This window comes from Hibiscus syriacus, unplaced genomic scaffold, assembly GCF_006381635.1.
Source record: "Hibiscus syriacus cultivar Baekdansim isolate YM2019G1 unplaced genomic scaffold, ASM638163v2 tig00000724_pilon, whole genome shotgun sequence".
In the NCBI taxonomy this organism is placed as follows: domain Eukaryota; kingdom Viridiplantae; phylum Streptophyta; class Magnoliopsida; order Malvales; family Malvaceae; genus Hibiscus; species Hibiscus syriacus.
The window spans coordinates 66729-138817 of record NW_024061812.1 but is presented as its reverse complement, the minus strand read 5'-3'; the positions used below and the strand labels follow the sequence as shown (position 1 = coordinate 138817).

The window sequence follows — 72089 nt, the reverse complement described above, 5'->3', positions numbered from 1 at the left end:
AATTTTGGGTTAGCCACTTCGGTGGTCCCGTGTAATACTAGGCCTGGATAACGTTCGGGTTGGATTGGATTATGGTGTTATATGTTTGTTGATTTATTTTCTTTCAACCAGAGGATGACATGTGTTACCCTCTTATAGATAAATCTATTATTTTAAAAAAAATTATTCCTCTAATATAATGTTGACAAGTGTTATGAAACGTGTCCCCAATAACATATGACACCATCTGATTTGAGGGTTAAATTTACTTTAATTTATTAAAAATTAGGACCAAATTAAAAGAATATATAAGTAATATGGACCAATTGTATAATTATACCTAAATATTTTAACTGCCACGTTAACTACCCATTAAATATTAACGATAAGTGACTTAATTGAAACATTTAAATAGTTGACTGGTCTGATTGATCAAAACATCGTTGTTGCAAAACGTAAGTGGTCACCAGTGTGATTTACCTTTAATTCTTTGGCAGTTTTGCGAATCATTTCAATTAAATTGTTTGTTCCATTTGATATTAAATTAAACAAATATAATACCAAGGGGTTGGTTCAAGTGATAAGCAGCTTGATATCGTTTATGCAAGATCTTGGGTTTGAATCTTTGTGTACATAGAAAATATCTGTTGAGAGACTCACCTACCAAAACCAAGTGTGTGACCCGAGTCAATCCGGATAAATTAGGGTGAAGCCTTGGAATCAGGAGAGAAACTAAAAAATAAACAAATATAACAATTACATATCAATTACTCTAATCAACTTTACGTCACTCCAAATATCAAATATACTTGAATTGAAAGTGAACGAGTATACAACGAATGTCACACACCAATATGTACCACTATAAATTTATAAATAGTCATTAAACTATGGTACAATGATTTGTTTAGTCATTAAATTTTTAAAAATTATGAAATAATCATTAAACTTTAGATTTTGTTAAAAGAAAAGGCACTCACATTTAACCATTGTTAAAGCGTTAATGTTAGGGGTGTTCAAAATCGGGTAACCGCATTTTTAGATACCTGAAATACTAGGTACCCAAAATTTTCAGGTTCCAAAATGTCAGCTTGTGTGCCTGTTACATCCGAATGCCCGTATTTTTGTTTCATAGGTACCCGATTCATAAAGTTTTTTACTTTTTTTCTTTAAATTATATTATTATATATATATATATATATAGAAAAAAATTCTAAAATTCTAAAATTTAAATGTCTATAATATATAATCTATGAGTAAAGTTTAAAAATTCAAATTTCATTGAATGATAAAATTTATTAAAAATTAAAATAAAGAAATATAGTTAAATTTTAAATATTTTAAAGTTAAAATAAATATTTTAAAAATAACTTAGAATGTTAATATTTAAGAATTTAGAATGTTATAGTGACAAAATTTAAGAAATCGAGAATTTAAAATGTTAAAGTGAAATAATTTAAGAATTATTAATAAAAATAAAAGATAAAAAATGTGTATGAGAAATTGGGTAAGCAACATTTTGTTACCTGAGCCTGACCCGAAAACCTGATAAAAATAATGGACTGGATACCCGACCCGGATAATCGGGTATTTCATTATAAATACTTGGTATTGTTTAATCGGGTTGGCGGATCGGGTCAACGAGATCGGATATTTTTGGATAGGGATGATCGAAAAGATGATTGAAAGTACTGTAGTAGGTATGCTATACCAAACAGGTCTCTTCCAACGGCCAAAGGGGCACTGCCTATTAGCTACAGTAACCAACGATAATCATTTTCAAGACTGTCTTCGTACTTAGTCTCTCGGTCTAAGCTTTCATGGTTTTTTTATGCAAACAATATCCATTTAAAATGGCAAGTTGTAGAATATACACCAGGAAAACTCACTAGAGATCTATCCATTCATCTCTAAAGACTTAGAAAGAAGAAGGAAGGAAATTTATAAGGCCATAGTTTTAAAAACACACTCGATTTTATTGAAGGCTAAACTCTGCCCCTTTACAAATCATAACTTCTCCTTATATAAGCTGGAGGAGAAGAACACGACATACATACAAACTTTCCATATTTACATATAATACATAGGATTCCATACAAAGTCTGGTGCTATTAAAATAAAAACGAAAGCATTAAAGTAGCTACAGTCATATTCACTGTAGTTAGTGGATTCATCAGAAGTGATATTCAGCTCAATTATTCGGTCCATCTTTTCTTGCTTTTCTTGTAGCATGCTACCTGATTAAGCTTCATACCAATCTTCTGGGTCCATATCCATCTTTTGACTTGCTAGAACTGTTGATGAGTTTGTTTCTTTTTCCGTCCTTGATGACTCACCTTCTTTGTTAGCAGTACTAATGACCCAAGGATAATCTTGGGACCACTCTGACTGGTTAGGTAGATTTTCCCAATATTCACGTGTTGTATTCATTATTGCTTTTTAGTAAGGTGTTAAGAGCGTCGGATCTGAGGGCCATGAGTCCCATGGTGCATTAACATCTGGTGGTGGTCATATCTCTAATGGAATCTTCCTATTTAGTTGGCATAAATATTTCTGCAGCTCCATGTATTGAACATCCAGTTTTTTAACTTTGTTATGGTAGATACGATGAATCCATGCCGTAGGAAATGATTCTAATTGTTTTGATTCTCCATGTTGTAGTAAACAATGTGACTTGTAGAAAATAATTACTACGCACCATCCACGAGTTCTCTGAGTTTCTTTGTTAATCATATCCAACCATTGATGTTGAGGATAAAACTATTGAAAGATGGTGAAAAGGTTCTTTAATTCTGGTTGGATTAATCCTCTTATGGCCTTGTCAAGGAAATAGTGAAGGTCTTGTAATACGAACTGAATGGATACATGGTGTATATGGATAAAATACCATAATAACCATTTTAGCTCACCTGGTACTTTAGTAAATTCAAAATAAAGAGGATGGATAAAAGGAAATTCAAGATGTAACCCATGAGATTTCAGGATTAATCTTCCATAATTTCTAAAAACATCTAACTGGTATTCAAAAATCATGACTTTGGCTTTTGAATGAAACTTGTTTTCTATTACCAGACTATATACTTCAGAAGGAAATTCTGGGTTAAAGTTTGGAGGTACAGAAAAGGATGATTCATAAGGGTAAGATTTGGTCATTTTTTTGGATTTGAGGATGTCGAGGATAAAGCTCTAAACATCATTATCTTGTGGATCTAGTTTTTAGAAGGTCTGGATAATAAATCTGCAAGAACATTAGTTTTACCTTTGATGTGTGATAACTCCACGAAAAGGCTATATTTAGGGTATTTTCACTTAAGTTATTGATTTCTAAGAGCTCATATGGGATCATATAGATGCATTTAGGAGTATATAGTTGCATGTGGTGGAAATATACTTTATCGTGACATTTTATTTTATAAATGGTGTTGCATTATGGGGAAGGTGTTTTTTCTGATGATGTGCAGGATTTGGGAGCAAGGATATGCAAAAGGGAATTGTCGTGACATGATGAGACTGTTGAGCAGAATACAAATGCCAAATTAGATGACATTTTGGAAGCGAAAAAGATGAAAGATGATATTTTTAAGGACTAGTTGTCCTTGTCTTTATGTGCCCTCAACCGCTAGTCACCTAGGAGAGGACATCTGCCACCTAGGTCGGTTGATCCTGTCAGCATGTACACCTAGATGCAAGCTACCTTGGAGGGGACCATACCCAACTGTAAATTGCCCATAAGGGGATCACGCCCAACTTCCCTAGAGGGGAGCACTACACAGCTGCTTACCCCCTCATGTGAAAGGAACCTAATATCGGTATCCTAGGAATTTTAACATAAATTCCTAGGTTTATTCTCCCATATCAATAGGAGATGAAGCCACCAAAAGAAAAAGACTTTACACACGCCGACTTGAGCTTAATTTCAGAGACAAAAAAGGTCTCTCTTTTTTCTGTCAATCGTTTTTGTCATGGCATTCCTTCATTAACAATCTAGAGGGAGTGGCGAGCTAGGCGTCCGAGAGGAGATAGCGAGCTGGGGCAGTTTGTGGTGACCGATGAGAGCTCCGGCAGTGCACGTCAAAGGCTTTTCCTCCATCCCTTTATTATTTGCTCTCTTTTATCTTATTTTGGTTGTATGGAACACATTATTTTCATGCCTTGTTGCTATGAATATTCGAACCCCACCATGAACTAATCTTATTTGGTGGGAGTTCCTTATGGATATTTAAGTTTTATTTTAATGGATAGTTGTTTTTGTATGTTGTTATTTGTTTTGCTTATGATGTTTAATACCTTAAGATTGTAGGAGCTATGAGAGTAGCTATTCCTTAGGAGATTGCTTAGTGTTCTAGAGAATGACTAAGTAACATATCCTTAGTGTTCGAGAGAAACTATGGAGGATCCACATGAGCAAGGGGTTCTAGATAGTAACTAGGCCTAATCCAACCTCAGACATAAGGCTATGATTTCAATCGACTAAAAGGAGTAGTTCTCGGTCGAGAGGTTAGATGCTAGTGTTGCTGCTAAGTGGTATTGCTGTGACATATTCTGTTATCTGAACCAATAGGATCCCTGCACTTGCTAACGCTAATAGGTTTTGCCATGACATCATGAACCTGTCGAGTCCCTTGACTAGAGATAGCGTAGGGTACCCTTAGTAAACTCTGTGGGGTGAGTAAGGCATAGAAGTAAGACCATCCTGAGAAGTAGACTTAAGTTTCCTAAGTGACTCCTATCATTCATTCTCGTTGTAGCTTGTTGTGTGAGGATTATAAAGTCAATTTATTTAAATCCAGTGTTTATATTTTGCCTTTACATTTTCAATTTATTTCACTACACTCAATTTACTTTTGCCAAGACATTTTTATCCATTTTGCCACAACATCTCCATTTGTTACCACATTACATTGCACCATCATTCCATTCCCACTAATATCTATCCACAATATTCTCATTTATAAATACCATTAGTTATACTTAGTTACTTTATAATAGTGCATAAACTTTACTCAAGATCACTTCAATCCCTGTGGATACGATACTCACTCATCACTGTATTACTTGTGCGATTATGTGTACTTGCATATATTTCGCGTCCATATTTATTACTCACAAAACGTAGACAACGTTTTGGCATCGTTGTCGAGGATTGGAAATTGATGATGTTGAGTTTAGTTGTTGCACCATTTTATTTCTTCTCTTTGTACATATTTACTTGTTTTTGTGATTAACTTTTTCAGGTGTTACGTTGTCGCATGACCCGTAATAGACCAAAGAACCATCATTTCATATTGAACCTGAGGTTCATGTTGTTCAAAATCAGGTGAATGATCATGCAGTTCTAAATATCACGACATTTCCAAATGCTGAGAATGCTACTTGACCACAAACTATTAGATATCACTTAGGTCCGACCTTGGACGACCTAAAACCTATTATTGTAGCTCCCAAGATTCAGGCATCCCACTTCGAGCTCAAACTAGTTATGTTCGAAATGTTAGACTTGATTAGACAGTTTGGTGGTGCTCCTCATGAGGATGCAAGGCAATATGTTCGAGGATTTTTTGAGGTTTGTGACTCCTTTCGAAAATAAGGTGTGCATGAAGATGTGTTGAAATTGAAGTTATTTCCATATTCTTTGAAAGATCACACCAAGGCATTACTTAATGGATTACCTTCTAGCTCGATAAGGTCTTGGGTTGACTTGTGTAAAAAAAATTTGCTATGGCATAATCCACCCAATATGAACAACCATCTTAGGAATGACATAGCATCTTTTCATTAAGCTGATAACAAGTCAATGTATGAGTGTTGGAACCATGACAAAGACTTGCATCGTAAATGTACCAACCATGGATTCCTCGACTGGACTCAAGTCGTGATGTTTTGCTATGGAGCCAATGAACTCACGAGGATGATGTTAGATGCCTTGAAAAATGGCACTTTGCTTGACAATCACCTGAAGAGGCTTTTGATATTCTTGATCGAATTGCTAACTATGATTACCAATTTCCCTCTTCAAGGTTTGGAACTAGAATGAAGACTTCTGGGACATTCAAGTTAGAAGCTGAATATTCCGTGTCCGCCCAACTTTCTGCCATCACCAATATGTTGAAAAATTTGCAACGATCAAGTGAGGTGAAAGAAGTGAAGACAGCCAACTCAACATGTCTATTATGCCATAGAAATCACCATGAAAGCAAGTGTCTGACCAATTAGGAGTCCATCAACTATATAGGGAACTACAGTCGAGATAATAACAACCCCTATTCTAACACATATAATCTTGGATGGTGTCAGCATCCAAACTTCTATTAGGGGGAATCAAGAAACCAACAACGCTAGTCAGCTCTCTAGGCAGCAGAATTTCAATGACTCCCAAGATTTTCAAACGGATATGCCAAGGCATAATTCTAACAAGGGAGTGTCATCTTCATCTAACATAAGTTCTTTGGAGGCCACAATACAAGATTTTATAGCAACCACCAAGGCCATGTTGCATAACTATGCGACCTCTATAAAAAAAACCAAGAAGCTTTGCTTCAAAGCCTTAGCTCATCTGTGAGGGCCTTGGAGGGTATGGTTGGCCAAATTGCCACGACATTACATTCTCGCCCACATGACAATCTACCTAGTGATACTGAAGTCACTAAGTCTCAAGACATGGAACATTGTGGTACAATCACCTTAAGGAGTAACACCAAAATCTACAAAGATGTTAAGTTTGGAGGGAGATACTCGGAGAGCCCGAGCATGAGATTGTGCATGAATATTCGGATATACAAGAATATTCACATTCGATGGAAAATAAGGATGAGGGTTTAAATATTGAAACCAATGACGATAAGAAAAATTTTACCATGGCAAAAAAAAACCCCATCAACAGGAGTTGATGACCAAAGGAAAGCTGTAGAATTTTACCACAACAAATTTGTATGCACTGATAATTACTTGAAGCTTGATGAAGAAGACAAAGAGGAGCTCAAGGATACTCCAAAAGAGATGAGTCAGTCTAGCTTACCCATAGCTAGACCAGGTACAAAATTTGAAACTTTGGATTCTATTAAATTTACTCATCTTAAACCTCAAGTAACTGCCCATTTGTCTAGGCTAGAAATTCTAAAAGAATTAAGGAATGAAATGGAGATTAAGGAAAAATTCCCTAACGAGAAATTGTTATTTGCCACGTTAATTTTGTGGTATGCTGACATTGTTAATTTTCTTTTTAGTGTTGTTTTGCTTCCTTATTTGAATAGTCTAGGAAAGAACAAGGTCATACATGATGGTGGCTACTATTATAGGATGACCCCGACCTCTTCAAAGTATTTGCTTCCCAAATGATTACAAGTTGCCACAGTAAAAAGAAACAAAAAGAGATCTCATTCCACTGCCGTTCAGCTTCATGCAGAGAACACTTTGATGGATAGATGACTACTGCAAAGGTCCTACAATTCAGATGTAAAAGACACGAAATGCTAGGGCAAAATATTTTGAAGGTGGAACTGTTATATGTGTGGGTCATTTTAGTCTATATTGGTGCTCTGATTGAGCGCGACAAAACTTCCATAACAATTTAAGATGTTTTAGAAAAAAATACATACTCACAAACATAAGAACAATGGTAAAGTCCCTACGGTAGCTATACCCACTTAGAAAGAAGAATCAATTAGTGTTGGCACAAATGATGACATTGCTGATGATGTCCACCCATCTGCACAAATGCCACAATAAATTGCAACACTTCTGGCCAAGCAGACCCAGGGCCAAGTGGTAAATCTAACCAGCAATCTGATGACCTTCTTTACCTATATCAAGCGACAGGATGAGAATGTGGAAATAGCCAGTCTTCCCGGATGTACTTTTATGAACATCTGCTAATGCCATGACAACCTCAACAGGAAGATAATAAGGATGAGCAGAAGATGTTAACCCAATCCATATAGTGCCTGCAACTAAGCGACAAGAGATTGATCCCCAACTACTAGCCCTGACAACACCACCGCAGCCCACGAAGCCACATGATGCAGCCCAATCAAAAATGTCGCAGTAATTCCCTTTGCGTAGGAGTCGATGTCATTTAAAGAGGGTGTCAGAATATGAGAAACCTTAATTCACCTCATCTTTAAAGGCCTTAGGACCCCCTACTACACCACCAATAGATTTTGAACACTACAACCCCACACCATTATGCAAGGCCCGCGTCGCACAGCCGCACGATAGCCATAACACCACTACCATAAATAGTCAATGTACCTTTGCATTGCATTGCATAGCACGTAGTCTAGTTTTACCTTAGTTTTTATTTAGCATTGAGGACAATGCTTCTCTCAAGTTTTAGGGAGGTAAGGTTCCCACGTATTGAGTGATAGTATTAGTAAAATGAATATGCCATGACATTAGTGAGTGTTCAAGTTAGTTTTTTTAATAAATTAATGATGCCCAATGATGATGAACTCTTTATGGCTAGAATTGAATGTACATGACTGTTAAGGATGATAAAACCAACTCTAGGACTTGCTTCTTTGAATCATTTGGATATACGATTATATGTTTTCCATGCTTAAGGAACTTAGAAATTTTTTATAAGAGAACTCTTGCATGTCTTGGCATAAAATTTTGATAATTTCCTTGAATGATGAAAACCCCACATATTAAAAAAATGAATGAAAAAAATTGAAAATGATAAAAAAACAATTACGAATAAATGCTTCGACATAACTGTAGATGGATACTCCACTATGCCATGGCATTGCCTAGAAATTGCATTCAAATAAATGGAAGCCACAAAATATGAGTGAATGAAAGTAGTCACGGGATGACTCTACCTGACTAGCTCGGGGGTGGAAGGTATGCTCCCTTTCACCTTGAGTGTGGGATGGTTGGAGTGATGGGCTGACTCCCCTCGTAGGAGTTTAAAAAAAAGAAAACAATGTGGGAGTAAACTTGTAAATGTCGTGGAAAAACAAGAGAGCTTGCTTAGAAATTTTCTAGGTTTGTTAAGCATGGACTTGATACAAACACACACACACACAAAGGATCTTTCTCTAGGAGACAATACTTGATTTCTCAAACTAGTCTAGCGTGTTGAAGCCAACTATTCTAAGGGCTGAAATTATATCCCTTATGACTAGCTTGAACCTGAACTTGCCATGGTATTTGTATTTTGCTTAATACTATCCATTGCTTGAGGATAAGAAATAGCTTAAGTTTAGGGGTGTGATAACTCCACAAAAAGGACATATTTAAGGCCTTTTCACTTAAGTTATTGTATGTCTAAGAGCTCATATAGGATCATATAGATGCATTTAGGAGCATATAGTTGCATGTGGTGGAAATATACTTTGTCGCGGTATTTTATTTTGTAAACGGTATTGCGTTATGTGGAATGTGTTTTTTTTAATGATGTGTAGGATTTGAGAGCAAGGATAGGCAAACGAGAATTGTCGTGACATGATGAGACTATTGAGCATAATACAAATGCCAAATTGGACGACATTTTAGAAGTAGAAATTATGAAAGATGATATTTTTAAGGACTAGCTCTCCTTGTCTTTACTTGCCCTCAACCGCTAGTCACCTAGGATGGGATATCTGCCACCTGGGTCGGTTGATCCTATCGATACGTACGCCCAACTGTAAGCTGCCCAGGAGGGGACCACTACATAGCTACTCATCCCCTTACGTGAAAGGAACCTGATCGAGGTATCCTAGGAATTTTAACATAAATTCATAGGTTTATTCTCCCTTATAAATAGGAGATTAACCCACCAAAAGAAAAAGACTTTACACATACTGACTTGAGCTTAATTTCATAGAGAAAAATGTATCTCCTTTTTTCGTCAATTGTTTCTACCATGGAATTCCTCTATTAACAAGCTAGAGGGAGAGGCGAGCTAGGCATCCAAGAGGAGCTAGTGAGCTGGGGCAGTTCGTGGCGGCTGAGGGGAGCTCCAGTAGTGCACGTTGAAGGCTTTTCCTCCATCCCTTTGCTGTTTGCTCTCTTTTATCTTATTTGGGTTGTATGGAGCAGATTAATTTCATGCCTTGTTGCTTGGAATATTCAAACCCCACCATGAACTAGTCTTCTTTGATGGGAGTTCCTTATGGATATTTAAGTTTCATTTTAATGGATGGTTGTTTTTCTATGCTATTATTTGTTTTGCTTATGATGTTTAATGCCTTAAGGTTGTAGGAGCTATGAGAGTAGTCATTCCTTAGGAGATTGCTTAGTGTTCGAGAGAATGACTAAGAAACATATCCTTAGTGTTCGAGAGAAACTCGAGATGATCCACATGAGCAAGGGGTTTTATATAGTAACTAGGCTTAATCCAACCTTAGACATAAGGCTAGGATTTCAATCGACTAAAAGAAGTAGTGCTCGATCGAGAGGTTAGATGCTAGTGCTTCCACTAAGTGGTATTGCCTTGACATATTCTGTTATCAGAACCAATAGGATCCATGCACTTACTAACGCCAATAGGTTTTACCATGGCATCCTGAAACTGTCAAGTCCCTTGACTAGAGATAGCATAGGGCACCCTTAGTAAACTCTATCGGGAAAGTAAGGCATAGAAGTAAGACCATCCTGAGAAGTAGACTTAAGTTTCCTAAGTGACTCCCATCATTCATTCCCGTAGTAGCTTGTTGTGTGAGGATTCTAAAGTCAGTTTATTTAAATCAAGTGTTTATATTTTTCCTTTACATTTTCAATTGATTTCACTACACTCAATTTACTTTTTCCAAGACATTTCTATCCATTTTGCCACAACATCTCCATTTGCTACCATGTTACATTACACCATCATTCTATTCCCACCAACTTTCATTTCATTTTGCAACAACACTCTCATTTATGAATACCATTAGCTATACTTAGTTACTTTAGAATAGTGCATAAACTTTACTTAAGATCCCTTCAATCCCTGTGGATATGATACTCACTCAATTCTGTATTACTTATTCGATTGTGTATACTTGCACATATTTCGCGTCCATATTTAGGACTAACAAAATGCAGACAATGTGCTTGCAATCAAATGAGTATTTTTTAGAACCATTCTGCCTATCTGAGTAGTTGTGGATTTGGAATAACCTTCTGTTTGAACTTCAACATTTAAGGAAAGGAAGACATATCCATTTCAGCCAAAAAGTGATGACCAATTGGATGAAACTCAAATTTGGATATTTTTTCTTCACCGCTAAGATCTCCTTGAAGGTTGAATAGTAGTGGATTTCTGCATCATAGAATTTTCCACTTTTATATCGCCACATATATCTCTTTCCATTTTTTCCTCAAAAAGAATTGCTCCCTAATACTTTTCACTTGCATCTGTCTGAAGAATTCTTTTTCCATCTAAAGGGATGCACAATGGTGGTAATTGTTGCAAATTTTCTTTCAACACTTTGACAGCTTTAGCCTGAACCTCCTTCCATGGAAGAGTATCTTTTTTAGCATCTTTCTTAAATGATTAGTATACTTAGAGATTTTTTGAATAAAATTTCTTAAGTGACTTACTATCCCTAAGAACTGAAGAACTTGCTTCTTTGTGAGATTTTCTTCTAAATATTTTAATAATTCTTGGGTAATATGTGGTCATGGATGATATCTCCCATCTTTAAGATGTATTCCCATAAATTCTATCTCCTGTTGGCAAATCTTCATCTTTCTTTCAGATAACATAATCCCATACTGTAGAACCAAATGTTTAAACTGGTCTAGTAATTTAGAATGAGATTCTTCATCTGCAATGTAAAGGAGAATATCATGAATGTAAACAAGAGCGCTCTTCATGATTGGCTAAAAAATATTGATCATTGTATTCTAGAATAAGGATGGTACTGTCTTGAGCCCAAAAGGTATAACCTTCCACTCATAATGATGATTTGGAATACATAATCCTGTTTTCGGCCAGTTTACAGGATTTATACCCAATTGCCAAAATTTCGCATTAAGATCAAACTTTGAAAAAATATAGGCTTTGGGTAGGCTAAAGAATAATGCATTTCTGTTGGGTAGAGGAAATTTATCATCTTGGAGGAAATGATTGAGAGGCTGATAATTAATTACAAGCCTGAGTTTTCCTCTTACTTGTTCTGATCTTTTATTGATATAGAAGGCTTCACAAGCCCATTGAGAGCTGAAGGCTCAATCAAATCTTGTTGCAGAAGTTCTTTGCATTATGTTTCTGTAAGTTTTTTGTGATCAGGATTCATTCCTGAGTGACTGGACTTTGTTGGATTGATGTATTCACTTTTCTTGAATGGCAACTAAGTGAAAAACTCTGAATTCTTCCATAATGAATGATCACATTTAGACTAAAAGTCATCATGTGATTCTGTACAAGCTTTCTTCTTGTGTTCTTCAATAACATATGAGATCGCCTATTTGGTCTCCATTAAGTACAATATGGAGATTTCCACGAATGGATTAAACAACTGTTTATATTTAAGACCATTAGGTAGAATTTTCATATGTTTAGCTTTTTTGTAAAGATCAAAGCCTACAACCAAATCTTTCACTGGGAGTTGTGATCCTAATACTGTAGTTGTAATAACACATCCTAGGAAAAATTAATAGTAATTGGCTTGCTGAAGAGATGAGTTGCAAACGTCTGATCTGTTGTTGAATTAAAGTATTTGGTATAAAGTCTCCACTAATCTGGGGGAAGTATTTATGGATTCATAATTGTTTCTACAGCTCCAGTATCAATGAAAGTGATTACTGGAATTGGTTTCTCATACTTTCCCAGATAAATAGATGTTGGAATATGTGGAACGAGAATAATAGATTCCATTGTTGTACTAGTCTTGCTTTGAAGTATGTAGACTCCTTCATCTTTAGAGGACCAATCTGTTTCTAATTTAGAGTTATCAGAGTCTATGCTTTGGATAACAAATAAGGGATGATTAGTAAGCTCATTTTCAATAGAAAAGAGGGATTCCACATCATCATCTTTCTTAATCTTGATCCATGTCTTCTCTTGGATTTGTTGGATCATTTTTAAACTTTTCTTATTACTAGGATAATTTTTTATGAAATGTTCTTTTTGTCCACAAACATAGCATTTGGATAATTTTACAAATGGAGCTCGTTTCTTTCTCAAATATCTTCATTTTCTTCTTCTTTTTGGGAAGGATGGTGTTCTGAAAGATCATTTGTTGGAATCTTTAAAGAATTTTTTCTTTATTCTACTAGAACCGCAATAACATTACATTTTTTCTTGCATTTGATGGTCAAATCACGTTCTTTGCATGTTTTATCCAATTCTCTACTCCCAGCCATGTAGTCTTTAATAATCTTCTTTCTATAATAGATTTCTTCAAGAGCAATAAAAGTTTCCTGTTGGATTTCTCCTACTGTCAACTGTAAAATGTATCTTCTTTATTGTTGAAGATATCTGTGAATTATATTATATAATAATTATGGGATGGAAGCTAATATTTCTTGTTTCAAACTCTAGTTTACTCCCAGAATGTAGAAAAGCTTTGTCATAATGCTAAAGTGTTTTTCCATATATCTTTTTTCAAAAGAACGTCTTCTTTTGAAAAACTCCTCTCACTTAAGAGTCTTTACATCGTCTGGATTGCCAAGAAAGCAATTATACATTACACAAATAACAGTTGTAAAATTCTGTTGAAAAAAACACTGCATTTGATCTCCTACAAATAGTGTGATCCACCAGTCTCTAAGTACACCAGTGAATCTAAAGAAAATTTCTATAAGGATATCATAATTGCTCTCCCTCATCAACTTTTGTGTTTCTATCCAATAATGAAATTACTGTAGCATTTGAGGACATTTTGATACAGGAACATCATCGAATATGAATGTGTACTTTCCACCATTCACTAGAAGCGTCTGACTACCTGGCTTCTGAACTTTATTCCATAGGACATGGTTATGGATATGAATTCTCTGTCTTAACTTCAGCCTGATGGGTGGTTTCCATGATCATATCTTATGAAGAAGAGTACGATATTTCTGAACTTTCATTTTCAGAAACTTCCTCAAGTTCTTCTTTTTCTGTATTGACAGCAACTATCTTAGGGATGGTGGTCTCCCTATACTTTTTGAGAAAATAAGTCAAAGGATTCTGTTGACCTTACTAGATCATTAAAGCTTTTGAACATTTTGAGTAAGGATCATCTTCTTCTCATTTCTTCTATTTATCTCTTTCTCTTTTCTCCTCGGCTTCTTATTTTTTTATCAGCTGATATAGCTCATAAGTTGTTGGTTTTCTTGTTTCTGCAGAGTGGGAGGAGAATACTAGACCTTGTGTAGTCTTAGTTTCTATTTTAGATGAAGCAAATATAAATAATTGAGGTTCTGGTGTAGATCTTCTCAAATATGGGAAAAGTTCTCATTCTTCGAGCGGTTGAGGAATTTGTCATGTTTCTTCAAGTATCTTAATTTGTTCCTTCATATTTTCAATTTCTTTTTATTTTTGTTCAAGATGGAAAATAAATCTTGTCCTAGTGAAGCAGTCTATCTTATAACCTGTTGTAATCTTTTATGAAGCAGCACAATAAGTTCATTAACAATCTTGGTGTTTGTGTCCACCTTTGATTCAACTTGAGTGAGTTTGGCATCCATTTGTGTGATCTTGGAATCAATCTTCTTTAAAGTGGTGTTTTGGGCAAGAGAGTTTTCAGTTTTCCAATTAAGAGTTGCTTCTGTTCCACTGATTTTCTCTCCATAGAGTTGGTTGGGAATCTTTTGAGCATGTTTATACTCATTTTCAGTGAATTCTTCAAGAGGAGAAAATTCTTTATCATAATAAGGGTTTGAAGGTTGAAACATACAGACAACAGAAACTGACTGGTCCTGTGATGAAGACTTTAGTTCTTGTTTTTAATATTTTCTGACCCATTTTTTAATTTTCTTGTAATAGGGTTGGATCAATTTTTTTGGTTTTATTTTAGGTGTTGGTGGAGGATTTGGAGGCTTTTGTGGGGGATTTGTTAAAGGAGAATTATCTGGCTTAGAGGTTTTAAATAAACAATCAACAAGGAAAATGAACTTTCCATTGTCTTCTCCAAGAGGTCCAACAGTAGGATCTTCTGCTATATATGTCTTATAGAGACAGGAGTGAGAAGATTTCTTCTTCTTCTTCTTCTTATTACCAACTTTATGAGGATAGTATGTTATGTGATTATTTCTTTCGATACATGCTTCAAATATGTCTTCAGTACATAGTTCACACGAGCATTAATGATCCCATGGACAGTGACCTGTGACTGGATATCTCATAAAATAAACAGGATTTCCATATGCAACAAAATTCTCTATAAAAGAGACTTCAAAGCTAGGTTGCACAGTTCACAATACCAATCTGGATCTTCCTTGTCATAAACGCCTCTTGGGTCTCTAATTGGCAACATCATCAACTGAGTAGGGAATATTGATGGTGTTGATGGATTCTTCAAGTGACTATGGCCAAAATAAATCACTGACATACCATATCTTTTGGAAATGATTTTGTTATTGTGAGACCTAACTGGTTGTTTCTTTTTATGGGTCTATTCATAATTTGTCACCCATTCATCTAGTAACAGTTGAATCAATTCTTTTATTGGGATCTGTCTGGGAATATGAATATGAACACGGTGTGCTTGTTCCTATGAATTGACTGAGATTAAACGTGAATCACCATATCCACTCCCATTAAGCTTGAAAGCATGATCTTAAACCCTATACACTATCTGATAGTATAGAGTTGCAATTATTGAAGATTTCACATGTAGGACACCAACTATATGGATTTGGACCTTTAAAGCATCCATGAGATTTGGGTCTGCAAGGGCCATGGTAACATTTGGAAACAAAGTTACCATTACAAGATCGTTGTTCATAGTGGCTTCAACATTACTAATATAGGCATCTTGGTACTTTAGATATCTGGTATCCAGTAAAGCAATTCTTGCTACTACTATTTTTTCTTCAGTGACATGGTAATTTAAAGCTAGACGAACCGCTCCAAAGTGGATATGAGATTATCCACTTTATATCCATCTTTGTGGGGAATCAAGAGGAATTTCCAAGGTAACAAACTGCTTTGCTGCTACTTCCATAATAAAGTGTTTATCAAAACAGGATGATTGGATGTATTTATTGACTCATTTTGAGGATGTATGGATAAGGAACTTAATACTTTTGATGAGGGAAATGATGGCTTTTTATAAGTAGAATAAAGGTTTACAAGGGAAAGTTTTGTGGGTTAAATCTTCTCATCTTCATAATAATTGATCTCGTATAAGGATGAGACATTTTTCGACACATGGGTTTTTAAAGGGAAGTCTTCCATAATAATAAGAGATTTGGAAAATGAGGGTTGTAATAAAGTTGCATCTGTCATAATTTTAAGGTTTCTTCTTTATGAAATCTTTGCGATATGAACAAATAGATCTAGGGGTCGGGCTCTGATACCAAATAAGAGGACAAGAATAACTGGAAATATTACTGAAAGTATTGTAGCAGGTCTGCAATGCCAAACAGGGCTCTTCCAACAGCCAAAGGGGCACTGCCTGTTAGCTACAGTAACCAAACATAATTCCTCTGTACTTAGTATCTCGGTCTATAGTAATAAAAAAATCTCATTTACTCCCTCAATTATGATTAATTTTTTTTTATATTTTAATATTTTTAAGTAATAATTCTAAAGTTATAAAATAAAATATTTGAATTTTCAAATTTTTACTTTTGAAATTATAAATATAATTTTAAAACTATTAAACAAAAGTTAAATAATTAAATTACCTCGATTAATAAAATAATTAATTTTATTTTTTGATAACTAGAATTGTTGGATCATAAAAATTATAAATTATATTTCTAATATAATTACAATTAAATAAAAATTTGATTATAAAATAAATTTTATGAATTAAAAAATTCAAGTAATAATTTTTTATATAATTTTAAAAATAAATTATGAATTTATATATATTAATTAATTTTTTTAGAATTATTATTTAAAAATATTTAATAATATTTAGATAAAATTCTAGTTACAATTGAGGAGTATGAAATGTTTTTTCATTAATTTAATATGTCACATTATCCCTTTAATGATACTTAAAGACATGGTATCCATTTTATAATAAAATTTAAAATTTAATGTTTATTATGTAAATTTTAAAATTTTAGTATTTTAAAAAATTATTGTAATATGATTTAATGATAATTTAAAAAAACTTATTCTACAAAATTAATAGTATATTTTAATATATGACATACATTAGTATAATTCTAAAGGACGACCTGATGAAAAATTTTCTCATAACCCGAAGAACAAATAATTACCAAAAAAAAATGTGAACAACAATTTCAAATCTGACTGCCTTCACCCCCAACATTCGGTCTACCTTCGGTTAGACTTTAATTTAAAACCACGTAACAAAATGGAAAGATAAAAGAAATGTTAAGAATAAAAATTGGTGAAATAAAAAATGTTGTTATCTATATAGATTTTATATTCATGTAATTATATTTTATTAAATATTTATTATCAATAAATTAAAAAAATTCTTAACAGATATTATATTACAATCATCGCAGATTATTTAAAAAATACAAATTTGAAAGGTCGTCACATGCTCGTCTAAAGAAAGATTTTTAATTTTACAAACACAAACTCCTAATCAATTATTTTTATATCTCATTTAGCATTTCCTATGATTTCATCCCATGAAAGCTATTTTAATAAAAACATTTAATACCAAAGCCAATATATATTTTCTCTCAACTTCCTTTTCTTTCCTTCTCTTCCTCTCTTTCATATTTTTTATTAAAATTGTAAAAAATGCATCGAATGTTAATTATTTGAAGGGTAAACTACATAAATGATCACTCATATTTTAGTAAATTTCTCTTGTTTCTACTAATGTTTCAAAACTAATGCTTCAAAACTAATTATTAGTCATTAATGCCACTACATCAAAACAGGTTTTTTGTGCCGTTTTTTACCTTTAGCGGCGTTTATAAGCGCCGCTAAAAATACATGCGGCGTTAAGACAAACGCCGTAAAAATCGCCGTTAAAAATAGCGCCGCTAAAGTTCGCGGCGTTTTTAAACAAAATATGCCGCAATAGGTAATGATATTTAGCGGCGTTTGTGTGACAATCGCCGCAATAGGTGTTGATATTTAGCGGCGTTTGTCACACAAACGCCGCAATAGGTGTTGATATTTAGCAAAACGCCGCAATAGGTGTTGATATTTAGCGGCGTTTTTATGACAAATGCCGTAATAGGTTATGATGTTTAGCGGCGTTTTTCTCTAAAACGCCGTAGTAGGTGTTGATGTTTATCGGCATTTTTTCCACAAACGTCGCAGTAGGTTTTGATGTTTTGCGGCGTTTTTCTGACAAACGCCGCAGTAGGTATTAATGTTTTGCGGTGTTTTTGCTAAAAATACCGGTAAAAGTCTGTATATAACGGCGTTTGTATCCTACAAACGCCGCTAAATGTATGGTATATTGTGGCGTTTTTTTGTTACAAACGCCACTAAATAACACAGAATTAACATTCCTAAAAATTATGCTTGATTACCCCAAAACTATTTTTATAACCTGTTCCATTATCCAACAAACAAAACAATAATAACATCAAACTCTATATCCATAACAAACAACATCAAATCCAATATAATAAATAAAAGTTTTCATTAACGTAATATAAGTTCAGTTAAACAAGGTTCAGTAGAATGCTCATAACATAAATGAGACTACGATAGTGGATTCTGAGGTTGCATTTTCTGAATCATCAGCATCATATCATTGAGTCGTTTTTCAAATTCTTCACATCTCTGCTGATATGTTGCCTCTCTGTGCTGACGCTGCTTCTCTCTGTGCTGTCGCTACATCTCTATGTGTTGTCGCTGCTTCTTTCTCTGCTTCCGCTACTGCTCTAGCTGCTTCTACTGTTTCTCTCTCTGCTTCCCTTGCTTCATTTTCTGCTTTCAAGTTAGCCATTTGTTGATCCATCTCAGCCAACTTTTCTTTTAAACGACAAACTTCTTTGTGGAAAGATCGAGACCGTGATGACATGTACTGTGATGAACTGGATCCAAAATATTTGGTGGGAGTAACGAATGATCATTGACAGCGCACCCGGTCATAACTTTCAAGACCCAAAACATCATTAATAGCTTGGTTTTTAATGTCATCATCATTAACAATACCTTGACTCGAAGCAGTAACATGATACTCCGCCATTTGTTCATACCTTGTTTTCTGCCGCTTGGATTTTTGTGTTTTTAGCACGGTGAACAAACTTCAGTGTATTGTGTGTCTCTTATATGTTACTTGATGATGGAGTGACAGTGAAAATGAGTTGAAATTATAGACAGAAAATAGAAATAATAAAATGAGAAGGGATAATCATACGTTGCAGCCAAACAGAAACATAGGTTTGAACTTTAACGTACTGTTATTGATGATCAAATCATAAACTAACATTGAACATAGGTTTGTATAAGTCACTTAAGTACTACCAAGGTATCAAATGTGCAAAAGTAATCATACATCCCAATTAAGGTTTCAACTTTACCTCAAAACAAAATTATTGTTCCCAATTAAGGAACTAGTCAATGTTCCTTGATTTAATCATCACCAAGTGTTATGCCCTCTAGGTCCAAATCATCCAAAGGGCCTTACTTGTAAGCAATCCAATTGTCGAATTTCATTTGTATTTTACATTGATAATCTGTTTTAATCTCTAATATAAAATCTTGTATTCGTTCGTGTATATGAGATAAATGTATCAAAAGCTAAGGCATATGATGATCTTAACTTGTGGATAAGGATTTCTCAGAATTTTGGGTTCAATTTTGTGCAGCTGGTGAGCCCTGGGGCATGGTTGACTGATATGTGCCAAGAAAGATACGAAGTTAGGGAAAAGAAGAGTACTAAGAAGGTAAACATATGACAGTTATTTCCAAGGATTTAAATAGTGGTCTGCTATCAGAATAGTGGCTACAATCGAAACCATTATTTCATAACCGTAATAGCACCCGCTATTGCCACAATCGTGACCTAAACTGTTATTTGAATCCTTGGCTACCCTCATCTTTTTCTATGAAGTTTTTGAATATATTGTGCATGTAGTTATCTTATTTCCTATTTTTGTTTGCAAAGACCAAGGGGATTGAAGGCCATGGGGAGTGTGGAAAGTGATTCGGATTGAAGATTATCATAAGCCATGGCAGCTACAGCAGGAGCATTTTTTTCTCTTAATTTTGCGGCTAATGTTAATGGTGTTGATTGTTTTTTCATTTTTATTAATGAAAATAATTGTTCTTATTTACCACAAAATTTTTACTGCAAATAAATGCAAAACCTATATAATTGAACAAAACTTCATCTCAAATACTTCAGAACACCAAATCATTAGGATGAGTAACAGGAGAACGAAAATTACAAATAACTTACAGCAATAGCATCACCATATAGAGTGATTACTAAATCAGTTCTAACCTCAGGATCTCTAGCAACAAGCAATGAACATTTGCGATTGGCCAATAAGTCCTACGACATCAATTTTGTAATAATTATCAGTTGAAAAGAATAAAACTTGTCGACTGTGTCGAAAGGGAAAATAGGACTAACAACATAGAAACTCCCAATGGCAGAAAGAAAAAAGATTAGTGAGTGATGACTGTGACTATAACATAAGAAACTCATGCTAATTACAAGAACACGGGTATATCTTAGAGTTTTCCTGGCTTTCGTAAATGATTTTGTCAAAGATGGTAACATGAGAATATCATTTTATAACCTTAACAACTTACATGATTTAACATAATTAAAAGAAGAAGAAGAAACATGATTTAATATACGAGTGTCCATCATACAAAATACTAATTTGAACGATATCCAATATCCTTTTGATGTTTCAATTTCCCTCCTAATTCTTCTGAGCTAGGGTTTCAAAATACTCCTAATTATTCTGCAAGATAATCAGAGAACTAGGGTCTCTCTCGTGCTAGGCTTTTATACAAATGATTCGACTAGGGTTTTATGTTTAGGGGCAGTAGAAGATTCAGAGAACTAGTATAGGTGATGACGACTTTGAATGGAAACGGGTAACATTTGTTTTCGATCGTAAATGTCTGTGAAAGGGGGGAAATGGTATCGCAGGAGTTAATAGATCACTTTAGCGGCGCTTTTAAATTCAAACGCCACAAAATACCAGAGATTAATGAGACTATTGCGATGTTTATTTAAAAAACGCCCCAAATTATGAACCTTTTGTTGCGTTTGTAAACACAAACGCCTCTAAGGGGTATGGGACAACAACAATTGCGGCATTTGTTTATACAAACGCCACTATATGTTTAATATATTGCGGCATTTTTCGAAAACTCCACTAAATTATGAGTTTGTACCAGCATTTGTCTAAAAACGCCGAAAATGTAATAATTTTATTGCGATTTGGCTATAAACGCCGCTATATATACCAATTTAACAATATATATTTATAAAAACGCCGCGAACAATGCCAATATAAAACAATTTTGATATATCTCCTACTACGGCGTTTGAATTGTAAACGCCGCTATATATTTAGAATTTGTGGCATTTACTCTCCAAACGCCGCTTAAGACATTGCTCAGTAGAGGCTCGACGGTGGTGAGTGGTGACAATTTGATGAAGATGCACTGCCCATCGATAGAAAATTAGGAATAAAAAAATTAGGGATCGACCATAATTGGGGATATATGATATAACGATGGACAATGGTGGCGTTTATATTAAAATTCTAAGGGACCAAACTTCTGTGGCGTTTATTACAAAAATGCCCCTAAAGGACAAAACTACTACGCCTTTTTATTAAAGAAACACCACTAAATGACAAAACTATTACGACGTTTTTTTATATACGGCACTAAAGATCATGGATATTACGACGTTTTTTACAAACGCCGCTAAAGTACATGGATATTGTGGCGTTTGATCACAAACGCCAAATAAGTACAAGGCTATTGCGGCGTTTTCGCACAAACACCACTAAATTAAGAGCATTTCTTAGTATTTTTGCGGCGTTTAATAAAAAAACAAACTCCACTATAATATATGTTTTTGTGGCATTTTTATAAAAACAACACGATAAACAACGTATTGCGGCGTTTGTGGGACAAACACAGCTAAATTATTACTCTATTGCGGCATTTTTTATAGAAACGCCACTATAAACAAACCTTTTGCGACGTTTGTTTGATAAACGCCGCTAAATTACTTCTCAATAGCATCGTTTGTTGAACAAATGACTCTATAAACAACACTATCACGGTGTTTGTATAAAAAAGCCGCTAAATTATCACTCTATTACGGTGTTTGTTGAAAAAACGCCACTATAAACAACTCTATTACGTCGTTTGAGCTATAAACGCCGCTAAATTACCACTCTATTATGGTGTTTGTTTAAAAAACGCCGCTAAAGTATCATTTTGTGGCATTTTTATTGTAAACGCCGCAACATGCTTAAATTTTGTGGCTTTTTCCCTTAAAACGCTGCTAGAAACGCCGCTATAGAACACTTTTGTTGTAGTGTGTTTATTGATTTATAACATATCGACTACTCAACCTTATCAGGCATTATTGGACGTGACGGAATGTTGATGTGATGTGTTCATCGTTTGACCTATCAATGTTTTTATCACGCGAGATAATCTCTACAATGATTGACTTTGTCTCCCATCTTTAAAAACTCTCAATTTCTCTGAGTTACCTATTTGAGTTTCAATAGTTGGTTTTCGTTGTTGATCGAAGAAAAAATATACATTAAATGATTTGGCTGAGTTTCCCATTCTATTAGATTTTAGTATTCAAAGCAACCATTTCATTACAAACAATCACCCTTAAAATTTGTGTGCCATCTATGTTTTTGGAGAGTTATACACTTTATTGGAAACTTTCGTTTAAGGGTTAGTAGAAAATTAGAATTTTAAGGAGTGCAGGAGGGGGAGGAAGTCAGCCATTGTGAAGGCTATCTCTTGTGGCAAAAACAGTGATAGGTTAATTGATTAACATGTCACAATAGTATTTCGTAATCCTTAGTAACTGTTATTAACGTTGAGTGCCAAATTAGTGACTAAATCGTTAATTTTGAAATATCAATAGGTTTAAGAAAATTTTAATCAAACATCAGTGACAAAATTATGTAATTTACCCATATTTGAATCCCATAACTAAAAAAATTTCCATTCACGCGCCCATATTTTATTGGGTAAAGTACACAAATGATCCCCAACTATAGGACACTACTTTGTTGAGTCCATGACTATTAAAAGTTACAAAATGATTATTTGACTATAGAGTGTTGCTTTGTTGAGTCGATCAACTATTAAAAGTTGTAAAATGGTCACTCATATATTCATATATTCCAAACTCGTCATTCTCTGTTAAAAAAATAATAGTCATCTAAGTTGTATGTGTTAACTTGTTGATTGTGATTTGATAAAATCGTATGCAAGAACTATTTACCATGTATAGTCATCTGAGATTCTAAGATCATATTTTATCATATCTCAATTAATAAGTTAACGTCTAATTCAGACTGCCATCAATTTTTAATACAAAATAATGAATTTAGAACATATGAATAATTGGATGATCATTATGTAATTTTAATATTCGAGGACTCAATAAAACAACGTCCTATAATTGAGGGATTATTTTGTAATTTTTAATGATCAAAAAATTCAATAAAGCAATACCCTATAATTGACAGACCATTTGTATATTTTACCCTATTTTATTATCCAAAACAAGGGCATAAAGTTCCCATATTGGAATTGGAGTAGAGGATGAGGATAAACCATGTGGTTTAATTAAGTAAATTCAATCTTTACGTTAAATCTTTCTGTGAAATTAAATTGGGGTTTTTACATAACTGACACCGTTAGATTTTAATTTTACTTTTCTGACACCGTTTGACCAATATTTCCAGAACTAGCACCCTTTCTGCTGAGTTGGCAAAGGCGCGTCCCCGGGGGCGCGCTTTACCCGGTTTTTTCGCTGAGTTGGATGCCACGTGTGAAAGGCGCGTCCCCGGGGACGCGCCTTTGCCAACTCAGCAGACACGTATTTTTTTATAATAAATAGTTTATTTTTATTATTATTATAATTAATAATATATTATGTAAAATGTTTCGATTATAATGTAAGAATTATCAAGTTTCGAGTATTTTTTATTTTGATTATCGATCTATTAATTTTATCAGTTAATTATTTAAATGTTATCAATCTAGTCATCTCATATCAATATTTAACGAAAATATTGATGCATAAGTTAATAAATTAGTATAATTACATATTAATCTTCAAGACTTACATATTTTATAAAATTAGTCTTATTGAAAATTTAATAAATTTAATCCTCCAATCAGAACATGAAATGTGTCATCGTATACATAAATTTTTTAATAACTTTTAATTTGTTTAATTTAATATTTTTCTCTATATTTTAAAAAAAATTATAACTAATAATATTAAATATTTATATTAAATAAATATATTAAATATATTTATGTATTTAAAAGTTAAAAAAAATTATTTAGGTGTACATACATTGACAAATTATATAAATGCAATAACATTAAATTATTAGAAATAAAAACATTCATTTAAAAACTTTAATTACATAAGAGTTAACGGTTATATGATGATAACAGAGCTGGACATTTTTTTCTATTGTGCCCGATGTTTCTACAATGCCCACATCGTTTTTGTTCTGTTGACTTCTCCCGAATATCCATATCACAATGTATTCTAGTAGATTTTGGACGACCTGAGTCCCTCAATAGCAATGGATCTGGGACAATTGTAAGCCAAGTTTGAATCTCATTTTGGGTCTCTTTCGTTTCCTATGGGCGGAAACTCAAATTCATATACCTTGAAAACTTGTGAAAGTTGGTATACGGGATCAACATAATTTTTGTAGTCCAAATGCGAATGTGAGCAAGCAGCAATGACATGAGAGCATGGATATTTGAGTGCTTGAAAGAAACCACAATCGCACCACCTCTCTTGCAGATTAACTCTGAAAGAGTTAGCTTCATTCCCTTGCAGCGGACGTGGCATTTCGGTTACACGAAACAATTCACGGGTGCGAGAAAAATTTGTAACTAACATCCCATTTGATGCAGCCACTTTTTTCTGTAAATCAACTACTAGTCTTGGGTGGTAAATATGTCCATTTTGCATCCAAGTAAGAGCTTGTCCACCGAGCTTTGCAAAGAGTTGACCCAAACAAAAATAAGTCGTTTTGACCAACGCCGTGACTGGTAAATGACGCGCCCCCTTTAAGGTTGAATTTATTGCTTCAGCCAAGTTTGTTGTCATATGACCATAGCGATACCCCCCGTCATATGCATTTGTCCACATTTCTTTGCTGATGTCCATAATGTACTCGCACCCCTTCTTATTTTTGCCAAACAGCTCTTGTAGCATCGACTCAAACCTTTGAGGTAAGAGTTCGTAACCTAAGCCATTAGGAATATGTAATAGTTAATATGAAGTATAAATAAGTAATAAGAAATTGATAAAAAAATTGGGAAAAAGTAACATACCCATCCGCACGACTAACTGACGTTCATCGTTCTTCTTGTATTTTCCGTAATAGTTTGCAGCAATATGACGGACACAATAACGATGTTGAACATGTGGAGGTCTATACATTGTACCCAAAGAGTCCATTGCTGCTTTTATCCGGCTCCTCGGTCTGAAATAATGCATACTCGTTCCCTGGTGACAACATGTAAACGTAAATTTTTAAGGAAAAAAGCCCAAGACTCAGTGTCTTCTCCTTGAACGAGGGCAAACGCAACAGGAAGAATATTGCGGTTTCCATCTTGGACCACAGCCAATAATAAAACTTGCTTGTATTTCCCATACAAGAAAGTACCATCAATTTGGACAATTGGTTTACAGTACTTGACTGCATTAATACACTGAGGGTAAGTCCAAAAGACTCGGTAAAATTGGCAGCGATCGCGAACCATTCGATCATTCACGTAATGATGTTGAGTTTCGAACTCAACAATTGTCCCGGGATTAAGTCTTTGCACAACATGAAACCAACTGGGCAGCTCGTTGTAAGAGGAATCCCATTCGCCATGAAGTTTGCAAATGGCATTCTGTTTTGCCAACCACGCTTTTTTATATGAGACAGTGTACCCATATTGGGACTGTATAGCAGAAATCAACACTGCAACAGCTATATGAGAGCTTTGCTTCACAATGGGTATGATTGCTTGACAAATAATGTTGGAGTCCAAGTTGGGATGATCCTGGTTTATACCTGTTGCACAACATGTATGAGGACCGTTGTATCTGGTTAGTTCCCATAAGTTGTTCTTCCTCTTCCTCTTTGATACACGGACCATCCATTGACATCCGTTGTGACGTTGGACGCAGTAGTAGACATATTTCTCCGTGTTAGATCGATCAACTCGGGACTGAACTGAGTTACGAATATTGTAACTCTTTATTGCCATCATTGCTTCCTCCTTCGATGCGAACTCCATTCCAATATGTAAATTACTGTCATTGACTGATGATTGAAGTCCATAGTTTCCAACATCAGGAAGATCTGGAAATTCAGGCTCATACATTGCATCATAATCAGCCTCATACATATGTGCAGGAAGTTCGGCTGGTGTTGTATTTATCGGAACGTCATCCTCGTCATCATCAGAATGTACGTTAAACTGTGGTGAGTCAGGTTCAACGAATAATCCCGTTTCAGCACCATCTGCACCTGGCTCCCGAAGAGGTTCTTCTGGTGGAGATGAGGGTTCCTCCGATAATCCAATGTTGAGGTCAAATAAGTTCCCGCTTGCGTGTCCTCCCCTTGAACTTGAGGCCATTGTATCATGTGGGATGTGAATAGACTGTCGTCTCGTTGGCATTTCCATATGTAAGTCGAAAACATTGGCAGATGAATGTCTGCCCCTTGAAGTAGAAGAGATGTTGCCATATGGATTATTGGTGAAGCCACGTGGGTTGAGATCATAAGCAGTTGCAGATGAATGTCTTCCTATTGAACTTGATGGCATGGTATATGGCGTTGGATCCGCCATTAATGATGTGAAATCATTACATATAAGTTGTGTCGGGCTATCAACTTGATCAGTTTGATATGTAATGCCAAAGCGAGAGGAATATGAGAGACCACGAGTTACACGAACCTCAATAAAAGTGGCATACATTTCAATAAGAGATTGTGAACTCCCCATATGAGCATCAACCATCATAGAAACATCATCATCGTTTGAAAGCTGAAATGATGTATACGTGAGCGGAAAAAGTTCAGTAGGAAATCTGTATTGAAGTGAAGATAGTCTTCTCTGGCCTGCTACACGAATCTTTAACGAAGTTTTTGTGATTAACTCCTCAATTGTGATGTTTCTCTTCAAGGTTAAGGGGATATAATGATCTGACTCAAAAACAACCCCCTCTTCAGCTTCCTTAATTTCTCCATCATACAAAACAACAGCAGAAAGACGACTCATTTTCAGAGAATTTGAGAATTTAGAGTTTGGGAATTTGAGAATTTGAAAGATTGTGAAATGAAGTTTGTTTTGAAAGTTTATAATACGTTGCATATAATAGTGTCTATAATCGGTTCACTATTCACATGAAGGCGCGTTCCCGGGGGCGCGCCTTCCATTATTTCGTCAGAGAATATTATCATTGCCCTATTATGTCATTCATGTCCCTCGGGGACACTAGATATATCAGTACCTATTATTTCACTATTCACATGAAGGCGCGTTCCCGGGGGCGCGCCTTCCATTATTTCGTCAGAGAATATTATCATTGCCCTATTATGTCATTCATGTCCCTCGGGGACACTAGATATATCAGTACCTATTATTTCACTATTCACATGAAGGCGCGTTCCCGGGGGCGCGCCTTCCATTATTTCGTCAGAGAATATTATCATTGCCCTATTATGTCATTCATGTCCCTCGGGGACACTAGATATATCAGTACCTATTATTTCACTATTCACATGAAGGCGCGTTCCCGGGGGCGCGCCTTCCATTATTTCGTCAGAGAATATTATCATTGCCCTATCATGTCACTCATGTCCCTCGGGGACACTAGATATATCAGTACCTATTATTTCACTATTCACATGAAGGCGCGTTCCCGGGGGCGCGCCTTCCATTATTTCGTCAGAGAATATTATCATTGCCCTATTATGTCATTCATGTCCCTCGGGGACACTAGATATATCAGTACCTATTATTTCACTATTCACATGAAGGCGCATTCCCGAGGGCGCGCCTTCTATTATTTCGTCAGAGAATATTATCATTGCCCTATTATGTCATTCATGTCCCTCGGGGACACTAGATATATCAGTACCTATTATTTCACTATTCACATGAAGGCGCGTTCCCGGGGGCGCGCCTTCCATTATTTCGTCAGAGAATATTGTCATTGCCCTATTATGTCACTCATGTCCCTCGGGGAATAACTTAAATTTAACTTCTTTTGAAAGTTCAACAAGTTAAGAATAACTTAAATTAAAACGTTATGTGAAGTTTGAATAAATTAGATAAAATGTTATGGATAAATTGAATAAATGTGAAGTGATAAGTTGATTGTGACATTGAAATTGTATGGAATGAGCATTGAAATGTGACATTGAATAAATTGCCAATTCACCCCCCTCTTGGTTGATTCCGTCGATCGATGAACTCAACATAAGTTGATTTTAATGTATACGTTTTAATATATATGTTAATGATAAAATCATATGTATGGATAAATTTAATTTCAATTTAAGTATTGTGAACTATAATTGGAATATAACTTTTAATTTCGAATACAATTGGAATATTAAGTTGAAATTTAATGTTAAATTTCGAATACTATAATTTATATTTTAAATTTAAATTTGAATAATATTATTTTTATTTTAAATTTCGAATAATATAATTTGTATTTTAAAAACATTTATCAAACATTTAATGTTAAATGTGAATAAAAAATAACATTAAAAAATATGTATGTAACAACCATGAAACATTTAAATAACATAACCAAATTACATAAAATTCTGAAATTTAATTATTTAAATAACATTAAATATAACTGGATCACCGATGTCGTCTTCTCGAATGAGTTCCACATGGCGGTGGTTGCCTATTTAGTGGAGGATTTCTTCGTGGAACTTGTTCTTCAGTCTCCTCATCTTCACTATCATCATCAGCAGCATTTTCTTCATTTGGTGTAGATGACGCTGAAGGGGCTGAAGGGCCTGTATAAAATAACGACCCTGGAGGAGTGCTAGTAACAATCCCACCACTCCCCGGGAACTGTGGAAACTGTGGAAACATTGGCATCGATGTATGTGATCCAGATGAAGATTGAGGTGTCTGCGGAGAAGCACCACCAGCCAAATAAGATGCATATGAAGCATATGCTGGATCATTAAACATAGTCGTATATGCACCTCCATATGGTATAAAACCCTGCGGGCTAGGCATGTAACCTGGCGGGCTAGGCATGTAACCTGGCGGGCTAGGCATGTAACCTGGCGGGCTAGGAATGTAACCCTGCGGGCTCGGAATGTAACCCTGCGGAGATGGCATATAAACTGGTGGGCTTGGCATATGAAGTGGAGGGCTGGGCATGTACCCCTGCGGCATCGACGAATAAGGATGTTGTGGTGGGACTGATGCAGAACCGGTAGCGCATTCTCTCCGTCCACGCGTCGGGGGACGATGATATTGAGACGGTTGACGTCTTTCTCGGCGCCTAGGAATGTTAACCCCTCGTGCTTCCGCCGAAAGTAGAAACGGCTTCCCATTTTCATTAAACCAGTCCATATAGTTATCCGTAACCATATGACCAGTTTCAGCGTAATATTGTCGAGGGGCCAACAGTGTATATCGGTTCTCCCAAAGCGCAATCCAATCTCTGTGTCTCACCACCCAGTTAACATCTTTCTTTCCCCGTCTATCTATGTTATGCACGTCGTCTAAATTTCTAGGAGCTCCAGGAATATATTGCGTACAACCATACTGACGGAGCACGCGATCAACTGGATGCCACTTAATAATAGCATAACATATAAGAGGTATAACCGATATCCATACCTCTAATGACCCACTAAGGTGGGGTGGGATGCAAGCTTTCACTTCATCGCTCGCATAAGGTATCCACTGAAACTGAAATATAAATATACAATTCAAATAAATAAAATATTCTAATTATATCTAACATTTTAAATTAAAATATTAATAATTAAACAAATTTAAAAACATACCTCAGACCCAGCTTTCGTATCAATAAGTAAACAAATTTCCTCTAACCCAGTAGGTATACTTTTATGGTCCTTTCTTTTCATCGACTACCTATGAAATATAATATAAACTAAATATCACCCTATTTAATTGAAAATATTTAAATCAAAATTTAGTTCGAAAATTACCTCAACAATAAGGGGAATACGTAGGTTCATTCACGATCGGGCATAAGAAAGGCATGCGGAACCACGCCCATGATTGTAGAAGCAGAAGACATCCACCGATAGCAGTTTTCTTATAATTCGTCGCCCGACACATTTCTCTAAAGAGAAATGCCAAAACTGCAGCACCCCAACTATATCTTCCAGCTTCATCAAAATCGATCAGATGCCGCAACCACATACAATGCACCTGGTTGCGAGATTTGTCGGGCATCAATATTCCTCCAATTATTCGTAGAATATATGCCCGAGCACATGCCTTTGCTTGATCCTCTGAAGCATTTTCATTTAAAACCTCAAAATTAGCTTTCAACCAAGATAAAGCTATTCTACCTCCATTAAACTCTGGCGGAGCAGCTCCAAGATAATCAATGCACATTGATTGCCAATCACCATCCGCCATACCACACATCATATTTCCGTCGACGGGAAGCCCCAGATGCATAGAGACATCCTCCAATGTAATTGTTGCCTCCCCACATGGAAGGTGAAAAGTGTGTGTCTCGGGCCTCCACCTCTCAATCAGTGCAGAAATTAGGACAGGTTCGAGTTTGCAACCGCCTATAATTGTTGCAATATACCCGAACCCATCAGAAGCCAAATATGGCAAAATACGTTCCGGTGTCGGTATACGTGGATTTTTAATAAAAGTTTCTAAAATACGATCAGCATCCTAAATAATATATTATAAAAAGTAAAAATTAATATAAATTCATAATAACTTTAAAATAAAAATAAATTTAAATATTAACATTAATTATAAAAAATATTACCATATCGCTAAAATGTCTGGAGATATGATCAATATCCAATCGCAACAGCATTTCGTTTTCCATTATAACTGTAGACAAAACATATAATTAGCAAAAAAAATTAATAATTCTAAATAAATAATAATTATATAAATATTATTTTAATAAAAAAATAATATTTACATAAATATATTAATATAAAAAATAATAACTTTTTAAAAAAATACTAACATAAAAATAAATTTCTTACCACTAATAACAAATTTAAAACTCAAATAGTTGTAGAATTTGAGTTATATAAGAGAGGAGAAGATGATTTTGGTGTGAAGAATGAGTGAGGGTTGAGGGGGTTTATATAGGGGAGGATGAGGGGTAGTTAGGAAAAACGGATGGGGGCATTTATGACATTTAATGGAAGGCGCGTCCCCGGGGATGCGCTTTCCACACGTGTCTGTTGATATGGCAAAGGCGCGTCCCCGGGGACGCGCCTTTCACACGTGGCATCCAACTCAGCGAAAACACGGGTAAAGCGCGCCCCCGGGGACGCGCCTTTGCCAACTCAGCAGAAAAGGTGCTAGTTTTGGAAATATTGGTCGAACGGTGTTAGAAAAGTAAAAATAAAAACAAACGGTGTCAGATATGTAATTTAACCAATTAAATTCGAGTTTTAAAAGTAATGAGACCAAATCAATTGCCCTAACCTTCCACACTAGCAACCATGCATCAACTGCTATCGTTTCCTGTGAAATAGATAGGCCACGGAAGCTGCAAAAAGAAGAACCACCGCCGATCCCGCCTTCATCACCGGCACCCTAAATAACCAGCCTTTGAACCCTTTATCCCTCCACCTCCCTTTAATGGCTTCACTAGTCTTCCTTTCCACCACGTCCTTCAATTCCCACATGTTGAACTCCAACAACTTGGCCCTTTCCTCGAATTCCCATTTTTCTGCAGTGGTTTTCTCCAATTCAACACTCGTCCTCTTAGCCTCCCCCTCAAGCGCCTCAACTTTCCTCTGCAATTCATTGATTTTCTCTTTCATCTTCTCTTCCGTCCGTATATTCTTACTCCGTTCTTCTATTTCCCTCACTTGTAAAACCCCTAATTTCCTCTCCAGATCCCTCTCTTTCATCTCGATCTCCATCTTCTCTTTCTTCAACTCAACCATTTCCTTCTCCATCGATTCAATCACCGTGGCTTTCTCTTCCAACTCTTTTTTCAACCCGACCGCCTCTCTGTTCGATTGGTCTGTCGCACTCATGGAGTTTATGAGATCGCGTCGTAGCCTGGAGACCTGGTTTTCGAGGACGGCGTTATCATCTTCCCATTTGCCTAATTCTTGCTTCATTTCCTCGTCCTTGTTACGTAATTCATTGACAAGTAGGGTTAGTTTCCTAAGCTTTTGTTTCACTTCTTTGTTCTCTCTGCCCAATGCGAGCTTTTCTTTCTGAAGAACTTCCATCTTTTTAGTCAGTTCAATTAGTTTTTCCTCATTCTCGTCGGTGATGCTTAAATCCTCCATTGTCGTAGGATGCCTACAAAATCACAGAGAAAAAACAGTAGGAAACAATATATATATATATATATGCACATTTGTTTTGTTGATTAATCCACACTTAATTCTTCCAAGAAAAAAGAATAATTGGAGATTCGATTAATGCGTCAACTTAACCGTCTTTTCAAAATGATCGTTGAGGTCACGATGATCTATTTTAAAATATACTTATTTTATAAATTAATAAATACAAAAATATTATACTAATATAAATATAAATTTTTAAAATATAATATAAATATTATACTAATATATTCACTAAAAACATCGTTAAAATTGAAAATAAATGATTAAAAGTTAATTTTTTATATTCACTAAAAACAGATTATCTTAATAATTTATTTACGTTCATCTTACTATCTTAAAAGAATTTAAAAAAATTAAATTTTTTTCGCTAAATATAATGAAGCTTTAACTTATATAAAATAAATAACATTTATTATTATATAGAGAGAGGGGGTTAAGATTCACTTACACAATGTAAAACATTTTAGTTTTACACATATTTAAGACCGTTGGATGTGTGATATTATCCACTTACATTAATGTAAAACTAAAAGTTTTACATTTTTTAAGGACCGTTGGATTGAAAAAAATCAAAAGCTGAGATTAACCCATTATTTTTCAATGAATATCTTTTTATTTTCTAATATTAATCTACATATTTAATTTCTCCTCCTTTTAACTATCCTAAAAAAATGCAAACTTTTGAAAAATCACCAATATCATAAGAAATTAAAAAATCATTAATAATATCCTAACTGTAAAACTAAAACTTTTGATTTCCGGTAAATATCTTCTCTATTTGTTCAGGGTTTTAAAAATTCATCAATATCATGTGAAATTAAAAACATTATTAATATTACATACTCTTGGAAATTGTACATGTAAGAGAATTCAAGTATTAATGGTATTTTTTTACCCATTGAACAATTTCACTGATAAAGAAAATAATATCTTATTTAAAAAATTGAATTTAAACAGTTTTATTTATAAAATATACATGTAATTAATAACTAAAAACATTCTCAACCATAATTACTCAATACTTTTAAAAGAAGGAAAATTTTAGAATAGATGTCAAACATTAATATTCACCACTAATTTTTAAGGTAAACTTTATCAATGGACATTGAACTATATCAAAATGATCATTTTAGACACCAAACTTTCCAAATTATATAATAGACATTAAACTTTTGTAACAGCCCCAGACCCATATGGGAGACCCAATCCGATTCGAAGTTTCACATTAGGGCCACTGGAGCGACCCTCAGTAAAAATTCAGGAAAAATAAATTTTTTTGTTAAACTATTTCAAACCGTAAAATAATTTATAAATAAATTGTACAAGTTCATAAAACATTTATATATCAGAACAGAATTCAAATATACGTAACATTAAAGCAAGCTACAAACTCAATATAAAAACAAATATGGCCTATATCCCCCCTAATTATACAGGTATCGTACTTTGCAAGTGACACCAATGGAACTCCCATACTGATGCCAATACTACACAGGATTGATTCTTTAACCTGAAATGGTGAGTAACAGAGTGAGCTTTGAGAAAGCTCAATAATACAGAACTACCAGATGATGCTAAAGGACAAATAAATATATGGCAAAGCATAAAACCTTCATATTGACCCATGCTTAAACATGTTCTAGTGGTGAATTGAGGTTCATTAATTAAATCTTTAGGTAACAATTAAGAAGCTTATAGTTTAGAGGAAACATTTAGAGAGACAAATTCAAAAGATGGAGTTGGGGAGTCTAGTGTGTTCCAACAAAACTAGAAATAGTAGTTTATCTTAGGAAAACATATTTTTAAAAACACAGTAATACCCTCCAACCGAACATCGATATGCAGTTCCCCAGAACTGCATCCATAATTTCGGGTGCACCATAAAGGTATTCAGGAACCTTACATCAGAGTTATTTATGATTCAGATATAAAAAAGTGTTTTCATTACTCGACCATCATGGGCATTTTAGTCATCACGATTCTTGAAGAATCTTAGTAACTTAATCCATTGAGGAAAAAATGATGATTTGTGATATTCAAGATTTATATCAAATTATCAAGATTTTGAGTCAAATCAAATTAAACAGATCTCAACATCACGATACTCACCAATCATTCGGACCGATATCCTTCAGAATATTCACGTCTTAATAGTAATTGCACTAGTTGAACTGATCACCTTCCGAATTTATCAATAAACTTATCTTGAGGAAACGAACAAGTATTCCGGTGGAAAATTTTTTGTATTCCTGTAATATCCCAAAATTTGGTTAGTGGCCAAAATATAAGTTTTGAAAGTTTAGTGACCAAAGTATAAAAGTGAAAAATGTTTAGGGACCTAAGTGGTAATTTTCCTAAAATTAAATTTTACTTCGTAAATAGATAGTTTACATTTGAGAGGGGTTTTATGAAAATCAGATTCTTGATACGAGATTTATGTTAAAAACTAGAAAATTGTTTAAGTTCGATAAAATTCAGTAATTTGGATCAAATAGAAATTTTGAGAAAATTTGAAGGATTCTAAATTAGGATTGAAAATATTATTTCCAAATTTTGAAATGATGGAAAATAATATAAACCATTGGATTTGAGGATTTAATTTCATGTTAAATTTGGATTGTTGGATGGCAACATTACAAATTTTGGAAAGTTGCATGGACAAAATGGTAAAGGGTGAAATATGTTTTTAATCTTTGACTTTTGGAAGATGATAAGATTGATGTGGCTTGGTTTAGTGGTTAATATGGAATTTCATTAAGGGTAAATTTGTCTTTTCCCAATTAAATGAATTTAATATTCATTTCAGCTTAAATTAAGAATAAATTAGCATGAAATTAATCTAAAATTTCATGTAAGCTTTGTTTATCTTTCTCTCCAAGCTGTGAACCTCTCCTTAGGTAAGATAAAAATTCTTTTCAATTTTGAGCAATTTTCTTAGGCTTTTGGATCTTGCCGTGAAATAGAAAATTGTTTTACGAGAAAATTGCTATCTTTTGGTACCATTTATGCTTGCTAATCTTGCTTTATTTCAAAGATCCCAAATTCTAGGATTTATGTTCATATTAGGGTTTATGGAATTGATGATGAATCTTGATGTTTTTGATATTGTAGATTCATTTCCAAACTTGTTTGATGATTAAAACATGTTCAATCCTCCTAGAAATGCATTCTTAAGTTTTAGCCAAACCCTAAAGTTAGTGGAACTTTGTGTTTTGATGAAATTTGATTAGTTCTTTGATTGTAGAGATTTTATAAGGTTGGATCGAGGTTGATTTCATGCTTGAATCGAATCAAAATTTAGTAAAATCATGAAGAAAAAAAACCTTAGCCTTGAATTTTTGAAGTATTTGACCTTGGCTTAAATGGATGGGAAAACTTTTGGAAAAATTATTAAGGGTTGGAAATGATGTAGAAAGTATTCTACAAGCCTTAGAAAAATTTGGGACCATTTAGTAATTTTTGAAAAGTTGGGGGACTAATTTGGTAATTTTAAAAAGTTAAGGGTTTGTTGTGTAATTGTTCAATAACTAATATACTATGCTTGAAATTTTTATTTTTAAATTGAAATTGATGTTAGAATATAAAATATGATCATTTTAGAAGTTAGGAAAGTTTGGTATTTTATATGAAAAATTTGAATAGTTTGGGGTGCTTTAAGATAATTATTCATTTTATATGGACTTGGATGGAAATTCTTTCAATGCTGGGATTTAGTATTGAAATTTAAGTAGGTAAAATGGTGAAGGGGCATTTTATATAAATTGGAAAAGTTGGTGCCAAAATTTAAAAGAATTCACAAATGGGAAGTAATTTGTTATCGAATAAGTTTCAAAAATATTGTTAAGGATTGTTTTTATTGGATTTTATTTATGTTATTACACTACTAACATAAGATTTAATATGTAATGGTGACTTTGTACAGATCGTAACTGACTTTGTACTCGAAGCTAATCGATTAAAAAAAGAACCAGTTGAAAGCTTAGTGGGGCTAATGTTTTTGCTATATATATAAAGTGTCAATGTGAGTGCAATGCATGCATGACATTATACATGGATGTTTTATGCATCATTGGAAAGACTTGCGATAAGTCTACCTTGTTTATATCAGCATGAAATTTATGTCATTCATCATATTATTGACATATCCTTAAAATGTCAAGATTGAAAATATAATGCATTGATCATTCATATTCGTGATGATATGACATGGATGATATTTCGGGTATGAACTTTCCAATGCTAAAACCATATTGATATACATTGCCATGGATGAATTAATTCAAGACTAGATGTCCAAGTATGTTATTGAGGTTCAGTGGTATTAATGGCATGTCATAGAGTATAGATACTACAAATTTAAGTAGGACTAGAGTGTCTAGCGAAGGCACATGGTATAGGTCATGTGGTAGAGGTGGGTATATGGGCTAAGTCCCGCGGGCTACCTGTTTAACCCGTGGCCCATGCGGGTTTTGGACATCAAAAACTGAAGCTCATTTAAATTACGAGCTTTTTAGCCCGAACCGTTAAACCCGCGGGTTTAATGGGTATAACTGCGGGTAGCCCACGAAGCCCGCAATAGCCCGCTTAATTTAAATTTTATAAAATCTTAGAGAAAATAAACTTAAAGAATTTTATAGAAAAAGAAAATAAATTACATATAAATATGATGTTACTTATAACCATTGTAGTTCTTAAATTTATTAGGGAATTTGTCATAATTCTACTGTTGCTTGATATTTTTTTTCATTTACAATGTATCAAATTATTCTTCATTTTAAAAAATAAAAGTTACAAGATTTATATAGTATTTTAGTCTTATAAAATTACATCATTATCACTTTGGTATTTAAAGATTTTTTTATTTAATTTTGACCTTTATTTTTTCATGAAGTATGTTATCCATTTCGTTCTTTAATTATAAAAAGTCACGTGATATTCTAATAATATATCACATGGCATGTAATATTTGGATTAAAAATAAGAAAGAAAAGTAAAAGAAAAAATTGAAAACATAATTTTCAACTTTTAAAGGCTTTTAAAAATAAAATTTGTTAGATTTGTATAATGTTTGATTTTGTTGAATTTTTCTGTTTGAATTTCTGCTTGTAGACACTTCTTTGTCTTCATATTATAGCCTTGAATAATCGTGTTTTATAAAAGTATAATGTGGTTATTGTTTTATTTGTTTTTCAATTTGGTGATATAAGTGAATATTGTTTTTTTTAATTTGAGTTTAAGTAATTATATCGTTATATATATATATATATATTAATGATTAAAAAAATAAAAAAATATTATTTTATAATCATTTCTGACTATTTAAAATAAAATTTAAATATTATTTATTATTTTGACGGTGTTACCTTCCTTTTCAAGTTACTGGGTCATTTTTAAAGGTATAGCAAGTTAGAACATTATTTTTTTTATTGCATTTAAAGCATTTAAATTATTTTTATTTAACGGGCCACGGGTAAGCATGTTTAACTCGCAGATTAAATGGACGGGCAACGGGCCTTAAAATTCAAAACCGTTTATGATTGCAGACTTTTTAAAACGCTCCGTTTAAGCCCGCACCGTCAAAACCCGCAGACTAAACGGGCGGGTAGCCCGTATACCCACCTCTACCAGGTGGGCAAGACCCGACCTCAGCACTACAGTGCATTATTAGGTGAGCAAGGCTCAACCTCAGCACTACTGTGCAATATTTGACTCCTACATCGGGTTCCTCATAGATTAATATTTTGGACTATGGTTTATTGGAAATATTTTATAATTATTATTATGTTCTTGTGGCAGTATGAGGGAAATGCATTTAAAAGTGATCATATCACGCTGTTGCTGACATTTATTTTATGCATGCGATGTATTGCACAAATTAATAATTTTAAATTACCTCATTAAGTATGTACTTAGCGTGTGATGATTTTCACGTGTAGGTAAAAAGCAGGAGTAGGAGTAAGGAGTAATGAGCAACTCAAAGCATCGAGGAGTATATTATAGTATCAGTAAGACATCCTTCGATGTGATTTTAACTTAGTGGCATATATTATATAAATGTCCTAGTTGCTCTGTTAAATCATTTTGGAACCGGTTTGTAACGGCTAAACTAAAATTGCTTTATTATGCTTTACCATGGTTAGTATTACCCAATACTACTATTATTATGGGATATATTTTATATTAAAATATTTTTAAATATTATGTGACGGTTTTTATGTGACTTAATATTTTTAATAATAACTAAATTTTGGAAAAACTAAAAGATTTTTTTTAAATCATTTTGAGGTGGAAAATATTTTAAATAACTAATGTGACATATATAACATGTATTGGTATAAGTATACAGGTGGTAGGTGTTACAATTCCAACAGTAACTCGATTGACCAACATGCTTGGGTCGTGCTCCAAACCTTAAGGGGGTGGTACAATAATTAGGTTTATCGGTGTTTCTAGAATTATCCAATGACATCCACTTATTTCCAAGTCATGCGGGTATTTAGGTTATTTCAATACTCGAGATTATCCTAGTCATTTTCGAGTTTTAGAATATTTTGGTTGTTTCAAATAATTCGAATTCATATAGTACTTCCAATAAATTGGTCTTCAGGAATTTATTCTAAAATCAGAATATTTGAGTATGTAGCGATCTCGAAGATAAGAAATCAATTATCAAAATTTTCCAATCAAATCATGAATTTAATCTATTAATCCGTAATTATATCAAGACATGAATTTGACAAAACAGGCTTTAAATTCAGATTTAGAACGTTGAATAACATAAAATAAAACTTTTCAAAATAATTTCTTTTAATTTTTTTGTCAAAGTTAACGGTTAACGCAATCAAATATCAAAATTAACTTCGGGTAGGTTAACGATTATATCAACGATCAAGTCAACAGTTAGGTCAAAATCAACGGTCTAGAAGGCCAACGGTTCGGTCTACCTGTTTGATTGGACCGACCAATTCGGGCGGGACTGATTCAGAACGATTTGGTCTAACTAGACTGGTTTCTAGAATGGTCGAAGCTGTTGGAACTACCCTCACGAGCAGGGAAACGACTGATTACTCCTCTAATATTAACTCAATAAAATCAGTCCAAATCCAAACCAAAAATTCAGCCAAACGCGAAGAAATAATTGAAATAAAACGATCGAAAAGCTTATCCAATGGCAGATAATGAAAACCCGACAACGGGGAGATGAAACCAAATGGGTTTTGATCGAAAAGTGGCGAGGAGTCTAGTGGTCGGGGGGTGAAGCAAACGGAGGGTGAGTTCGACCATAAATCGCGAAAACAACTTCGGGATTTTTAATTTTTAGGTGAAGCTTTCGACTGATCCTCACAGCGAAAGACAGTAAGGCTCAGCGAGTGGATCGATGGGCTATGATCGAACGAGGGAGGCACTTCCATGGGTGAGGACTGTAACGATCACCGGAAAATGTAGACGGAGATCGAAGATGGGTTCTCGAACCTTCTTTCTCCATTTTATGACGACAATAACGAGTTTGGGAAATCGCAATCGAATTTAAGGTAGCAAAGGGTTGTCGGAGCGGTTGGGGGTGGCGTTGTACACCACCACTGACCGGAGGTGGGTGAAAGACATTGAGACGATTGATTTAGGCAGGGGTTAGGATTCTGGGAGCTTTGAGTGTTTCATGAATAAAAAAATTGTTCTTGGGTGAAAAAAAAGGAATTATAAAATCCCAGCTAAATCCACTTAAAATTATTTTCTATCATTTCTTATCAAATACAATAATCTAGTCTAATTGGCTTAGTCACTTTTCTGGAGGGCAAGGGTTCAAATCCTTTGATCCATAATATTTTATTTATTTATTTCAAAGTTATAAATTGATGGAACAATCATAACTCAAGCCCCTAAACTATTCAAAAGCTCACACAACATATCTCAATTTCCAAATCTAGCAATTTGATCTCTCAAATAATTACAAATTACTAAGGGTGCGTTTGGTTCACGAAATTTAAGATTACCAGTGGGAATAAAATATTACCAGGGAATAAGATTACTGGGAATGTTGTATTTTGTGTTTGGTTGGTTTACCAGGAATGTAAGATTAACATATTTGGTTAAAGGAATAAAAGATTATTGGAATGTATATTTAATCAAATTCTCCTTATTATATATTTGTATAATATTACAAATTGTAAAATATTTATATATTTTCTTTAAAAAATTAAATTCATAATATTTATATAATTTTTTTACAAAATTAAAAATATAAAAAAAGGTTTAATGAAAGGGTAAATTTTTTTAACCCCTGAACTTCATATAAAATTTTAATTATAGACTTTTTTTGTAAATCTAAAATAATTTAAGGATAAATTTATAATTTAACCTTCATAGAATTTTTATTATTCAATGACAAAAGAATGATATTTTTGAAAAAAAAATTAAAGGCATTTTAGTCCAAAACGTCGGTAATGTTACAATACCTAAAGGAAGGGAGGTAATGACATTCCCGGTAATATACCCCAAAAAATCTACTATTGGTAATAAAACATTACCGGGAATGAGATTCCCGACCAACCAAACATAGGAATATGGGATTCCATGATCTTTGAGTGAAGTGATTTTGGAATGATTGTGCTTGATCAATCTTATAATTTGAATTCTGATGCGTCATTTGAATCAAGAGAATCTTTGCATATGCATCTTATCATTTTTCTTCTCTTTTTCCTTTGTTTTTGTTTCTCTTTTTTATTTTCTCTTTGCTTTTTCTTTGTTTTTCTTTTTTTCCTCTTTTTGTTATGATTGGATCTTCACACTTGGCATTTGGTTCACCTTTTGGTATCTCCTTGGATTGATAACTTTACTCATGTAAGCAGATTTCTTCCACCTTGCCCCCTAGTGTGGAGGGTGATCCTTGGTTAGGGTTGAATTAGAAGAAAAATACTATAGGCTCAAAAGTGGACACAATAGATATATATTTTCTCCTGTTGTGAATAGATAAAGAAAGAAAGTCGTTTATCATTTCATACATAGAAGTCTTCACATAAGAGGTATCCTAGGGGGATAGATTTTCAGGATTAATTTTATTCACATGAAAATAGTGTAATTAATGCATGATAGAGTTATTTCGAATGAATTCTTCTTTCTTCTTGCTCCCACCAGGTCTCAAAGTTCAGGCTCCCTGCGAGATACCCCAAGTTGACAAATGAACAACTTAATGCCTTGGGTTTTAATGGTATAAAAATGTCAATTTTGAGTCTAAAAAGACAATGATGTGACATTATTGACCCAAAGAAAGGTATGGGTATGACTCTTTGTGCATCTAAAAGATAAAGGCAATTTTCAAAAGTTTCAAAGGTGGTAATGTCAAAATCTGGTCTTTTGGTACTGACCATGAGGTATTTTGGGTAAAGAATCAAGGTATTTTATTTTGGGGTTTTAGACAGGATAATAGAGGTCTAATCTTGCCATATGTCAAAAATCTACAATTCTTGAAGAATTAAAAGAATATTTAATTCATTTAATATTCGAAGAACTAAAGATTAAAAATCGTTCAATTATTCCACCTTAGAAGGTAGCATAAGTTCAGCCGTTTCAAAGATTAAGAAAACATGAAAGATCAAAAACATGTTCAAACAAAATAATGCTCTCAGTGCAAATGGTAGATGCAATGCCCCCTTCTTCGATTGCCCATTCCCCTGAATCTTCCTATGTGGTAACTGCATACAGCTTCAACATCGTAGCCCTTAGGATATGAGACTCTTTTCTCAGATCATCCTGGCAGGCTTAGTCCTACAACCAGCTGATCAGGCTTCCACTATATTGATTTCAGAGTTTCCTTTTAATTGTTAAAATCTTGCTTCCATATGGTGTCATGTGGTTAAGACCACAACATCGAATCTTCTATGAAGAAATTTCATGTTCATGAAAATGCTTAAAAATGAAATGCAGATGCAAAATGCATGAAATGTTCGAAGTATTGATCCGAAAACATGTATGTTATTATAAATAATCTTTATTGGAACAAAAGTGTTTTATCTTTTAAGAGACAAAAATATCAAAGATATATTCTTACTAAATCCTCTAGACCCCGAACGGCTTCTAACAGGTTGACTAGTCCTCTGTCTTTGTCTCTCACAGGTTGAATACCCTGTCGAACCATTCTGACTTCTATGGCTGAACCGTGCAAGTTTTGAGCTGCTTTTCGTACTTGTTCCAAGAAGTCTCGAATGACTGCATCTCTGGCTTTCGTCTTTTGTTGAACTTGTTCCCGACGAATACGTCATTGGGCCCCTCTATCGAAAGGATATATCTGAACCTTACTTGCTTGCTTTTTGAATTTGTCAACAATGGCCTCCAATTTCAGCTATCGTTTTATCATCCTGCTCTTGCTGTCTTTGAAGGGACTCTCCAAGTCAGTAGTTTTTTTCTCGTCTTGCCCCTGCAAATTTTGTCAACTCAGAAGGTTGACTTTTGATGTGCCTGGTGCAAATCCCAGTCTGTTCTGAATCCTTTATAATACAGTAGTGTGTCATATTCTTCGATTACGGGTACCACGTCTTTTTGGTTGAACTATCTTGAAGATTGTCTCCTTGACCATAGCCGGACCTCTACGTTTTTCACCTCTTGTATTACAACTCCTTTGTCCATTAATGCATATTATTTACGTTTAATGAACACGTTTTTGGGGATCAACACCTCTTTTGAATGATGCGAATGATGAAAGTAAAATGAAAGAGAACAAAAATGAAAAGAGTTAGTGAGGTAAGGATAATAATCAAAACAATAATGAACATAAAAATCCTACCCCGCATGATATCTACCCCCACATGCTTTAATTCCTACCCGAACATGATCACTATACCGCAAGTTGATTTTGAACTAGTCCTAACCGCATAAATTTATAGTTCACATGCTTTGAACATGAAATAAAGCAGGAAATAATCAAAATAACCTAGTATTTGAAATGAGGTTTTGAGGTGGGATCTAATTCCTCGCAGTCTCCTGGTTTAGGTTCTAAAAAAATATACTCGAGTTCTCATTGTCGGTGCCCCTTGGGCTTGTCAGACTCTTAGTACTAAGCCCATTATAAGCTTATGTGGACTAAGTTAAACTCGAGATGATACATTCCCTTATGTCTATGCGGTGAATAAATTCACAAGGAGACATAAGGTATATGAATCCCGAAAGTTACTTACTAGGACTATGCGGAGAATAAATTCTCACGAATGCGTCGCTTTCGTCCCCACTTAAAATGGTTCGGAGCTCAAGTATAGAGCCTTATAAGAAAAAAGTTAACAATTTGAAATCATTGAAAAAACGTCAGTACAACTATTTATTTGAAAAATAATCAAAGATAAATAATTGGAATCGAATAAATAAATTAAAATTAAAATTTACTATTTTCGCTTAAAAAGACAATCGAAAATTAATTCTAGCCTGACTCACTTACCTGAGGTCCCCAGCAGAGCTTGCAAGGTGTCGCGCCCGTCTTTCGGGCGGGCCCAGAATTGGGCTTCGACTTAAGAAAATGGTTAGAGTCACTACCGATCATTTTAAAACGATATTTAGGTAAATCGGACACCATCTTACCTGATCTGTGTTTTACCAGAAATATGTCGGGTTCGGGAGTCGGTTACAGTCAAGAAAGGATTAATACACTTGAACTGTCTTTTCGGTATCAAATAATTTGTCAGTTATCTTAATTGCGAAAATTAAAAATTAAAATTAAAATTTAAAAACCCGATTCAAATTACTTACCTTTAATTGGTGAAAATATCTCTAAAAAGTCAAAAATATTAGATAAAAAATATTAAATAAATTAAAGGAAAAAATAAAAAAATAAAAAAATAAAAAAATAAACGAAAAGAAAAGAAAAACCAAGAGCTACACACGTAGCGCCAGCTAAGATATTTTCTTCACAAGCCAACAAATTAACATACAATCTAAATTTACATGTTCAACCAAAAATTGCCTCCCACGTGCAAGTATGACCGGCCTGTGTTGGCTTATAGTCAGCTAGAACATGAACCAATTTTCCATAGTTTAAACCATGGACACCACAAGCTCCCAAAAGCTTCACAAAAGTAAACTCATTTGGAGTAACCCCGGCCTCGACCATATCGACATAAAGTCGCAAAGCCTGACTCCATCGCCGAGCTTGAATGCAAGTCCCATACTCAAACTCTCCGAAAGCCGAACATGAACGCAGCACTATCGACAACGTAAACTCATTCGGGCATTGCCCAGATATTAGCATAGAATCGAAAACTCGAAGGGCCATTTCATGGTTTCCGCTCTTGACATAAGCCGATAGGATCGCAGTCCAAGACACGACATTTTTTTACGGCATTTCATCGAAGAAGTGGCGTGCCTTGTCCACTCCAAAGCATTTAACATACACAGACAAGAGGGTGTTGTGCAAATATAAATGGCGTTGAAGACCCAGTTTTATTATGGGACTGTGAATGTACATACCTTCTCTGTAAGCGTTGGAGTTGCAGAATGATAAGATTCTTGAACATGTTTTTCCAAAAGTGTTGTTGCTTCGCTTCTGTTAATGACCCTGTTGGCCGTCTTGTAAAGCATAAACATTAATAATATGGAAGCAAATTCTTTAGGGGAGGGAATTGAATATTCTGCTTATTCAGAACTGGAGCTTTCTTGTTTCCTTTTGCTGCCCAGCTTTTCTCTCCCTGTTGCTCTTTTTATAGCCTCCACCATGGTACGTAGGTTGTAGGCAGTTTATTAGAACTGCATTAAGCAGTTACTTGAGATCCCTTAATGTGGTTCCACAATCCCACTATGCATGTTCCTGTGACAGTTCCATTTTGGGACGTGGGATATGGGGTTGAACGGGTCATACAAAAATAAAATTAATAGTACTAATAAATTATTATAATATTATATATATATATATATTTAGCCCAATAAAAAACGAGTGTCTACACAAGGTTGTTGATAAATGCAGTGGAATGGCTTCGGTTTCCCTCGAACTTTTGCTGTATGCCTCTTCTGCATTTTGCCTTTCTTTCAAGGACTTGAGGCTTGGTTGCTCTTTGGGGGCAATGGTATTGGAATGTACAATAGTGGACCTGCGAATTCATAGGATTCCAGTTTTAACCATCAGATTAATGTGCCAAAAAATTAAAACACTATGCAAACAACTGGCTTCAATAGAAGGTAATGTAAAAAATGTTTTACCAAAAACAAAAAGGAAAAACAAACAGCCGATCAGCTGGGTGTGAGCTAACATGGAACTCTCAAGAGAGCCAAAAAAGGAAAGGTTAATCCTACCATTGGATATGATAACCCATAGGAGAGTTGTGCAGAGAAATTGCCTTAAGATTTTACATAAAGATGGCATATGAAGATTGCATCAACCGGGAGACAAAAGTGTTTCAATAATATCATGATGAAACTAGTGAGGCAAAGAGGGCATATGAGGATTAGTTAGGCATCAACGGGAAGATAAAAGTATTGCATATAATATCATGATCAAACTAGAGAGACATCACTGGGAGATAAAAGTATCATATAATATAATGATCAAACTAGTGAGGTATCAAGCGAAGATAAAATATTGCATATAATATCATGATCACACTATATGCTCACCCTTATCCCATCAGATTAGCCAAAAACATATTTATGAGAGAACATTGCCCCTACCTGAAGCTCTTTTGAATAACCTGACCTTTCATTAGTTTATGCATAATTATCAAGCTCCAAAACCTCATTTCAACCTGGTATTTAACTACTTAGTTGCATATGAATTTCTCCCAAACTCATATATCCGCTCAAAAATCCGAAACTAGAGGCACTAGGAATGAAAAGATGAGAGAATCTTTAAGAGATGCACGTTAGTTCAGCATTTGGTATTTTTCAAAAGCTTTATTTTCTTTCCTCATTTTTCAACTCTACGGGGCAATGAATGGAAAGAAAATTACATTTTCATTTTTCCATCTTTCCTACAAAGCACACCAATGGAAAGAAAATATTATATTTTCCATCTTACTACTTTTCTACTCCTTTAATTCTTCATCTTCCCCTCGGAAGAGTTTTTCCACTACAAAAGGAGAAGCTAGGTTTCATTACAATAATTATAAATGCATGAGTAGTATTTTTCCGGAAGCCCACAAGCACAAGTTCAGGCATTGACAGTAACAAGATTGAAAGTAAAAGGTAGAGTATTATATCTGCCTTGGAATGGAAGCATGCTTTCTTTCGAGTGGAATAACTGGTGCACTTTTACCACCATTTTCCTCAAGATGTGCAAACTGCTTTCTGAATTGATCAACCGCACTGCATAAAGAACGATACGTTAGAAAATAAACATGTAGAAGCAGAATGATCACTAATGAACTTGATGTAAGTTTAAAAATAATGAGTTAATGATGTAGGGGATCCGAGACAGATGATGCTGAGATACCATGAGTTGGTAGATCAGTACAAAGGCGGGAGTTGATTGTGATAAGTTCCTCATTGGAGCCGTTTTGAGTGTGTTTCAGTCTTTCAGTTCCATTCATATAGTCTTTCAGCTGCTGAGGATGGTATTCCAGTATTTCGCGGAAAATTACCTCTTGTATATCATCTTTTGTGACCCTTCGCCTCTTGAATTCCAACTCCATCTTTGTAATTGGCTGACAAGAAGGCTCCCTCTCAACTTTTGTCAGCCCCTTAAAGTAGGGATCGGCAAGAGCCTGAAACATACCAAATCAAAAGATGCAATAATTATAAATCCAAAAAACAATTGATGTCATATATGTAGAAACTAAAAGAAAATTTGCAGCAACAAATTGTCAGAGAAAAACCAATACTCTATGATAACAACAAACCTCTTCAGCTGTTGGCCGGTCTTTTGGATCATAAGCTAGCAACCTTTGCAGTAGACGTAGAGCCAAAGGATCTGCATTTGGAAATTTTTGTTCAAATGGGATTGGTTGTTTGTTTTCTCATGCTAGTCAAGTATCTCCTTGCCTTTTCATTTTGAACCTGTGAACAAGAAGAAAAATAAGGAAGTTAACAGGTGTCACATCTTTATGATCAAAAAACCGCTCAGAAGTCTAGATGTGCGTACTCGAGATATTGTATCTAATGAAGGCGTACCAACCAGATCAGTCATCAAATCCAGCTGGTGAACAACATTTTTCCCAGGAAAATGTGGCTTCCCAGTTAATACTTCGGCAAAGATGCACCTTATGCTCCAGATATCAATTGCAGGTGTATACTGCTTTAATTTGAGGTAACAAAGACAACAATAGAAATTAGAAAATGAACAGAAAGACCATGAAGCGTCCATTCCAGGTAAGATAAACGTTAATAAAGAACTTGTAAATTAAAAGAAAACCCATCATGGAGCAATCATTTTCAAAGTAAAAAGAGCATGTATAAAAAAATGAAAATGAACAAATATCCATTGGGAAACACTTGATCTTGTATATTGCTAAAACACGAGAGGGTACATAGGATGAAGGATACCATAACTTGCATGCTACATTAAATATTTTTTCCAAAACCAAATTGGAGTTTGATGAAAACTCATATGGATAAAGTAAACGACAGCACCATTTCTTACAAACTTTAATTATTCATTAAAATTTGAACAGTATGAAACTGGAAATCACATAAGTACTAGCAAAATTAATGAGTTCAATAAAGATTTGGAAAATTCATATTAGCGCAAAGATAGATATTTTGAACCATTCATTTTGGATATGCCCGTCAAACCAGAGAAAAAGCAACCATTTCATGAAATAAATTGCTACAGTATTGCATGCTATGAAAATCTTATCAACCTAATAATCCATCAATATGCATTTTAGAGAAAGCTTAAACACTAGTTGGGCACATCTGTTAAAATAACCACACTTTTAAATTCACCTTTTGATCCAAGTTAAAGAAACTAGTAGTACATAAGAAACTGAATATCTAAAAAGAACATTGCATGCACCGTAGAATGGAGTAAGCTTTATAGCATAAAATGAAGCATAGATCTAGCTTCAACCAATATAAGCTCATAAAGGGAATAAACAAATCACATGATTTTAAGTTTGCAGAGTTCCAAACTTTAATGGCTCTGTATGAGGACCCCTTTACCTTGGAGAAAAAGGATCCACAGAGCACTAGAGCTCTATACCATCTGGTAGCAACATAATCCTAAAAACGTCCAGCAAAAAGGTCCAGAAAAATCAGCTCTTTCTATGTAACGGATGTAGACAACAATTAAAATATGAAAACATCAAAGGATAGTTGTTTTAATTGGCATACCATCCAGAATAGCGTCATAGGTGTATCATGAAATGCAACTCTAGCTAAACCAAAATCACATATTTTAAGTTTGCATTTGCCAAAATATTATTTGGTTTTAAGTCTCTATAGTAGACATTTGTGTTGCGGAATACGGCTATCGGATAGAGCAAAGTCGCAACTGATAATTTGAGAAAATAAAAATGAAGATAAAGAAGACACAAATTTTACGTAAAAAACCCTTAAATAATATAGGGTAAAAACTACGTGCAAAGGTAGAAGAATTTCACTATGAGAAAATAGGAATTACAACTTCTCTCGATCTAACAAGGAGAAAACAATGACAATTATCTCTTGATAAAAAGGAGAAAACAACTCTCAAGAAAACTCTCTAATTTCTCTAGTATTGGGAGAAAGCTAAAATGATTTGGGATGGTTTTGAAGCTAAATGGGATAGGGTATTTATAGTTGAAGCTTAAGGACTAATCTTGTAAATATCCTAAAGTACAGGGATTAAATTACAATTATCCCTTTAGCAAATTTCAACAAAAGTTGTTGTGCCTTTCTTCCAATATTTTGATGCATTTAATGCACCACCGAAAGCCACCAAGAATTGCTTAAATTTCAACAATTATTGGCTGCCAAATTGACTTTTAACAATCCCCCACTTGAAGATTTGATTAGAACAATCATATCTTCACACCATTCTTTCTATATTGTACCTTCATGTTGCTTACGTTTCTGACAGGCACTGGAGGATCGACACTAGGTAAATTTATCAGCATTGATCGCATTCGGCATGAAATATGCTATGTTGTCTTTGGTATGGATCTTCTACATATCTACCGTCCCTTCTTCCACCTTTTCACGAATGAAATGGTACTGAACTCGTATGTGCTTTGTCCTTGAACGAAATGTTGGACTCCTTGCTAAATGCAAGGCGCTTTGACTGTCACAAAACAGAGATACATACTCTTGATTGTGCCCAAGCTCCTCCAATTGCATCTTCAACCAAATTGCTTCTTTACTGGCTTGTGTAGCTGCTACATATTATGCTTCTGTTGTAGATGTAGTCATAACTGACTGCAATTTTGAAACCCAGCTTACAGCTCCACCAATATCTTTGAACACATATCCTGTTGTAGATTTGTTTTTATCCAAATCCCCTGCATAGTCAGAATCGACATACCCATTGATAAGTAAGTTTGAACCTCTGTAACATAATGCAACATTTGAGGTCCCTTTGATGTATCTCATGATCCTCTTTACTATATTCCAATGCTCTTTGCCTGGATTTGCCATGTACCGACTAACCACTCTCACTGCTTGTGCAATGTCTGGTCTTGTGCATATCATAGCGAACATTAAACTTCCCACTGCCGATGCATACGATACTCGAGACATCTACATCCTCTTTTCTTCACTGCTAGGACTCATACTGGAGGATAATTTGAAATTAATAGGAAGAGGGGTAGAAATTGGCTTACAATCTTGCATGTTGAATCGTGACAAGATCTTTTTCAAGTAATTCTTTTGTGAAAGCCAAATCTTCCTATTACTTCTGTCTCGGTGAATTTGCATCCCTAGAATCTTCTTTGCTGATCCCAAGTCCTTTATTTCAAATTCCCTAGCCAGTTGTGCCTTCAATTCTTCAATATGATCTTTGTTGGGTCATGCAATCAACATGTCATCCACATACAACAGCAATATAACAAAATTGTTATCATCAAACCTCTTGAAATAAGCACAAGGGTATGCATTAAGTCTATTGTATCCAAGGCACATAATGAAGGAATCAAATCTCTTATACTAACACCTCGGCTCCTGCTTTAGACCGTACAGAGATTTGTTCAACCTGTAAACCAAGTTCTTCTTTTGGTTTTCTTCAAAACCTTCAGGTTGGAGCATATAAATATCTTCTTCAAGATTTCCATGAAGAAAAGTTGTTTTAACATCTAGCTGCTCTAGATGCAAGTTCAATGTAGCACACATTGTCAAGACTACTCGAACTGTTGTTAGTCAAACCACAGGAGAAAAGATTTCATTGAAATTAATACATTCTTTTTGAGCATATCCTTTGACCACCAATCTTGCACGATACCTCTCAACTTGATCATCACCATTTCGCTTGATTTTGAAGACCCATTTGTTACCAATTGGCTTCCTTCCTTGTAGTAGTGACACAAGGTCCCATGTATTATTTTTATGAAGGGCTTCAATTTCTTCTTGCATCGTCATCATCCACAGTGAAGCATCTAAGCTATTTATTACCTCCTGGTATGTTGATGGCTCACCGTCCTATATTAAAAGGCAGTATGCAATATTTCCTTCTATAACATAATATGAGTGCCAATTTGGATGTCTTCTCAAACGATCTGATTGACGAGTTGTTGGAGCTTCAAAACTCTCTGGTTCTTGTTCATCATGTGTTGGTTCTGCTTCGGAAGAATCTCCTTGTTCAACCTCTTTTTCCACATGTATCTATGTAGTCTCTGACTTTTCAGTGCTATTATCTTTTTCTTTTCTTTGTAGTTTATCTTCTACAAAGATAACATCCCTGCTGATGATCACTTTGCGGGCAGTGGGATACCACAAGCGATACCCCTTTACACCATCAGCATACCCCAAGAATTTGTATTCCCTGGATTTTTTTATCCCATATCTCCTTAGATGTCTTCTTCTCCTTAATGTTTCATCTACAATTTCCACAATGAGAAATTTCTCCCACTGAACTTTTTAATATCAAATTTTGTTGCCATAGCTTCTAATACGGATAGCTCCCACTATTTCACTATCGTGAATAGTTCTCTGAAACCTTCAAAGAATGGGTAATACCTTCTTACTTTCTTATGTTGGAGGATCCGCCTTTTGGTGGCAACCACAAAGACAATAAGTAGATATTGCACACTCTAATCTAGCTCTTGATACTAATTGTTGCAAAATACGGCTATCAGATAGAGCAAAATCGCAACTGATAATTTAAGAAAATAAAAATGAAGATAAAGAAGACACAAATTTTACGTGAAAAACCCCTAAATAATATAGGGTAAAAACCACGGGCAAAAGTAGAAGAATTTCACTATGAGAAAATAGGAATTACAATTTCTCTCGATCTAACAAGGAGAAAACAATGACAATTCTTTCTTGATAAAAAAGAGAAAACAACTCTCAAGAAAACTCTCTAATTTCTCTCGTATTAGGAGAAAGCTAGAATGATTTGGGATGATTTTGAAGCTAAATGAGATAGGGTATTTATAGTTGAAGCTTAAGGACTAATCTTGTAAATACCCTAAAGTACATGGATTAAATTGCAATTATCCCTTTAGCAAATTTCAACAAAAGTTGTTGTGCCTTTCTTCCAATATTTCGGTGCATTTAATGCACCACCGAAAGCCGCCAAAAATTGCTTAAATTTCAACATTTGTTGGCCACCAAAATTGACTTTTAACAATTTGGTGCAACCAAATGATCAAATATCAGATACATTTTGCACTCTACAAATATAATCTACCCTGTCCACAGCACAAGACATCAATGGCATTGTAAAAAAATGGGAAAACAGAAAACAAAATGAAACATGAAAATAGCAGCAAGAAACATTAATGCATGCTACAAGACGCAGCTATAACCAAATATGAATATAACTTAAAGGATAAAAGGTTTGCTGAAATTTGGAAACAACCTTTGGAAACTTAAAAATAAGAAAAAATAACCTCATTGACCAAAAATGCCTTATAATATACGATTTTAACCAACTTTTTTTGGATTTTCCAAAATGACCAACTAAATCGCAATGCGATCGATAATTCGCAACGCGATCTCCGGTATCGCAAATCAGTTTCCAGATTCGTAACGTGAACTTGGACTATCGCAATGCGAACTTGGACTATCGCAATGCGAACTTCGACTATCGCAATGCGAATATGTAAATCGAAATGCGATATGTAAATCGCAATGCGATAGTCGACTATCGCATTGCGAACTTGGACTATCGCAATGCGAACTTGGGCTATCGCAATGCGAACTTCGACTATCGTAATGCGAATATGTAAATCGCAATGCGATAGTCGAAGTTCGCATTGCGATAGTCCAAGTTCGCATTGCGATAGTCGAAGTTCGCGTTGCGATAGTCCAAGTTCGCATTGCGATAGTCGACTATCTAATTGCGATAGTCCAAGTTCGCGTTGCGATTTATTCCAAATTCGTTGCGATAGTCCAAAATCGCAACGACTGGTGGTATTGCATTTGTTTCTTAAGAATTTTCTCTAAAAGATAGTATTCGCGCGGGCGTGTCGAAGACACGTATTACCACGACCACAACCACGACCCGACCCGAGACGAGACGGACGACGACGGCGGCGCGCGAGAGTCCCCCTTGTTCTCTATCACTCAACAAGGAAGTGGGAAAGCCAAGCCTTAAATACCATTCCCAATAGTGTTTCCAATACTATGTGGGATTGAGCATTACCAACACTTGTTTCCAATACAATGTGATTATTCAGGAAACAATTAACAATCATGCACCTTAAAACAACTGAATCAAAAACCAATTGCATTAGTATTATACGATTAAATATGTCATAATTAAAAGTCAATCTACAATCAATCACGATTATTGCAATTTTAAGCAAAACATTCAAAAATAATATCACTATTTAAGGCTCAATCCCACATAGTATTGGGAACAAGTGTTGGTAATGCTCAATCCCACATAGTATTAGAAACACTATTGGGAATGGTATTTAAGGCTTGGCTTTCCCACTTCCTTGTTGAGTGATAGAGAACAAAGGCGACTCTCGCGCGCCGCCGCCGCCGCCGTCCGTCTCGTATTGTCTCGTCTCGTCTCGTCTCGAGTCGTGTCGTGGTCGTGGTCGTGGTCGTGGTCGTGGTCCGTGCGAATACTATCTTTTTAGAGAAAATTCTTAAGAAACAAATGCAATACCGTCGTTACGATTTTGGATTATCGTAACGAACTTGGAATAAATCGCAATGCGAACTTGGACTATCGCAACGAATTTGGAATAAATCGCAACGCGAACTTCGACTATCGCAACGAACTTGGAATAAATCGCAACACGAACTTGGACTATCGCAACGAATTTGGAATAAATCGCAACGCAAACTTCGACTATCGCAACGAACTTGGAATAAATCGCAACGCGAACTTGGACTATCGCAACGAATTTGGAATAAATCGCAACGCGAACTTCGACTATCGCAACAAACTTGGAATAAATCGCAACGCGAACTTGGACTATCGCAATGCGAATATGTAAATCGCAATGCGATAGTCAAAGTTTGTGTTGCGAATCTGGAAACTGATTTGCGATACCGGAGATCGCGTTGCGAATTATCGATCGCATTGCGATTTAGTTGGTCATTTTGGCAAATCCAAAAAAAGTTTGTTAAAATCGTATATTATAAGGCATTTTTGGTCACTGAGGTTATTTTCTCTAAAAATAAATGGACTAGATGAAAATATTTTCCAGCAAAACTTTTACCAAATATCATTGCATAATTGGTGGAGTTTGACAAAAACTAAAAACAAACTGTAGCTAGCATTAAAAAGATCAAACATCAAAGAGCTTATTTCGGACAACTTTATATATAATTATCAAAATTGATCAACACAAATATAGCTATATACCAAGTTAAAGTCTCAGCAAAATGCAATGGAACCAATATAGACTGACAATTATCAGTGTGAATATATTTCAATGCACGAAGTAGCTGATAAAGAAAAAACTGGTAGTGTTCTCTAGTCAAGTCATCTTTAGCTTGAATAACTTGATGAAGATCTGACTCCATGAGCTCAAAAACAACATAAATATCTTTGAAGTCCCTACGCGATGGAGGCAACAATATGTGTTTAATCTCAACAAAATCTGGATGCCGTAGAAGTCAGAGCAGCTGTATCTCGCGAAGAATTTGGGCAGCATCATAAAGATGCTCAAAAATATCATGTATTTTCTTTATCACCACCTTTTCACCAGTATGGGTGTCAATTGTAGAGCACACAACACCATAACTGCCTTTTCCCATAATCTTAAATCTGATGGCATCCCCATATTCAGAGAAAAAGTCCATCTCGGTTGAACTCTGGGGGATAAAAGTACATATAAGACAAGATTGCCAAGCATATAATTTTTTTCAAAAAATACAAGGCACATAGCTCAATATGACCCGACCTCATACTTGACACATGTAACAACATGCATATCTGAATCATTCAAATTAAGCACTATCAAAAAGCACTGCATTTGGCTCAAAACAAAGATCAACATATATAATATTGGACAAAAACAAGAAAAACAAGAAAGAGTACAAAAATGTCATCAATGAAGTAACCCATCTTCAACTCATTAGTGTGTGACTGTATCTACCTGAAATAAAACAGAATAATAAAACCCCCTATAGCTAACCTACAATTTCCTTCTTTTCAATCACAATATTGCCATACAGACATTAAACTCACCGTCTAAGCATTAAACAATTACTTTCAGCTGAGGAAACCAATAATAAAAAAAGACAAATTAAAACTTTAAACGCAATTATTTATGTATATATAATCAAGTTTCAGACTGGCAGCATAGCAAAAGGTTGTAAAAGAAGACAATCTTATTGTACTACATTAACGATAAAGGAATCCAATTCCCTACTTTCTACATATATAGCGGCAGAATCCAGTTAATCAAAGCCTGGTAGAAGAGGGAAGATGCAGGGAAACTAAAAATATATAATATATTATCAGAAAAATAAAGAAAAATGGACTTAAAATGGATCAAAGAGGAGTATAAAGGCATTATTTCAATATATAACATTCCAGAAAAAGAATGAAACTCACTTATTCCAAATCAAATATGCATTAAATTTATGTTATTTTATCTCTCCCTCCCTGTATTCGAAACACATTTCACTAACTTAATTTAACCAAAGAGGAAAATATCTCAGGATAAAATCATTCCTTTTGGTGACAAGAATATCTCCCACAACCAACACGGCACAAAACACAACAATCCCATATTTTCATGTCTCACCTAACTACCCAACATAACACCTCAAATTGGTACAACAATTTGTCAATAATCACAATTGTTTTAATAATAAGACAAATAAACTCCCAAAACACAAAAAAAAAGGTAAAAAAAAAGAAATGAAAAATCACCTAATTTTTATTGGTATTAATTTTAATTTTAAATTGATATTAATTGTGATCATTTATCTTGATAATATTAATTTTGATACGCAAATTTTACTTGCTATTAATATTGATAATTAATCTTGACTTAATATAAATTTGTGTCATTAATTTAATTTGTAGCAAGTTAGCGATTATGGATGATTAAGAAAAGATTAAGAACGAGGAGATGATAAATTGTAATCTCAATGAATATGACAAAATAGATAACCCGGATAGTAAAACTTATACTGAATAAGCACAACTTGGATCTAATGTCAATGATGCTAAACAAACATACGATAACAAGACCTTTGATTACTTCATCAATGAAGATATATGGGACAAGATTGGAAAGGAACTACAAGATTATGATGAAAATGACATGGATATGTTTAAGTGGAAGCCGTTGGAGGATTGTGTTGATTTCTACTATATTTATGCAAAAGTTAAAGGTTTTGGGGTTCAAATGAGTTCAACAGTAAGGAGTTAAAGTGCAAGTCATATAAGTTCAAAGAAATAGGTTTGTCAAAAAGAGGGATTTAGACAGAAAAAGTGGAAAACTTGCCTAATAGAAAACGTGAACCAAAACCAATGAGTAGAGTTGGTTGTCAAGCTTTTATTAAATTCAAATTTAATGAGCAATGTCAATTCTGAAAAGTTGAGAAATTTCACGCATATCATTGTCATGAAATGGTAAAGCCAACACAAGTGTCATGTATCAGGTAAATAAATATGTGATTATGTTGTATTTTTGCATTACTTTTTACTATTTATTTTTAATATTATTTATAATTTGTATTACCTACTAATGATTTGGTTTTAGGTCATTTTGAAAGATCAGCGAGGCTGATAAAATCAAAATTAATACCATGTACAACTCATGAATTGCTCCAAATAGAATGATGTAAAATTTCATCAATGAAGCTGGTTCTCTTGAGAATATTAGATTTATACAAAAGGATTTATACGACTACATAGGGTCGAACTAGAAGAAGTGCAAGATGGTGATGTTGAAATAGTGATGGTGTATCTTTATGTAAAGCAAGAACTTGATCCATTATTTTTTGTGAGCCATGCGAGAGATGAACATGGAAACTTAGAGAAGTTATTATGGTGTGATGGTGTATCACGTATCGATTATAAGGGATTTGGACATGTACTTGCATTTGACACTACGTACAAGTGTAATGCATACGACGAACCATTTATAGTCTTGATTGGCATTAATCATCACCGAAATATAGTTCCATTTAGATATGTATTGGTAGTAAATGTGAAAGAAGATACTTATACGTGGGTTTTACAATAATTGATTAATGCAAGAGATGGCTACAAACCACTTACTGTTATTACCGATGGAGATAAAGCCATGGCAAATGCCATTGCTCAAGTTCTCCTAGAGGTGAACCATAGATTATATTTATGAAATCTTATGAGGAATGCGAAATCAAATGGTAATAAACAATTTCACGATGAATTTATGAGGTGTGTTGACAAGTGTAGAACATTAAAAATTTTTGAAGAGGCTTGGAGTGAATTAGTTTATAAGAATAAATTTGAAAATATGAGACAGGTAAAAGAATTATGCGAGACTAAAGAAAAATGGGTAGAAGCATATATACGAGGATACTTTTATGCAAGTGACTTTTTTTATATCTTAAAAATACTTTAATTATAGTTGAATTCACTTTATATTCTCTGTTATTTATTTTATTTGATGAAAACTATTATTTTTTTATGTGCAACAATAAGAACTACTCAACGGTGTGAATAAATGCATAGAACACTTAAAACTTTGTTGGACAAAAAGGTAATGTTGTATTGTTTTGTTACATATTATCATTAGGAACTCCAATCTTTAAGGTGGGAGGAAGGTCATCAAGACTACAAAACAACAGATGAACAACTATATTGTGATGGTGTATTGAAGACTTTGAAAACTTATACGGCACAAGTGTATACAAGGATTTGTTTTGCTAGTTTGTGCAAGGAAATATCATATGAGGGTTATTATTTGGTCAAAAGTAGTATATAGAGTAATGGACATGTAACAACCCGAAAATTTAAAAATAATATTTAGTTAAAATTTGAGTTTTTAATTGCAAAAATTGATAAATTTTGGGGACTAAATTGAAAGATTTTAAAACTTGTAACTTATTTTAGACTTAAAAAAATTCAGAGACCAAGCCCTGAATTTACCCAAAAAAAGTTGGTGAGGTTTGGTATTATATACTGCAATTGGTTTCTGATTTTTCAGAAACCAATTGCTCCCAAATTGCTTTTAAAATTCCTTCCCCCAACGTCAACTTCCGACAACGATCCCGACGCCATCCGAATTTCGATCGTCGTTTTGAAACAACCATCGTGTTCGTTATCGAGTCAGGAACAATTCCCTTAAATTAATTGAGGTGAAACACTGCCAAACGTCGGGAATTTCAATTCAAAGTCTCGACGTCTTTTTTTAGCATAATCGTCGAGAAAATCTTAAATTCACCGCCGATCGGTACTTCGTTTTGGACACCTCTCGTACCATCGTGTTCCTTGTTCCATTCTGAGTCCACCAGTGTCATTCTTTTCTACGACGGCGACGGCGCGTGTGGAGGTGAATCGGTCAAAGTTTCCGATTTGTTGAAATCGAGCTCTCCGCCGTTCAAATATTTGAACTGAGCTTTGTAAGTATCTCGAAATCGCTCAAAATAATTTTTAGGAATTGTTCCGTGACTTTTACGCTGCTGGAAGAGCCCTCACGCGCCCCCACGCGCCGCCACTACACGTGGGGAAGATTAATATGATCGGTTTGACAGGTTTTTCAAAGGGTTTGACCGGTTCCGACCCGACCCATTGACCCGACCTAACTCGTTGACCCAACCCGACCCTACCCGTTGACCGTTAACCGTTGACCGAGTGACATTTTAGTAATTATTTTGAAACTGGTGACATATTGGGAATTAATTCGAAAAGGGTGCTATTTTTGTAAATTTTTAGAAGAAAAATGCTATTTTCGTAATTTTTGAAAAAAATGACATTTTAGTAAATATATTGAAAATGGTGCTATATTGGTCATTAATTTTAAAATGGTGATATTTTTGTAATTTTGTAAAAAAAATATATATACAAATTAATTTCGTAAAATGGTTGATCACTTTTGACCAGAACTTTGACCGACTATTAAACAGTCGTTAATCTTTTCGAGAATATCTATCATGACATGTTTTGACGTTCTGAATTCGTTTTTGGGGTTCTTTTTACCAAACTCGAACCCGAAAGTCTCCAAATCGTCAGTCAAACCTGTTGACTTTGATTTTGACCAAGAATTCAAAATTTCGGAAGGTTATATATAATCATTTTCGATGTTCTGAATCCGATTCCGAAGTCCGTTTTGCAAAATTCTGACCCGAAATTTCCGAATCGAGCTTGTAAACCCAAAAGGCTTAATATTTTAATATTTTGATTATTTATTTGAGATTTGGTTAAGGAATTGATTCAATAAAAATATTTTATGAATGTACTCGTGTTTCTCCTGAGCAAAGATCAGTTAGGTCTGGTCTTGTCCATTCGTTAGATCAGCCTGAACCGCGTACTACGAGAATTACCCGTAGGTTTCCGTATATTATTTAAATAATAGTTAGATTATTTATATTAGGATTCCAATATGGATTTTTCCAATTCGTAGGATCTAGCGCTGCAGCAGAGCGTGATCGACAAACCCAGTAATAAGCTTCCCTATCTGATTTCTCATACTGTTATAGGTGTATTTCCCGACAGTATTACACTAGTAATGTTTAAAATATATATTTGAATATTGTGTACCTGATATTTGATTTACTGTATATTTCTGATATGATTTCTGGTTACGATATTTTATACCGATTCTCTGAATACTGATTATCCGATATTTGAATTTCTGTATACTACTAATTTGTCTTCTGATTTCCGTATTTCTGTATATGATTTCCAAATATGAACACTTTTATGTTTTAAAGAATTAATCATGGTTTTCATTCAAATACATTCACGAACATTTCTGTCATTGGGGTGGGGATATTGTGGAAGGAAGTATATCTGCAGGTTCCTTGGCTGTGTGCTCAGGGCCTTACTGGTTGTGTGGGATGTGTGTATGGTTTTGGGGAACCTACACAAACAGATTGTGAAAGGATGGGGTAGTGTTCAAGTTTTCAAAACATATTGCATAAACAAAATTTTATTGTAATATTTTAATTGTATATTTTTATACACTGTATGGAGCACACTGGGCTTTTTAGCTCATTCTGTAGTTTTTACCCTTTTTCAGATAACAACAGACCATAAACTATCAGATTTGACATCAGGGGAGATCAACTACTTATTTTGTACGAACTTATATCTCTATATGTTTTTCACTTATGTTTGGTGACATATATTTGCTATCGTTTTGGATATATCTGTATTATTAACATTTTGTTTTGTATTATATCTAATGTATTGTAAGATATTTTAAAGAAACAAAATCTTTGAATGGGATATGTGACCACTTAGGTTATGGTCTAAATTACAGACCGGGTCTGGGGGGTTACATTTGGTGGTATTAGAGCTTTCGGTTTTAAACACTCGAACTGTATATGGGTCCTAAACTTTGGATTTTTAAGAAATTTTGAAGAAAAAAATGTCACCTTATTTTATGATTTAAAAGTTTCTCGAGATCCCTGATGTTAATCTGACATATGTTTCAAATTCTTTCTGTAGAGCCTTATAGATCCAACGATGAGTGCTGCTAGAGGTCGTAGGACAGGACGTGGTCTTGGTCGAGGACGAGTCACTCGACCTTCTGTTACGATAGATGATCCGATGTCACCACGTGATCCTTCTGTTCCGTAAATAAATCCGATCCTTTCTCATAATGATCAGTTTACTCTCGTCACTGGAGATGAAGATACTGACATGAACGAAGACGCCATTAATAGAGCTATATTTCGCATGTTTCAGAGAGTTGCCAAAGCCCCTAGTAATATGACTGCGATTGAGATTTCAAATTCCTTGGTAGCTGCTGGTGTAGTTCCATTCGAGGGTATTACTGGTGGACCTCCGACAGACGCTGAGTATTGGTTGGAGGACATAGAGAGGATTATGGATGAGATGGATCTCAGACCTGAGCAGAAGTTGAAAGTGGTCCTAACTATGTTGAAGAAAGAGAGCTTCAAATGGTGGCAATCGATTTCTGGTAGTATCCCAAGAAACCAGTTAACATGGGATCTTTTTAAGACACGTTTCCGGAGTCGCTATATTGGGGAGAGATATCTACAGGAGCGACGCCAGGAGTTTCAGGATCTGAAGCAGGGTAATATGTCTATTATGGACTACGAGGTGGAATTCATTCGATTGAGCCGATATGCCCCCGGACTTGTTAACACAGAGGTAGATAGATGCTTGAGGTTTGAGAATGGACTCACGTATGAAATCAGGAGCCGAGTTGCTACCCACCGGGAGAGAAATTTTGATGCATTGGTTTGAGATAGCCAAGACTGCTGAGGAAATAGAGTGATTGGGTTGGAGCACATGAGAGACAGTGATCGAGCTCAAACCCGATTTAGGAGGCCTTCTTGTTCTATTGATTCTTCTGCACATCCTACCAAGAGAGGCAGAAGTGATTCCTTTCAGAGAGGCAGTGCGAGTATCAGACCTGTTGCATCTGGTTCTTCAGCTGTTCAGCCTTCTAGACATGATGGATCTTCTAGGTCGCAACCTTTGCATATATGTAAGCATTGTGGGAAATCTCATTTTGGGGAATGCAAGAAGAAATTGGGTATATGTTTTAGATGTGGTTCAGGTGACCATATGGTAAAGGATTGTCCAGAGCTAGCTTATACAGTTCAGACACCAGCTCGTATTCCCGCTCGTACTCAGAGTACTGTTCAGACTCCTGCAGGTAGTCGTACTCAGGAGAGATCATCGGGATCAGCTAGTAGAGGTCGAGCATCTCAGAGTAGGGGTCCAGTCAAATCTGAGGCCAGACAGCCTGCATTGGTTTACACTGCCAGACTTCGACAAGATCGTGATGGGCCTAATGTGACTGCATGTACTGTTACTATTCATTCAGTTCCATACTTTGCATTGTTTGATAGTGGCTCTACCAATTCCTATGTATCGCATTCCGTTTCTTAGGGTTTAAATATTCCTGTTGAGAATACTGAGCATTTGGTGATAGTTCAAAGTCCCTTAGGCAAGTCCATTGTGTTGGATCATATTTATAGAGAGTGCCCTATTGAGATCAATGGAGAGATTTTTCTGGATGACCTGATGGACTTGCCTTTGGAAGAGTTTGATTTGATTCTCGGCGTAGATTGGTTGGACAAACATCGAGTAAATATTGATTTTTGAAACTAGGAGAGCTGTTCTGAAGACCCCGGATAATCGAAAGATTGTAATGATCGGAGAACGCCATGGATTTCTGACGAATGTTGTGTCTGCTTTGGTAGCTGAGAAGATGATCAGGAAAGGTTCTGAGGCGTTTCTTGCTTATATATTGGATACTAGGAGTTCTTAATCTCATATTGAAGGCATTCGGATTGTCAAAGAATTTTCTGATGTTTTTCCCAGGGAATTACCTGGATTACCTCCGGATAGAGAAGTCGAGTTTGAGATTGAAGTCTATTCTAATTCTACTCCGGTTTCAATGGCTCCTTATCGTATGGCCCCAAAAGAGCTTAAAGAACTGAAAGTCCAACTCCATGAGTTGTTGGACAGGGGATTTATCCGACCCAGTGTATCACTGTGGGGAGCCCCAGTTCTCTTTGTCAAGAAGAAAGATGGGACTTTGAGACTTTGTATTGATTATAGGAAACTGAACAAGCTCACAGTTAAAAACAAATATCCTCTGCCCAGGATCGATGATCTATTTGACCAATTTCGAGGGGCTTCTATCTTTTCAAAAATAGACTTGAGGTCTGGTTATTATCAACTCAAAGTGAAAGACTCAGATATTCCGAAGACTGCTTTCCGTACCCGGTATGGGCATTATGAATTTTTAGTGATATCATTCGGGTTGACAAATGCCCCTGCTGCATTTATGGATCTGATGCATAGGGTGTTTCGACCTTATTTGGACCAGTTTGTTGTTGTGTTCATTGATGACATACTGGTGTATTCTATAAGTGAAGCAGAACATGAGGAGCATTTAAAGATTGTTCTACAGACTTTAAGGAAAAATAAGCTATACGCTAAGTTGAGCAAGTGTGAGTTTTGGCTCAACGAAGTGACTTTTCTTGGACATATTGTTTCTGCTGATGGTATTCAGGTGGATCCAAGCAAAGTGGAGGCTATTCTGAACTGGAAGTAACCCATGAATGTTTCTGAGATCCGTAGTTTCTTGGGTTTAGCTGGTTACTACCATCATTTCGTTGAGGGGTTCTCCCTTATTGCAGCTCATCTGACGAAACTAAGATGTTCCATTTGTCTGGTCTGAGAACCAACAAGCTAGCTTTGAGAAACTGAAGATTGTTCTAACTCAAGCCCCAGTACTGATTCAGCCTGAATCTGGGAAAGATTTTTCTGTCTACAGTGATGCTTCTCACTCTAGATTAGGATGTGTTTTGATGCAAGATAGGAAGGTTGTCGCTTATGCTTCGCGTCAATTAAAGCCGCATGAGCGTAACTATCCTATTCACGATCTAGAGTTAGCTGTCGTGGTTTTTACTTTAAAGATCTGGAGACATTACCTATACGGAGAAAAGTGTTATATTTATACTGATCATAAGAGTCTGAAGTATCTGCTTACTCAGAAAGAATTGAATTTGAGACAGCGTCGTTGGTTGGAGCTTCTAAAGGACTATGATTTAGAGATAGAATATCATCCAGGGAAGGCTAATGTAGTGGCAGACGCCTTGAGCCGTAAGGCGATATCAGATCTCAGAGCCTTATTCGCCAACTTGAGTTTATTTGATGATAATAGTCTGTTAGCATAGTTGCAGGTTAAACCTACTTTGGCCGAGGAGATTAAGACCAAACAACTTCTGGATAGCTCATTGCTTTCCATTATTGAGCAAGTTAAGCAAGGATCGAGTTCGGAGTATTGATAACTCCGTAAAAAGGCTATTTTTAAGGCCTTTTCAACTTAAGTTATTGTTTGTTTAAGGGTATATATAGGTCATTTTAGATGTATGTAGCTGTATATAATTGCATTTTTGGTGGTTATGTTATTTTATTTTATTAAGGTGCTATATGAAAAGGAAGGTGTGATTTTTAGTATGTGCAGGAAATAACAAGCAAAATAGGCGAGCTGGAAAGTAATGCCGCGGCATCACAAGTTGCTGAAGCAGATTAAAATGCCTTGGCATTTCTGGCACAGAAAACGACAAAAATATACAGATGTATGTGGACAGCTGGCTCTGCACGTGAAATGATGGCTGTAACAGCCTGCTAGGGGACCACTGACACCTGGAGGATAAGGTTCATGCACAACATGTGATTCTAGGGGTATGAGGGGTATTTTGCACCCAACAATATCCCAACAACCTCATCATTACCCGTAGATATTTTTTATATATTACACCTCACAAGAAAGAGAGTGTGTGGAAGAAATGAGACGCATATTGTAGCAGAAAAATCATATTTTTATTTTCCCTTTTCCTTTCTTCTTCCTTGGGTTTTCTTCCATTGATAAAGCTTCAAGGAGTGGCGAGCTAGGCGCCGAGAGGAGCTAGCAAGCTAAGGCAGTTCGTGGTGGACGAGGAGACCTCCGGTGGCGCGTGTCGAAGGCTCTTTCTCACTTCCCTTTGCTGTTATTTTATTTGTGGGTTGTTGGAACGAATATTTTGTGGATTTTTCTATGGATATTTCGAACCCCACCATGAACTAACTTATTTGGTGGTGTTGGTTTAATGGATGTTTTAACTTTATTTTAATGGTATATTTAAGTTTATTTTGGTTCTTTATTTGCTTTGTTTATGAATGCTTCACCATCTAGGCTTGTAAGAGGCATGGAAATGTCCATTTCTTAGATGAAGGTTAGGTGTTCGGAAGAATCCTAAGCTAAAAATACTTGTAAGTATTCGGAAGAAACGCAAGACAAGATCCTCATAAGCAATGGGTTATGGTATTTTCAAGGGGCTTTGAACCGGCCTAGGAATATTATAACCTAATCCCTTAGATCTCGGAAGAGACTAGGATAGGATTTCAACGACTAAAAAGGGTGTCTTTATCAATAGGGTAGGCTGTCCAACATCGTTGAGTGAGAGCAGATGCCTTGGCATCCTATTCTGTTAGGTTCATGTGAGAACATTTTAGGAAAGCCCTGTCGAGTAAGTGAAGTCCAGAAAACTTAAATATACTTGAGAAATAAGTTTAGCATCCTTAGATCAATCCCTACCATTCATTCCATTGAAAGTTTGTCACGTGAGGATTATCTTCTTTTTATTTTATTTTTTATTTATTTACTGTTTTTTACCAATTTCCTTTGTCATGACATTTCCTTTTGTTACTCATACACATTTCATTTGCTTCAACATAATCATTTGTGAATACCATTAGCTATACTTAATTACTTTAGAATAGTGCATAAACTTTACTCAATATCCTTCCAATCCCTGTGGAGACGATACTCACTCATCACTTTATTACTTGAGCGATTGTGTATACTTGCACATTATTTGCGTATATTTTATAGTACTCACAACACGCGAACAAGTTTTTGGCGCCGTTGCCGGGATTGGCAATTGATGATGTTGAGTTTAGTTGTTGCACCGTTTTATTTATTTTCTTTGTACATAGTTACTTGTTTTTGTGTTTACCTTTTTCAGGCGTTACGTTGTCGCATGACACGTAAAAGACCCAAAGAACCATTATTTCATATAGAACCTGAGGCTCATGTTGTTCAAAATCAAGTGAAGGATCCTGCAGTTCTAAATGCCACGACAATTCCAAATGCTAGGAATGTTGCTCGACCACAAACTATTAGAGATTACTTATCTCCCACCTTAGATGACCTACAACCTGCTATTATACCTCCCAAGATTCAGGCAACCCAATTCGAGCTCAAACCAGTTATATTCGACATGTTGGACTTGATTGGAAAGTTTGGTGGTGCTCCTTATGAGGATGCAAGGCAACATGTTCGAGAATTTTTGGAGGTCTGTGACTCCTTTCGACAAGAAGGTGTGCATGAAGATGTGCTGAAATTGAAGTTATTTTCATATTCTTTGAAAGATGATGCCAGGGCATGGTTCAATGGATTACCTTCCGGCTCTATAAGGTCTTGGAATGAATTGTGCAAAAAAATTTTGCTACGGCATAATCCACCGAATATGAAAAACCATCTTAGGAATGCCATATCATCTTTTCACCAAGCTGATGATGAGTCAATGTATGAGTGTTGGGATCCCTACAAAGAATTGCTTCGCAAATGTACCAACCATGGATTCCACGACTGGACTCAAGTCGTGATGTTCTACAATGGAGCCAATCACCCACGAGGATGATGCTAGATGCCTGGACAAAGGCACTTTGCTTGACTAATCACCTGAAGAGGCTTTTGGCATTCTTGATCGAATTGCTAACCATGATTACCAATTTCCCTCTTCAAGGTTTGAAACTATAAGGAAGGCATCTGGGACATTCAAGTTGGAAGCTGAAGATTTAGTGTCGGCCCAACTCTCTACCATCACCAATATGTTGAAGAATTTGCAACATTCTAATGAGGTGAAAGAAGTGAATGTTGATAGCTTGGCATGTCTGTTATGCCAAGGCAATCACCATGAATATGAATGCCCGAACAATCAAAAGTCCATCAACTATGTGGGAAGCTTCAATGGATGGAGTCAGCAGCCCAACTTCTCATGGGAAAATCAAGGAGCTTGTAATGTCATTCATCTCGCTCAGCAGCAGTATATGGATGAGCCCCCGGCCTTACGAATGAATATGCCATGGCATACTTTTAAGGGGACAACATCTTCTCTAGAGGCCACTATGCAAGACTTTATGGCAACTACAAAGGCTCTATTACATGATCACGACACATCTATTAAGATTCAAGAAGAAGTATTACAAAGTCCTGGAGCATTGTTGCAAAGTCATAATTTGTCTTTGAGAGCTTTGGAAATGCAAGTGGATCAAATTGCCACGGCATTACAAGAATACCAACCAGACAGATTGCCTAATGATACTGAAGTCACTAAGGATAAAGGCAGTGAGCAATTTAGTACATTCACCTCAGGGAGTGGCACCCAGATTTACAAAGATGCTAAGTTTGGGGGGGAAACACTCAAAGAACCTAACTATGAGATTGTGCATGAAGAATCTCAATTGCAAGAGGACTTACATTCGTTGGAGAACAAAGTTGAAGGTTCAATGAGTAAACCCAATGATGGCAGGCAAAATAATGCCACGGTAAACGAAAAACCCCCACTAGCAAAAGTTGATGACCAAAGGGAAGCTGCAGAATTATGCCACGACAATTTTGTAGGCACTTGTGAGTACTTGAAGCTCGATGAAGAAGACAAAGATGAGCTTAAGCATATTTCAAAGGAGACGGGTCAGTCTAGCTTACTTATAGTTAGACCAGGTATGAAATCTGAACCTGTGGATTTCATTGAATTTACTCATCCTAAACCCCAAGTAGCTGCCCATTTTTCTAGGCTAGAAATTGTTAAAGCACTAAGGAATAAAATGGAGAAACAATTCCCTGATGAGAAATTATTATTTGCCACGGCATTGTCGTGGTACGCTGACATTGTCAATTTTCTCGTTAATGGTGTTTTGCTTCCTTACTTGAATAGCCAGGGCAAGAACAGATTGATGCAGGATGATGACCCCTACTTCTTGAACGAATTTGCTGCCCAAGCAATTAAAAGATGTCACGGCAACGGGGAGAAAAAAAGAGAGGACTACTGTAAAGGTCCTACAAATCGGGTTCTATAGACTTACACTGAAGGTGGCGCTGTTATATATGTGGAGCATTTTGGTCTATACTGGTGCTCCAATCGAACGCGACAAAAATGCCATAATAATTCATGTTTTGGAGTTTGCATCCCTTGAACCCTTTTTAATTTATGTTTTAGAAGTTTTATTTTGTCGTGAGTGTTTGTTTGTTTATTTTTATTTGTTTTATTTTTTTAGTTTTAATTTTAATATTATTTTTTTAGGACAAAGGGTGTTTTGAAGGATGAATATGATGAAATCTCACGAGGGAACTTCACAGTCTGCTGCAAACCAATATGCCATGACAAATCTAGATGTAATTGAGGCTCTAACAAGACGCAGTCGTGGCACCTGTTCACAAGGAGATGCTCCCACATTGGGCTTATAATCTTCTAGTCATTCTGGACGAGATCTTGCCATCATTTGAGGATGCCACGACATTTGTAAATGTCACTCAGCAAGACAATACACCCAAACCAGAGGATGCTAACCCAGTCAGCATGGACTAGATGACGTCTGAAGTCATCTGTTGGGCGTATGGAGACCTCAACATCTAAGAACACTGAAGGCCCTAGCACACCAGCTGCTGAACCCAGTTCTGATCCTGACAAAAGCCCCACATCACTGAGGAAGTGCACCAGACGCAATACTACTAGCACTGCCAGCGCGACTCCACCACCATCTTAGGAAGACAAGGTACCTTGCATGGAATTGCATCGCATCACATAGCATGTAGTCTAGTTTAACTTAGTTTTTATTCAGCATTGAGGACAATGCTTCTCTCAAGTTTGGGGGAGGTAGTGTTCTTTGTAGAACATGTGTGCATGATAATATTAGCATAATGTTATGCCATGGCATCAGTAAATGGTAGGATAGTTAGATGAAATGTTTTGATGATACCTGATGAAGATGAACTTTTTAGGCTAGAAATTGAATGTAAATGACTATTGAGAATGATAGAACTGACTCTAGGGCTTGATGATTTGTGAATTATTATTACATGATTTGTATGTTCTCTATACTTAATGAACTTACAAAATTTTTATGAAAGAACTCTGGTTAGCCTTGGCATTAAAATATGGTATTATGCTTAAATGATAAATCAATTAAAAAAAAACTCCCTTATCTCTGAATTTTGTTTAATCGTGAATAAATGCTTCAGCATAGCTGTAGAGGGACACTCCTCTTTGTCGTGGCATTGCCTGGAACTCTCTTTAATAAATGGCAGCCACGTGCATACGAGTGAATGAAAGTAGTCACGGGATGACTCTGTCTGACTAGCTTGGGGGTGGAAGGTATGCTCCCTTTCACCTAGAGTGTGGGATGGTAGGTGTGATGAGCTGACTCCCTTCGTAGCAGTGTAAAAAAAAGTGAAAAAAATAAGAAAACAAATGTGTAGTAAGTGAAAAGAGAGTATAAATGTGCTTAATGAATGAGTTAATGCCGTGGCAAAACTAGGGAACTCAATTAGAAATTGCCTAAATTCGTTAAGTATAGATTAGATACAATAAATCACATACACAACACCATGAAGAATCTTGACCTAGGGAAAAGTACTTGAATTCTTGATATGTCTAGCATGTAGAAGCCGATTTTTCTGAGGGTTGAAATTCAATTTTTGTCTTGTTGTCCTACTGTTGAAATTGCCATGACATTTTGATTGTGTTAATTGTTATCCATTGCTTGTTATCCATTGCTTGAGGACAATCAATAGTTTAAGTTTGGGGGGTGTGATAACTCCGTAAAAAGACTATTTTTAAGGCCTTTTCAACTTAAGTTATTGTTTGTTTAAGGGTACATATAGGTCATTTTAGATGTATGTAGCTGCATATAATTGCATTTTTGGTGGTTATGTTATTTTATTTTATTAAGGTGCTATATGAAGAGGAATGTGTGGTTTTTATTATGTGCAGGAAATAATAAGCAAAATAGGCGAGCTGGGAAGTAATGTCGCGGCATCACACGTTGATGAAGCAGATTGTATGTGGACAGCTGGCTCTGCACGTGAAATGATGGCTGTAACAGCCTGCTAGGGGACCACTGACACCTGGAGGATAAGGTTCATGCACAACATGTGATTCTAGGGGTATTAGGGGTATTTTACACCCAACAATATCCCAACAACCTCATCATTACCCGTAGATATTTTTTATATATTACACCTCACAAGAAAGAGAGTGTGTGGAAGAAATGAGACGCATATTGTAGCAGAAAAATCATATTTTTATTTTCCCTTTTCCTTTCTTCTTCCTTGGGTTTTCCTCCATTGATAAAGCTTCAAGGAGTGGCGAGCTAGGCGCCAAGAGGAGCTAGCAAGCTAAGGCGGTTCGTGGTGGCCGAGGAGACCTCTGGTGGCGCGCGTTGAAGGCTCTTTCTCACTTCCCTTTGCTGTTATTTTATTTATTTTATTTGTGGGTTGTTGGAACGAATATTTTTGTGGATTTTTCTATGGATATTTCGAACCCCACCATGAACTAACTTATTTGGTGGTGTTGGTTTAATGGATGTTTTAACTTTTTTTTAATGGTATATTTAAGTTTATTTTGGTTCTTTATTTGCTTTGTTTATGAATGCTTCACCATATAGGCTTGTAAGAGGCATGGAAATGTCCATTTCTTAGATGAAGGTTAGGTGTTTGGAAGAATCCTAAGCTAAAAATACTTGTAAGTATTCAGAAGAAACGCAAGACAAAATCCTCATAAGCAATGGGTTATGGTATTTTCAAGGGGATTTGAACCGGCCTAGGAATATTATAACCTAATCCCTTAGATCTCGGAAGAGACTAGGATAGGATTTCAACGACTAAAAAGGGTGTCTTTATTAATAGGGTAGGCTGTCCAACATCGTTGAGTGAGAGCAGATGCCTTGGCATCCTATTCTGTTAGGTTCCTGTGAGAACATTTTAGGAAAGCCCTGTCGAGTAAGTGAAGTCCAGAAAACTTAAATATACTTGAGAAATAAGTTTAGCATCCTTAGATCAATCCCTACCATTCATTCCATTGAAAGCTTGTCACGTGAGGATTATCTTCTTTTTATTTTATTTTTTATTTATTTACTATTTTTTACCATTTTCCTTTGCCATGACATTTCCTTTTGTTACTCATACACATTTCATTTGCTTCAACATAATCATTTGTGAATACCATTAGCTATACTTAATTACTTTAGAATAGTGCATAAACTTTACTCAATATCCTTCCAATCCCTGTAGAGACGATACTCACTCATCACTTTATTACTTGAGCGATTGTGTATACTTGCACATTATTTGCGTATATTTTATAGTACTCACAACACGCGAACAAGTATACTGTGGATTAGGATGGTATTTTTTGTTTTCACGGTTGTTACTGCGTCCCTAAAGATGATGAGTTGAGACGAGTTATTCTTCAGGAGGCTCATATTAGTCCTTATACTATGCATCCTGACGGAGACAAAATGTACAATTATCTCAAAGAACGCTACTTTTGGACTGGTATGAAGAAAAATATTTCAGATTTTGTGGCGAGGTGTTTGACTTGTCAGCAGGTTAAGGCAGAGCACCAGAATCCATCTGGATTGTTACAGTCAATTAAGATTCCTGAGTGGAAATGGGAGCGCATTACGATGGACTTCATTACTGGTCTTCCTCTGACTCCTTCCAAAAAGGATTCTATCTGTGTGATTGTTGATCGACTCACCAAGTCAGCGCACTTTATCCCTATTCTAGTTAATTATTCTCTGGACAAACTAGCTAAGTTGTACATTTCTGAGATCGTTAGACTTCATGGTGTTCCGTTGTCTATTATATCTGATCGAGATCCGAGATTCACTTCTAGGTTCTGGAAAGCTTTGCACGAGGCTCTAGTTACTCGTTTGAATTTCAGTACAGCTTTTCATCCTCAAACTGATGGACAGTCTGAGAGAGTTATTCAGGTGTTGGAGGATATGTTACGGGGTTGTGTGATTGATTTCCGTGGTAGTTGGGAAGATTTCTTGCCATTAGCTGAGTTTGCTTACAATAATAGTTATCAGG

At 35.3% G+C, this 72089-nt stretch overlaps 1 protein-coding gene and 1 pseudogene across 1 annotated transcript; both read right to left on the bottom strand.

Moving 5' to 3' along the window:
- Positions 1-31938: 31938 nt before the first annotated feature.
- On the bottom strand, positions 31939-32556 carry LOC120212222 (peroxisomal and mitochondrial division factor 1-like). The gene has a single exon (XM_039210609.1). It carries the CDS (start codon positions 32554-32556, stop codon positions 31939-31941), a length of 618 nt encoding a protein of 205 aa, XP_039066540.1.
- A 53-nt stretch (positions 32557-32609) lies between these two features.
- LOC120212258 lies at positions 32610-55251 on the bottom strand (annotated as a pseudogene).
- Between the last annotated feature and the right edge of the window lie 16838 nt (positions 55252-72089).

Coding starts and splice junctions, on each gene's coding strand:
- LOC120212222 (XM_039210609.1), bottom strand. CDS start 32,556: ATGAAGCAAGAATTAGGCAAATGGGAAGATGATAACGCCGTCCTCGAA.